At 53.6% G+C, this 69,228-nt stretch overlaps 2 protein-coding genes across 2 annotated transcripts in view; one reads left to right on the top strand and one right to left on the bottom strand.

The window, feature by feature from the left end:
* Window positions 1-2,310, top strand: part of DBH (dopamine beta-hydroxylase) — a 20,921-nt gene extending 18,611 nt beyond the window's left edge. The window contains exons 10-12 of the mRNA XM_007954303.1: window positions 322-449; window positions 916-1,075; window positions 2,179-2,310. Coding sequence (XP_007952494.1) covers window positions 322-449; window positions 916-1,075; window positions 2,179-2,310 — 420 coding nt within the window. The remainder of the gene's footprint in view (window positions 1-321; window positions 450-915; window positions 1,076-2,178) is intronic.
* A 6,353-nt stretch (window positions 2,311-8,663) lies between these two features.
* On the bottom strand, window positions 8,664-65,286 carry SARDH (sarcosine dehydrogenase). Its single transcript, XM_007954301.1, has 20 exons — window positions 64,956-65,286; window positions 63,629-63,807; window positions 61,435-61,614; window positions 59,760-59,883; window positions 59,481-59,581; window positions 55,077-55,181; window positions 53,706-53,835; window positions 50,751-50,837; window positions 50,443-50,533; window positions 46,622-46,763; window positions 44,911-44,994; window positions 42,539-42,652; window positions 37,801-37,939; window positions 36,680-36,793; window positions 31,475-31,622; window positions 25,528-25,621; window positions 15,104-15,266; window positions 14,231-14,399; window positions 11,467-11,602; window positions 8,664-8,789 (listed from the first exon to the last, which is right to left on the bottom strand). Exons 1-20 carry the CDS (start codon window positions 65,284-65,286, stop codon window positions 8,664-8,666), a joined length of 2,757 nt encoding a protein of 918 aa, XP_007952492.1.
* Between the last annotated feature and the right edge of the window lie 3,942 nt (window positions 65,287-69,228).

The following is a 69,228-nucleotide window of genomic DNA, read 5'->3' as shown; positions in this document are numbered from 1 at the left end:
GACCCCTCCTTGGGTTTCCGAGGCAGTATCACTACGGAAGTAGATTGCCCCATCTTCCTTCCGAGGAGTGGCAGGTGGGTTTGAACCGCCAGCCTTCTGGTTAGCAGTCAAATGCCTTAGGCACTATGCTACACAATAATACCCTGACATTGAGGAAGTGAGCTCCACTAGGGCAGGCTTGGCTTTGCTCGCTGCTGCATCCATACTGCTGAGAACCCGCTGGGCACTGGGAATAACGGAGCAAACGCAGTGACAATCATGCAACAGACACGTGGCAGGGCTGGTAGGCAGCAACCAGGTGACAGTGTCTCTGCCTTGCAGGGGGGCTTTGGGATCCTGGAGGAGATGTGCGTCAACTACGTGCACTACTATCCCCAGACGCAGCTGGAGCTCTGCAAGAGTGCGGTGGACCCCGGCTTCCTGCAGAAGTACTTCCACCTGGTGAATAGGTGAGTGCCATGGAGCACATGCCAGTATGCTCTCCATGCCCAGGGTGCCAGGGGACATCACACAGAATCCTCAGGCCCTGTTCAGGTGGGGCAAGGGAGGAATCAAGTCCCAGCCCTGCACAGACTCAGCAGGCATGTGGCAGCCATACTCTCACCGACGTGCCTGTGGCAGGCATCACTAATTGAGGCCCGCACAACACTCCTGCTGAACATGTACCTGGCCTGAGAGGCTGCAACAACCCTGCGCTCCAGGTAGCTGCTACCAATCCATCCACAGAGTGACTCCAGTAGCTATCAAAGGCATGGGGGCAGGGCAGCGATCCAACTTAGGTAGCCTTTGTGGGTGGGTAGGACTTGGACTGTGTAGGTCTGAGGCCACTCAGGTATCTGTGGGGAGGTGGGCCTGTGTCTGCTGGTCCCCTCCCTCCTGCCATACCCCAGATGGGGCTGTCCCTTTTCCCCACAGGTTCAACAGTGAGGATGTCTGCACCTGCCCGCAGACCTCTGTGCCACAGCAGTTTGCCTCTGTCCCTTGGAACTCCTTCAACCGAGATGTGCTCAAGGCCCTCTACGGCTTCGCCCCAGTCTCCATGCACTGCAACAAGTCCTCAGCTATCCGCTTCCAGGTATGACACCCCATGTACGGCACCCCAGGTATGCTCACCCCAGGTGTGCTGTCCCCATATATGCCCACCCCAAGTGTTCTCACACCAGGGATGCTAACCCCCGGTATTCTCATCCCAGGTATGCCCACCCCAGTTGTTCTCACCCCAGGTATGCCTACCCCAGGTGTGTCTTCCACCAGGTGTGCCCTTCCCTAGGTGTTCCCACTGCACAAATACCCACCTGGTGTTGTAGGGCTGCACAGCTGTGGCCGGTCTCTGAGTCCATCAGATAGAGGGCAGCTCTGTCCTCAGTGACACCCTTCTCCCTTTATGACGCCCATCAGCCAATCTTGCAGGGTGCCCACCTACAGTGCCCAGTGTGCAACAGGCCCCATGAAGACCCCAGAGTTGGTGCCCTACCTCCAAGGAGCTGGCAAGAAACACTCAGAGGAGCCAGTCAGGGAAAGAGTCAAGTGGGGACAGCCAGACAGGCAGCTGGCCTTGTGGTGGGGGGCCTGGCACACCTGAGACCCTCCTCCTGGATATGAGCAGGGTGCCTGGAAGCCACCCCCAGACTGAAAATATAGTGTGTAGAGGGAAACAAAACGTGAACCCCTAGAAGCAGGTAGGCCTCCTTGATGCCCACTGGGATTTAGAGGTAGTTCATTTATTCCCAGCCCAGCTGTGGAGAGACAGAATTTATACTTGAATTAGTCATGTTGGATCTGCAGCCTGGAGGTCTGGGAAGTGGGCCTTTGCTGCAGTTTGGGAGCCTGATTATTTCCTAAATCAAACATTTCCAACACGGAGTGCTAATGCTGGGTTGTCTGAGAGTAGTATGGGGTGGGCAGCTGGTGGCTGAGCCCGGGGTGTCCTGTGCAGCCTTCTCTGGGAAGGGTGGCTGAAGCCACAGTCTGAAGCTAGAGGGCTCCATTTGGGCAATGGATGGCACTGAGTTGGGGGCAGGCCCGGAGGACTCACTGAGGTGGAGACCCCAGTAGGAGGAGCAGGTTGTGCGGAGAAGGGAGAGCGTAAATTGGGAAGGGTGCTGGAAAGGTGGGTGGGGAGGTGGTGCCCGTCGCCCCAACCCCAGCCTCAGTTTACCCCAGGTGTCTTCCTTGCAGGGTGAGTGGGATCTGCAGCCGCTGCCCAAGATCACCTCCACTCTGGAAGAACCCACCCCACAGTGCCCCCCTAGCCGAGTCCAGAGCCCCAGCGGCCCCACCATGGTCAGCATTGGTGGGGGCAAAGGTTGAGTGGGCAGCCCACAACTCACCCATCCTCTCATGCCATCCCTGTGAGCTCACACCACTTCTGTGCCCCTGCACACCCTCTGTAAAGACCCCCATGGAACAGCTCTGTGTGTCCAGGATGGAGGAGCCCAGCCAAGATCCCCCAAGACATAGCCCATCCCAGCCCTCTCCCTAGGCTTAGGGACCCCTACATGGCTGTGGAGGTCCCATGAGGGCTCCCTGTTGACCTGACCATCAGTGAGCCAACCACACCCTCTGTGTAGATGCAGCATATGAATAACCACTGACCACTGGGCCAGCATCCCACATCCCTGGTCTCTCCATGCAATGACCACCCCTACCCCATCGCAGGGCCAGCTGCCCCATCCACCTCCCCTTCTCCTCTCCCCCCACCAATGAACCCAGTGATGGGCACAGACCCTAGGCTGGCATCCCTGCCCCCATGCATGGTGATCTGTGTTGGTATGCGCCAGGTACGAGTGCTATTGAACCACCTCCCTGCACAGCGGCTCCTTTCTCCCAGTGGGCGTCTTTGCTGCCAGCGGAGGCAGGACCAGGCATTTAGCTAGTTAAAGAGCTGCCAGGGGAAGTGGCTCCACTGCAGAGTAAACAGATATTTTCGCCCACCTAAAGGGGAACCCTAACAACAACCATCACCACCGGAAGGGGAGCTGGCGCTGGGGGGATGTAGTCCTCCACTCAGGCAGCTACCCCCATGGTATGCTGCATGGTTCATAGACCATGCTCGGGGTCCAAGTCGGCTCTGCCACTGAGTCAGGGGGAGACTTGGGCAGGCTATTTCTGTTTTCTCATGTGAAATGGGCCAAGGGTGTGAGGTTTGCTCGGGGATAAAGCTCATTCCCAGAGAATGCTGGCACATGGCAGCCACTGCTTCTGTGAGAAGCGACTTCCTCTAGCCACCTCTTGACCCAGAGGAGCTGACCATATCATCTCTGGGTGGGTCAGGTCATCTCAGGCTCTCTCCACTCCCCATGGGCTGCCCACATATAAAGACAAGTTCAGTGCTTGGCTGGTTTCTGGAGGGTGTCTCAGACTGCCCAGCCTCGGGGGGGAGAAAGAGGAGAGGGTGATGGATGGACCCTTTGCTTCCCCTCCCAGACGTCAGCTAGGCACTGCTCTGTCTGCAAGGCACTTCATTAGAAGGAACAAGCAGCTGAGAGACTCTGCATCGCCCTCTGTAAATCACAGTAAAATGCCAGGCCCTGATGGAGGCAGGGAGCATCTGGCCCTGGGTCATCTTTACAGCTTGGGGTGACATGTGGAGCAAAGTACAGCTTCTGTGGGCCTTGGGTGGTGAGCAAGGCAGGCTGCAGCTCCCCCAGCCACAAAGATCCCTCCCTCTGACCATGCCCCCATCCCTAGCCCAGCCCAGTGAAGGGCCTGGTTAGCCCAGGGGGAGTAGGTGTGAGAGAGACACAAGTCAAGGAGCAAGCTTGACCTCACCCACCCACCCAAGCCTGTCCAGCAGTGACAACTTTGCTTCTCAAACACCCTAAGAGGTCATTCCAGTCTCTCAGATGAGGAAAACCAGACAGAAGTCAGACAGAAGCTCAGGGCCCCCAGAAGATTAGGTGGTCCAGAATCATACCAGCTCCCAAAACTACCTCTACCCACAGTGGCCCTCCACACCCTGCTCCCCATTGTGTGCTTGTCTCTGACCCAGCAGAGGGCACTGGCTTGTCACTCTCTTCCTCCCAGTGAGCAGTCTGCTGGGTTCCACCCACCCCACCCCAGCCTTGGCTCCATCTCGCTAGGGACACTCATGCTGGGTCCCTACATTCATAGTATTGCCATGCAGAGCTGCTGTTGAGAGCCATTACAAGCTTGTGTTATGCGTGAGGCACTGTGCTAAGGTCACCTCACTGAATGCCCACCAAAAAACCTTGACATAAGCACCAATCCCTATTCCCACTGACAGCTGAGAAAACAGGCTCAGAGATCTTAGTTACTGACCCAGGTCACCTAGAAGTGAGTTGTGGAGCCCCCAGAGTTTTAGCTCTCACCCACCCCCATCTTCTTTCTTATGGACAGGCATAGAGTGCCCTCTAGGGCACTGTGGGGATCAAAATGAGATGTTGGGGAGATGCTTTATTAACTGAAATACGTCAGAATGAGGGTGGCTGCCTTGACCAGGCCCTCACTGGTCTAACTTCCCAATGACTGGAGGATGGCCAGAGCCCAGGTGAGTCCAGCCTTCCTGTTCTCATCCCACTTCTGCTGTGTGGCTCTGGGCAAGTTGCTTTCCCTCTCTGGGCCTTCATTCCTCCAACTGCCAATGAGGGTAGGGTTCCCAGCCCCCAGGGGGGCTTCCAGGATGGCATGCCAGTCAGCTGAGTTCCCTCTAAGGTGGTCTCACTTGAGATCAATGTCAAGGGGGCCTGAGGGGTTCCCCAAGCTTCAGGCTCCAGCTGGAGCTGGTGTGTCTGCCTGGCTTGGCCCCAGCATGCTCCAGGCAGGCTGTCCAGTGTGGTATCTGCTAGCCCCATGTGTCTACGTAAGTTTAAATGTGAGTTAATAAAATAAAGCCTTCAGTGTCTCAGTCACATCATCATGTTGCAAATACTCAACCAATGTGGCTACTGTGCCAGACGGCACAAGTACAGAATACTGTCCTCAGAGAAAGCTCCACTGGACAGCATTGCCTCAGGGCAAGTGGTTCCACATGGCACCAGGTCAGCCAAGCTCCATTGGGAGGTGGAGGGACCAGACCCCCAAAGACATCCTCACAGCTCAGAGTGACGAAGGGATCAGCCTCTTGGCAGGCCTGACTCTGCACAGCTCTGAACAGAAGCTGCCTGGAAGCTGCAGGGATACAGGGGGTTGTCACAGGCTCATTTTGAGTGGGACCAGTCTTCGTGGTTAGGGACTGTCCCTCATGCTACAGAAAGCTTCGCCTCCTTGGTCCCTGACCAACACATCATACCAAAAACCAAACTCACTGCCATCGAGTCAGATCCAACTCATAGCGACCCCTCCTTGGGTTTCTGAGGCAGTATCACTATGGAAGTAGATTGCCCAACCTTCTTTCTGAGGAGTGGCTGGTGAGTTTGAAATGCCAGCCTTCTGGTTAGCAGTCAAAAATGCCTTAGGCACTACCCTACCAGAGTTCACCAACATGTCAGTATGACCAAAAATGTTGTCATGTGTTTCCATGTGCCCTGTGAGAAAAGACTTGGAATATAGACTCTCAGAGACAAGTTGTTGCTCTCGCTCACCCATAATGTCGTGAAGATGGGTAAACTGAGGCTGGGATTCCTGGTACTTCACCTTCCCTCTGCTCCATGGCAGCTAGAAAACATTTGTTTTCAAAAAATGTCCTCCATTCAGTCTTCCTCTGCACCTAGATCAGGTCCCTTAAGAAAGGAAATCTGAGCTTTGTGGGGGGCTGTGGCCAATTTAAAGTTCACTGAAAATGATGAGAAGTCTCCCTGGAGAAATGTGTGTTTATACTCCCCAACTCCCGGCCCCATGGATGCACTCACTTCATGCACACACCCCACATCTGCCAGATGGTTCTTGGGTGGAAGGCCACCCCCAGTGTCAGTGAATCTCAGAAACTGCTGTGTCAGTGGGGACTTGGGAGCCTTCAGTGGAAGATTCTAGACTTGAGCCCCAGAGGCCCTTACTCAGGGCTCCTGCACATCAGAGGGGCTGCTCAGGGTGCTTTGAGTATCTGATTTAAGTGAGATCTGGGCATGTAGATTGAGGAGGTCTGCAGCCCCTTGAGGTCCATTGGTGGGCACAGACCAACTGTCCCCTGGGTCAGTCCCACTGTCCACTGTCCCAGAGACCCTGGATCTCGCCCCCTCATGCCACCTCTTCTCCATCCATTCTACAAACAGTTGCCAAGTGCCAGCTGTGAGCTGGGTTCTGCTGTGGGAGCCCCGCTACCCTTACACTCTGGGAAACAGATACACACAGACAAAGCGTGCACCAGCACACAGAGTAACATGGTAACAAATGTGAAGGGAAGAGATACCAGGACAGGGAGATGAGGTGTGCCAAGGCAGGGTGCAATTTAAAATAAGGCCACCAAGATGACCCTGCCCATAAGGACCTGTCAGTGAAGTCCTGAAGGAGATGAGGACATGAGTCCTTGTCAGAGTGGCCTTGGGCAGAGGGGACAGCCAGTCCAACAGCCCTGAGGTTGAAACAACCTTGACACTTTAAAGGAAGAGCAAGGAGGCCAGTGGGCAGAGCAGAGTGAGCAAGGGGGGAGTGGGAGGAGAGGTGAGGATCAGAGTAGCCATGATGGAGAGGCAGGTGGAGGGCCCTGAGCATGGAAGGGGCATGACCTACATTGTTGTTGTTATTTGCCATCGAGTTGGACCTGACTCATAGAGACCCCTCCTTGGGTTTCCAAGGTGGTATCACTACTGAAGTAGATTGCCCAATCTTCCTTCCGAGGAGTGGCTGGTGGGTTTGAATCGCCAGCCTTCTGGTTAGCAGTCAAGTGCCTTAGGCACTATGCTACCAGAGCTCCTACATTAGTTTGAGACAAACCCCTCTGGCCATGTGTGGGGAGGGCAAAGGCAGGGCCAGGTGGGAGCCAAGTGGGAGGCCAATTGGGAGGCCGTTAGGAGACAGGCGGAGGTAGGTGGGAGGCCAGTGGGAGGCCAGGTGGGGGCCAGATGGAAAGCCACGGCAATGTCCAAGTGTAAAGTGTTAGTGGTGCACAAGTAGGGGTGAGATGGGATCTGGCTCTGGATAAAAGAGAACCAACAAGATCTGCTGATTATTCTAGAATGTGAAGGCAGGAGAGGATGAGGGGTACCCTTTCGTTCTTCATGCGGGGCCAGTCAGGCCTGACTGTCCTACTCCTGGCCAGCTTTTCTGCCACCCCAACTCCTGTCCCAGTATTTGCCTCTGTGAGGACCTTCTTCTTTGGCCCCTCCCCAGCCAGAGACCAAAGCGTGGCCCTGGGCTCTCTCCCCTGACCCCTCCTCCTCTGACATCCTGGAAAGGCTATCTGGAGCCAATTGTCCTCATCTCCAACTTGATCAGCCGACTGTCCCAGTTCAGCCGGCAGCTGGGCAACAGGGCCTGTGAGTGTCTGAGAGTTGCCAGGGGCCCCCAGGACTGCCTGAGCCCAAGTCTGTGGGAGCCCAGTCCCCATGGTTCTGCTCCACACTGCCCAAAGAGCAGGCTGGGCGGGATGGTGTGAGGCAACACAGCCCTCTGGATCTGAACGGGAAAGGGACAAAGGTAGAGGTGGGACATCGAGGCCCTGCCTGGAAGGAAGAGCAGGGCTGCTCCTTGACATATGGCAGGTGCTGAAGAATGCTGAGGGCCAAGGGATGGAGCAGGATGTGCCCACATTTCATGACCCTGCACTGCAGGCCTTCCCAGCTGGCTAGCCTGGAGGAGGAGGAAGGAATGTGCAGATTGTTCCCTAACTAGACAGAGGAACTCGGGGCCTATCTCCTGGACAGGAGGCTGCTCCTGCTCCCCGGACCCTGGGAACCAAGGACTCATGGGGAAACCAAGGCTGGTGCATAGATCTGGGAGCCCCACACTTCTGCTGGCTTTTCTTCCTGAAGAACAGAGAGGTCAAGGCAGAAAGAACTTTCTAGCTCCTCCTTCCAGGGATCCGAAAAATGAACCACTTGCAGACTGACCGTGGTGGCTGTTGTTGTTGTTGTTACTGTTTGCTGTCGAGTCGCCCCCAACTCATAGCGACCCCCCTTGGGTTTCCGAGGCAGTATCACTACAGAAGTAGGATTGCCCAACCTTCCTTCCGAGGAGTGGCTGGTGGGTTTGAACCGCCAGCCTTCTGGTTAGCAGTCAAGTGCCTTAGGCACTATGCTAGTGGTGGCAGAGAGGCACTAATCAGCCTGCGTGCCCACACAGTCCTCACTGCACCCATGGCAGACAATGCTAATCGATTACTGGTTGTGTGCCCCCATTCCAGACACAGCCTCACAACTCTTCCATGGAGCAATCCAGATGCCCACTGCTGATCAGCCACGCTCTGCACAGAAAATGAAACTCATTTGCCAACATTGCTTTTACACAGGGTCTATTAGGGAATTACACCCCTAAGGCACTGATTGAGGGCCACGGATATGGCCCCCAAGTCCAAGATGCTTTCAGGCAGCTTTATGTGGGGATGGACTAGAGAGACTGACCACGTGACTAAGTATGGGGGAGCACCTTTGGTCTTCTTTGCACTCTCTGTGTCCATCTTCACATGTTATGGCTTTAGCAGGATCAGGCCTAGACTAAGGACAGGGAGAGGCCAAGGTTCTGGCTGGTGCAGGAGCACCATGGAAGTGATGGTGCGGGAGGGCTGGCCTCAGCTTCTGGACGGGCCATGGTCACTGCCTGCACACCAGTCAGTAGATCCCTTTCACCCTCTTGTTGTCAGGGTCGAAGGGTGACTTCACATGCACTTGTGCAGCATAGGTCACCCCCATCCTCTCCAGGGCGTAGTCCCCACTCTTCACAAAGTCCAGGGACACCTGTGAGGCAGAGGGACAGTTACTCGTCCCTCAGGGTAGGCTTATACTCACCTGCCCCTCCAGTGGGGCCTCAGCCCCTCCTGCAGGCAAACTCACCACTGAACCAATGCAGCTGCTGTGAATTAGAGAGGGTGGATGTGCCCCTGTGCCTCTGGGCTGAATGCAAGTCTCGGACCCAGCCAGTAAGACTCTGCATTCAGATAATACCTCTGTCTGCCAGTAATCCCAGGTCCCGGGAAAATATAGGAAGCGGAAACAAGGATGGCTTCCTTGAACCTGGGTACACACTTGGATTTTCAGAGACCAGAGGACAACAGAGGGGCCTGGAGCCACACTGAGCCAGGATTGGCTCAGAAGAAAGGCTTGACAATCAACCTCCGAAAAGTCAGCCACTGCAAATGCTACAGAACACAGTTCTACTCTATACGCATGGGATTGGTCAGGATCGACCTGACAGCTTGACGGCAACTCCTTTCCCCCAACCCTGGCTTCCTGAGGTGGTCTCAACAGCAGTACATGACACGGGACTAATGCCCGACATGACACAACTGAGGCTCACAGGGGTGATGGCATGGGCTCAGTGTTCTACCTTTGCCAGCTGTGCAGCTCAGGTAGTCGCTCTCTCCATGCAGGGCTCATCTGAACAGAAGGGTCACAATTTTGAGCCTGTGGGGCCTCTGGGGAGGTGAATGGGCTCTATATTTATAACACCAGGATGTGACCATGGAGCCAGCAGGAGCTGCTGGTTTCTTAGTCAAATCCATGGACTGGGTTCGTACACCCCCTTTCCCCCGAGGGGCTGTGGCCCACAAGCAGATTCAGTCCTAACCAGGCAGCAAGATGATGGGCGGAGGCCTGGGGGACCTTGGATGTGACATGTATCCTCACTGTGCCTCAGTTTCCCCATCACTTAATGAGATAATGGGTGGACACTGGGTGGACAGCAGGCAGGGAACTAATCCACTAGAAACTCTTTTGTTGACAGCTGTGATGTCCCTGGCCTAAGTATGGATGGCAGGACCCTGGGGGACCTCACAGGAAGCAGACAGATGTATAGCATGCAGGAGGACTGGCCTACCACTATCTCCTTGGTTCTCCGGGAAGGACCCTCTGGTGTCTGGGCTGCGCTCCTGCTGCAGCCCCTCCATCCTCCTCAACCTTCCCTCCCGGGGCTGCAATCAAGACAGTGGAGGTATCTGGCCCCAACTGAGGGCAAAAGCATTCACTGATGGCCGCCTAACACCTACAAACCAGCAGAACACCTGGGCAGGTGAGTGGCCTCGGAGGAGCCCAGGCCAGACATGCCATCACTGCTCTGCCCAGAGTTTCTTCCTCCTGATTTGGTCTGGGAGCCCCAGAACTGGGAGAGAAATCCTTCCCTTTTTCCTAAAATACTGCACCATAAGGGAGCCTCTGCCATCTTCTGCACCAGGGAGCCGAGTTTCAACTAACCAGCCCCCCATCTGTATCCCCTCATCCTTGGAGTCCCTCTAGGCCTTCGCCAGCCACCCCCCAGCCTCCAAGTCTTCCTGCATGGGGCCCCAGCCCTCATCCTGTGCCCTCACCAAGCTTTGTTTTTGCATCATCATCCTCACCACTGCTTGTCTAGCCCTCTGAGCAGCAAGCTATACAACAGTTCTGGGGCCGTGTGGTCTGTCCCCATTTTACAGAGGAGGAGACTGAGTCTTGGAGCAGGAATGCCACTGCCCAAGGCCACAGAAAATTGAAGGGCAGAGCCCCAAAGGCTGGTGAGGTGAGACCAGTACCCAGAACCCCCAAACTCCCGAAGGACTCAGCCGCCCCCGCCCTCCCTGCCCTGTCCCCTAGAAGGGACCTGCAGCCCCTTCCCTCTCAGCCTGCAGGCTCTTCCCCTGAGGCTCCCCCAAGCTAGGTGAAGCTTCCAGAGACAAACTGGAGTGAGTCATCCCCATCCCCACCTCCGTCAGCATGAAGCTTCTCCCAGCCCCCCTCCTTCTGCAGGGTGGATGGGAGTTGAAGGAGCCATGTGGAAGGTGTGTGTCCCAGTACTCTATGTGTCTGAGTACACAGGAAGAGAGTGGCCCTGCTTCTCTCCAGCCAGCTCCTTCTAAGGTGCCTGGCCTCCAAGTCTGGGGCCATGGGGAGGGGGACGGGCTGGGGCCAAGCTGAAAAACAGGCACAGAGAACTGCCTGGGGAGCTGCCCACACCCTGTTCCTTGCTCTCCAGGGCTGTCTGGGACATGGCCAGTGATTCTCCTCTCTCTGTCCATTACCCCTTCCCAGGGGTGATCCTGCATCCTGACAGCATGTCATCCCTCAACTTCTCACATGCTATGGCCCTGGATCCTTTGGGGATGTGGGGTTGGTAGTATGGGATTACTCAGCATTGGGGAGGCTTTGTGTTGGGTGAAGAATGGGAGGACATGAGAAGGGGAGGCTGGCAGGAGTCTGGGAAGAAGTGGCTATCCAAAACAAAGGGCTGGTTTAGGATCTGGGGGTAAGAGGGAGCCAGTCCAGCCCTGGGCCTCTTTCTGATCAAGGAAAGCCTGGAGCTTCCAAACCAGACTTTCAAAGAGAAAAGACATAGTGCCGACTCCACCAGGAGACACGGCCCATTAATCATCATTTTGCTGCCCCTCCTGGGTCTCCCTCCCCAGTGTCTGCCTGGTATCCCTTGGAAGGGCCAGCCCCAACTCACCGGCCCGCCACTGGGGTCCCGGATGTAGCCGTATGCGATGGTCTTGTCGATAGTGAACCCAAAGTCAGCCCTGCGGATGTGGCCCACCACGTGGCCATTTCTCCAGATGGCCTCCAAACCGAACATGGGCACTTTTCTGAAGGGAAATAGCAGCTGAGACCCCAGAGCCCCACATGGGGAAGCGCATGTGCATGTCTGGGAGAAAAAGGGTGAGCAGGCCTGGACCAGCAGACCTCACACTCTACGCAGGAAGGGTGGTGCTGTGCCCTGCTGACACTGGCTGGTAGCTCAGCCCCAACCCAGGAACACAGGGCACAGTCTCCCCGGAAACCAACGAGAATGCATCCCTGAACCAGGAAAAGGGAAAAAACTAAACTCAGTGTCATCGACTTTCCAAGTCTGTAAATCTTTACGGAAGCAGACGGCATCTTTCTTCCACAGAGCAACTGGTGGGTTCAAACCACCAACCTTTTAGTTAATAGCCAAATGCCTTAACCACTACATTGCCAGAGCTCCTTACATCCCTAAATATAAACATCCAAACCAGAACTTGACTTTGGTGTCTATACAAACAAAACAAAACAAAACAAAAAAACCCACTCAGCCCATGTATGTGGAAAAGCCCCAACTTTAAATCTTCTCCATGTAACTTCTGAGTGTTTTAAACCGTTTCCTGCTGTGGCCTGCCCATTCTACTCTTTGTTCGGCTCATCATTACTCAAAAAAACCAAACTCACTGCTTTCGAGTCAATTCGACTCATAGCATTCCTTGGGTTTCCGAGGCGGAATCTCTACAGAAGTAGACTGCCCAACCTTCCTTCTGAGGAATGGCTGGTGGGTTTGAACCACCAGCCTTCTGGTTAGCAGCCAAATGCCTTAGGCACTACGCTACAGAGCTCCCTCATTATTCAAAGGTGTTGCATAATTTATTAAAAGTACTTTTTTAGGCTCTTTCTGTAAAATTTTTGGAAATTCAAAAATAGCAAAGCAGAGAAAATGTTAAACTGAAATCTCATCAAGTAAACAAAATAAATCTAATTAAAAATAAATATATAAATGAAATGAAATCTAATAAAAGAAAATAAAACTCAGTTAAACCTAAGTCACAGAAATGCCAGAGGTAACTAGAGTTACTCTGGTAACTAGAGTACCAGTTTCCAGAGGTAACTGGTAACATTTGGGCTTGAACTCTTCTAGAACTTTCCCTCCAGGTGCATCATTTGTGGTATTACTGGGTGCCTGCTGGGTTCCAAGGACTGTGCCTGGCACAGGGGACATGGCATGGGCATGGCAGACGTGTCATCTAGCCTCATGGGGCTCCTGAGGTTGGGGACCCACCTCACAGCATAGCAAGGTCTGTGTCAGGAGGGGAGCTGGGTGAGCACCAGGCAGGGAGCAGGGCAAAGTACTGTGTATGCCTGGGCTGTGTGACCATTGTGGGACCCATGCAGAATAAACAGAGCCCTGGCCAGGGTTGGGGATGTTCCCTTACTCTGCCCCCTGGAGCAGACCCACCAGGCTCTGCCTCCCTGACCCGGGTGGGATCAGATGTGTTGTTAACATGTCCTGGTGTCCTCTGTCCCACTACAGCCCTCTCCATTAGAAGTGACTGAGTCCAGAGAGGCTGCCCAGTGTGTCCAGGCCCCCGAGGACGAGTGAGGGGCTGCTCTCTGGATGCCACAATGAACAGCTGCTCCATGTCCTCAGCACAGTAATAGCTCTGCATGCAGCAGGGCTGACCAATCTGTGCACAGTCACAAGAGCAGGTTGTCAGCCTCAGGTGCTTCAGGGGCTCTGGTGCCAGGGCCAGGCATGCAGAGGGGCATGGCAGACCTACCCCTGTACCCCAAACTGGAGGCATTCCCCAGGAAGTGGATAAGTGCTCCCGTGGGAGACAAAGAATCTGACAAGAACCCAGAGAGCCATGGGACAGTGATAATCACCCCCACTTGTCACTCCCAACACTCTGAAGGCTCCAGGAATCTGGTAGAAGTGATGGCATTTGTGGCTGGCTGTCAGCTCCCTACCAGCAAAGCCCCAAGATGCCTTGTCTTCCTGGGGCCTCTCTATTCAGATTCCACCGGGCACCCCACCTCCCACAACTTCGTCAGTGGCATCTGATCATCTCAGAAAGCCTCAGAAACCAGGGTGCAAGTCAGGCTCTCGGAACCCAGTTCTACCAGGAATCCAAGGGAACGAGAGCTGGCCCCTGGGGACAGAGTGAGTGTCCCCACTCCTTAGGAGGTGGGGGAGGGGTCAGGTCCCCCCAGGAGGGCTCTCATTCCACATCTGGGTATGCACAAGTCACCCTGTCCCTGGCACTCCGTGCTCCCCATTTGTAAGTGGTGGTGGCAGCACCAGCCACCCATAACAGGGCTGTGGATTTAGCCAGAACATCAAGCGAGGCCTCAGCACAGTGACCAGGAACCCTGTAAACCCTGCCAAGGCCCCCGGCCGGGCCCATCCACAGAGGCACTGGCTCACTCAGCAGCATTCTCCCCCTGCAAAATCAGCTTGGCTTAAATGTCCTCACAGGCCTCTGCCTGGCCCTGGAGGGTCTGAGTTTGTAGCCTCTGCCCCACAGGCACACCTGGCTGGAGCCCTGCATCTGCCTGGGACTCCTGGACTCAGGTTCCTTGTCTGTACCATGGCCACAGTGGGAGTCTGGGAGCGGGTGCCTGGCCTGCGGTCAGTCTCGAGGCAACAAGGGGAACCAGGGTCCCTGACGGATCAGCCGGGCAGCTGCTGGGCCCCAGACACTCACTCGTCCACGGTGAAGCACACCAGGCGCCGGCGTAGGCCCAAGGCCCGCTGCTGCTCCAGGGCCTCGCGCCCCAGGAAGGGGATGGCAGACTTGAGCTTGCAAGTGAAGGCCAGGCCTGCTTCCAGGGGGCTGTCATCAGCACGCAGGTCCACATGCCAGTGCCGGTAGCCTGTGGGAAAGGCGAGGCCCTGTTAGTGCAGCAGAGGTGGGCGAGGGGCACCCTTTAGAAGCCACCTCACCCACATCCAGCCCAAATCCCCACTGCCATTACTGTTCTGTGACATGGGCAGCCCACTCTAGAAGGTTCCCCTGGGTGAGTTTCCCTGGTCTAGATTAGCCCTGTACTGTCAGAAGGGGAAGGGGCTGGTGAAGGGGCTGGGTGGGGCCTGCTGTCTAAGCCAGATGCTGACACAGGAGCTGAGTGAGCTCACCCAACCCTGCTCCAACTGAGGCTCCACTGGCCATCTGTGGAGTGACCTTCCACAGACCGACCCTCCTTGGAGTGAAGGCATGGGGTCCATCTAACTCTTCTTAATCTCCCAGAGACACTGAGATGCTGGATTTGAGCCCAGCTCTGGCACTTACCACATGGGCCCCAGGCAAATGCTTGTCCCTCAGAGTCCTTATGTATGAGGGTGCAGGGAACCCCAGCCCCCATCTCAGGACATTAGGGCCCATCACAGGGGCCTAGTGCACCAGCAGTAGGAGGGTTTGGGGAAACAGACTGTGTAGGGGAAAGAGGAGGCATAGCATGAAAGGAAGTGCATGTGGAGTGGGTGAGGGCTGCCCTATGCTGACCCCAACAAGGTGTGGCTCCGCAGCAACCGCCCCCATACACACCCGCCACACACATTGTCCAGACCCCATACCAACCTTTCTCAATGCTCAGGGAGTCGATGGCCCGGTAGCCTGCATTGATGAGGCCAAGCTTGGTGCCTGCGGCCATGATGGCCTTGTATACAGGCACACAGGCTGCCCTGGGCACATGCAGCTCCCAGCCCAGCTCGCCCACAAAGGATAGTCTCATGGCCCGGACCTGGGGGAGGAGGTCATAGCTCAGACATAGGTGTGGGCAGGTGACTAGATGGAACCCTGGTGCCACCTACCAGAGGACAATCACGATTGTCACCATGATGGTAGCCAAACTTGAGCCCAGGCCCACTCACCACCAGGAAATGGGAGAGTGCCTAGAAGCCTCTTGGGAATCTCTAAGGTGAAGGAAGGGCTATTAACATTGGGAGGCAGGGTACATGGCTCTTGGGGCTCAGGTCTTCTAAGCACTGTGAACTGGGGGGCTGAAGACTACAGAGGTTTATCATCTCATGGTTCTTGTGTAGTCAGTGGCATAGAGACTATTACTGTTGCGGTGGGGCCCAGAAGGGTGGGACCCATCTGCACAGGCTGGGTTCATACTACCTGCAAACCTAGCAGCAGTGCCCACATCCCAACCCTTGGGCAAGGCCTTGAGCCCACAGTGTCCTCATGGAAGGCTGAGTGCTTGGTGGAATCTGTCCTGATCAGGAGACACTGAGAGTGGGGTGCACCAAAGCATTCAGACAGTGCTGTAGGCTGCTGCCCACTCAGAGCTGAGGGTCAAAGCTGAGGGTCCACCTGGCCCAGCTCCCCTGAAGAGTAATGCAGAACAGGTGGGGGTCATGGACCCTCGAACCTGTGGCCACCCCCGAGCTGGTCCAGAAGCTCTGAGATGGGCACATTGACTCTGTGTTGCCACTTGCCACACCTCTCAAAAAACTCAAAACTGATACAGTAAACATGCTGTTGACATTGCCCCCGGTTTCCCGGGTATGAGCCATAGATAAAGACGGCTTGTCCATGGGCCTCTAATTTTAGAGTGCCCATGGAGGAGCTGGGGCTCAGAGCCAATCTTATCTAAACAGGAAAAATGATTTAAAACCCCACCCATTAACAGCCCTGCAATTGCGAATTTGTGCTCAGATGCAGGCTGTGCCTCAAAGTGAGTGGATGGGAGAAGACCAGGCACTTGGGCAGAACTGGCACTTCACATGGACAGGGCCACCCTAGTCCCTTGCCCAGATTCCCGTCAGCTTAGGGAGGGCCAAGGCTGCCTGGCCTGCTCCCCTTGACACCACCGGGCACAGGGCCTGCTGCTATAGGTGCTGAACAACTATTTCCAGAACTGTGGAAGTAGCAGGGCCAGGGCAGATGGACTCAGCTACCCAGCAAGGGGAGGGGAGGGCTGGGGAATATTTTGGGGCTTTTCCAAGTCTCAGGTTCAAGGAATCTCCAGGCATCTTGCATTTTCTCCCCTGATGGGGTGGAGTTGGAGTTGTTCCTTCCAAAGGGGATAAACATGTAAGGAAGGGATTCAGGATGCAGGCTCTGGGTCAGCTGGACTAGGGGATGGTGGCACCGTAGCACCCTCATCTGCTAAATGTGGTGAGGACGTGCCTGTGAGCACCAGGTGGATAGGATATATGGCACCTGGCACACAGCCATTTCTCAGTGAATGGTATATAAAAGTCCAGACCCCTGCAAGATGGAGCCCCACGTCTTCACAAAAGCCATAGGCAGTGGCCAACAGCAGAGTCACAGAACCACATGAGATCACCTGGAAGGACCTCACATCAGGCCTCATTTCAAACTCTTTCCCCAGGGGTGTGAGGGGAATGATGTGTACTTTCTCCATGTCTTGAGGCCCTGGGATAGAGGAGCCAAGGAGGGAGGCAGTGGACTCAAACACAGGACTGCAACACAGAGATGGAAGGGATGAGAAAGCAGATTCCCAGCAAGGAGGCTAAGTGGGCACACCAACTTGTGTCTAGCAGAAGCTCGGAGAGGAGACACCAGACAGGATGGGGGAGGGTCACTATGTTAAAACATGGCAGAGAAATTTCCAGAATTGAAGATGGTCAGTCATGAGCCTTCAGACTGCAGAAGTACAGTGAGTGCCAAGCAGATAATTACAAGTGAATTCCTGTCTAGGAAATCTGTAACTGCAGGATGTCAGAGGGAGGGGGAGCGAGAGACAGACAGGGAGAGAGAAAGACCTTAAAAACATTTTGAGAGGAAGCAGACACCTGCAAATAACCACTCGGGCAGACTCTAGATGCCTACTGGTAATAGTAAATGCTGCCATTCACTGTAGGATTATGTCTTCCAAGTATAGAGTGAAGGTAACCATCAAATGAAGGGCCACACCCTTGAAGAGTAAAGGTGAAATGAAGACTCCTCAGACAAAGACAGAGTTTACCATGCATGGATTCTTGTTGCCAGAACTTGTTGAGGATGTAGTTCAGAAAAGAGGGGGCAGGGCACCCAGTACCTCTTAGAGTATGGGATCTGGGCTTCTGCTGGAGGTGCAGCTGGCCTGGGTACACCTAAAAGGAAGGATCAGACAAAGGCAGGAATGGCAATGGGGGCAGCAGAGGGCCACAGCCAAGGTTGCCTGACACACCCTGCATCCAGGTTAGAAAGGGAAGGTTTGAAGTCAAGCCCACAGCACAGGCGCCAAGAGGATGCTGGAGACCCTGTGACTAGACCACATGGACCAGTTGCCTTCTAGAGTTCTGTGTCATGTTATCAGCAGGCAAATTTAGCTCTGTAAATACAGGGCTGGAACAGGCCTTGTAGTTCCATCTGCAGGGCCTTGGCTGGCTGGGTGCTGAAGTCCTATGCCTACTGGGCCCCAGCCCATGGGCAGCTTCAAAGATCAGGAAGACTTGGAGGACAGATGATCTCAAATGGCCCACACAGAGAATACGATCATTGCTAAAGCACAGGAGCTGTGTGCCAGCTTTGGGCATCTCCGAGGCTCAGATGCCTGGGCTGTGGCTTACAGGCAATAGAAGACCCCTGGAGGAGGTGTGAATATGAAGATGCCACCTGGAGGGCTAAGAGCTTACCCCGTCCCACACACGTGTGAGTGTCAGTACTAGGAACTCGGTTTCTTCCCCACACATGACTAGCCCAACGACCCCTCCTTTTGCAAGGTGTGTGGTCTTGAATCCCTTCGCCAAGAAATGTTTAGCCCTGGAGGGAGTTCTTTGGGGCACTCTAGTCCCTACAGGGAGGGGAATTCTCCCCCATCCAGGCCCAGGGTTTCTCCCCTCTCCAGGCCCCTCTCATTCAGGCCACAAGAGTGGCACAGAGCAGTGTCCCCGTGGCTTCCACTCCAGCAGGCAGCAAGCTTGGTACTCAAGACATACCTGCCCATGAGGGCAAGACTGAAACTAAGTCAAGGAAACCCCCAGCCCAGGGCCCTGTGCACACAGTGGGTGGTCAGTAAGTTTCAATCAGTTCTACATGCAATCATTTGTCCCCAACCCTGCCAGACTGATGTGGTGGCCCAGGCTGGAATGGGGTTTGTAGCCATTTGCTCTATAGCACCTATGTCCAACCACCCACTGACCCCAGACATTAACATGCTTCCCAGCCCCCTGGCCCTCACAGCTGTTCACTTGAGGCAGCAGCTAGCCACCCAAAAGTAGCAGGTGCCATAGTGTCTGAGAGCACAAGCTTTGGGTGACACAAACCTATTAGGTTTAAATCTGAGCCCAGGTGTGACCTCTCTCTCCTCTGCCACCTCAGGACAATACTGGCACTTCCCTCATTGGGTCCACGTGAGCACTCCACAAACCAATTGCTAGAAAGAGCTAAGCACAGTGCTTCCTACTCAATGCTACTTGCATCCTCAATTTACAGGTAAGGTAACTGGGGCTCAAGAAGGTTAAGTCACTTGCCCAAGGTCCAATAACATGCTCAAAAATGTTTAGCTGGCTCCTGGGGGTGGCCATTTTTTGTTGCATTTGCCAATTCCTGTGGTGTAAATACTCCACCATGGTTGGTTTCAAGCTACCAATGATTGAACCACTATCAGCTCTTGCCAGCTATATGAGCCAGTTTCAGCACATACTGATCAGTCCTCACAGCTAATAGCAGAGCAAGGGCTCAATCCAGGATTCTCCCACTCTGGAGCTAGAATTCTTAACAAATACTCAACCTTGGCTGAGCTATTGATTGTTTCTCAATAAAGTGTTCATCTGGGGATTTGGTTCCATGCTTACCCCACCAATGAACTGTGCATTAGCTTTATGTGTGTGGCTGACTTATTGCCAGCCCTTAGGAAGGATGGGTGCTCCCCAAGGCTGAGAATTCAGAATTCAGGAGGTGCTGGCTTACCCACCCCCGCTTTGGCTCAGAGGCCAGCTGGAACTCAAAGCAGCAAAGGCCAAGGGCTCCTGTGGGGTGCTCTTGGCTGTATGTCATCCAGAACAAGCCCAGAGTAAATACCGCAAGAGGGCTGGAGCAGATGTGCCCCCAGACACAGGCCAATGTGTCCAACCTTTTCATATCACATTAGCTCATGGCCGTTTTAAAAGTTTCCAGGGCATTTGGTTGTATAACAGCAGCCTCAACACACCAGGCACATCCTTCAAACTCAGTCATCTCTTAAATAAGTGAGAATCTCTGGGGGAGCCAGATGTGGGGATGGGCAGGGATCAGAGCATGTGCAATCTTCTGCAGAAGCCTACAACCTTGAACTCATAGTAGAAGGTTCTTCTTGATGGTGGGTTCAGTAGATCTTCATTTTTCAAATCCCCTAGAGAGCCCTAAGGAGCTGTTCTGGTGCTGTGGTTATACCATTGGGCTGCTAATTAAAAGGTCATCAGTTTGCACCCACCAGATGTTCCATGGGAGAAAGATGAAGCAGTCTGCTTCCTTAAAGATTTACAGCCTTAAAAACCTGTGAGGCAGTTCTACTCTGTCCTATAGGGTCGCTATGAATCAGAATTGATTTGATGGCAGTGGGTTGGATGAGAGACCCCAAGACATCTTTGAATCTAAAAACATTACACCAGGGGCACACTCAATATTTCCTATTTGCCATGGGAATCACAGAGGGTTGGTATGGTATGGTGGTAGTGATGATGGTGGCACTAGTGATGGTAGTGGTAGTGGTGGCAATGGTAGTGATGGGTGTAGTAATGGTGGCAATGGTGGTGGTGGTGATGGTAGTGATGGTGGTAATGGTGGTTGTGGTGGTGGTGGTGATGGTGGTGGCAGTGATGGCGGTGGTGGCAGTGGCAGTGGTGGTAGTGGTAATGGTAGCAGTGATGGTGATGGTGGCGATGGTGGCAGGTGGTGGTGGTATGATGGTAATGGTGGTGGTGGTGGTGGCGGTGGCGGTGGTGATGGTGGTGGTGATGGTGGTGGTAATGCTGGGGATAATGATTGAAAACCAATTTTCTAAGAATAAGAATAAATAAAATATGTGCTTCTGAAACATGAGCCTCTACAAGAATCTGACAGGCTCTGTGGGAATTGTCCAGTCCTCAGGATTCATCTTCCAAATCCAGGAATCCTAGATCTGTCTAAGACCACCCCGACACTCCTCACAGGAAAGCTCACCCTTGGAGTACATGTCTGTACCCACACCATCTTCTGCAGACAATAGCAGGAGTCTACAGAGTCAGGACAGACACTATTCCCTGGACCAGGTCCCCAGCAGATGCTGAGGAGAGAAAGGATGAGGTGATAAGTTTCTGGACTCACTGGGCCTTAAGCACACAGCCTGAGCTCATTCAGAGCCCCACCACCTGTGTCCCAGCCAAGACTGGCTCTTATACTTCAGTGCCTAAAGATCTCCCTCTCCCCTCCACTGGGATAGTGGTAGGGAACATGTGCCGCTGGCTCTGTGGCCACATGCTTTATCGACTGTGCCCACACACTGCAGTGGCCTCCTATGGCTCTCTAATCCACAAAGACTGTACAAAGCAATTTTCTAGGCAGCAGCTGACACACAACTGGCAAATGCTCACTCCATGATACATAGTGGCCTCCCCACATCCTCGATTAGCCTGTTGCTGTTTATGTAACGTGTGCGAATGAGACAGTAAAGGCTCCGTCCTGAACTAATCAGATTCTAACTGCCATGGCTGTGACATCACAGTGCCAAGAAATGAAATCCAATTTCCTTTTAACCTGAAATTAACTTTCAGAAGAAAATCACTTTATCGCCCACCTCATAATGAGCTTCCAGCCAGCACCTGTGATCTAGCGGGGCACAGGGGGCCCGTCCTCCGAGGCCCGGGAACATCCAGTCTCCCAGTACCTGCCAAGCTGAGCACTAGGAGACACTGGGAGCGTTTCCACAGGGAAGCTCGCTGGCCTGGAGGCGAGTATTTGGGAAGCAAGAACAGCTGGTCAGTTGGCTGCAAATGGACAATAAACTTCTCCCCACTGCTCTCTTCTTCCTTGAGGAATCCAAGGATCATGGGATTCTAGGATGGATCCAATGTCTCAGACAAGAATTATTGCAAAACAAAGACAGCGCTCAGCTGGAATCTCCCAATAGTCTTTGCTGTATGAGTGTGGGTCATGTCTGGCAGGCTACTCTCACCCGTCCCATCATCCCACCCCTGGGCCTGCGGCTCCTGGTCCCCTCGTCATCCTGGGCCTCTGACTGCGCAGACACATGCATTCCTGCGGCATCTGGTTGGTCCAACTCCAGTTGATCCCTGGGAATGCTTGGCCCAGCTCCAGCCCCCAGCCCAGAGCCTTGCACTAACGGCAGTGTCATTGACACTGCAGCCAGCACCAGATAGCATTTAAGGGGACCAAAGAATTCAGGGTATCTGAACAGACTCAGGGCACAGCCCAGAAGCCAGAGAGAGGCCTGGCACAGATTCTCCTTCAGAGCCTTGCAAGGAATCCACATGGCCGAGACCCCAGTTTGGCCTCTGGTCTCCAGAGCCGGGGACCACACAACTCAGTCCTTAGAAGCCGCCCACTCTCTGGTGCTTTGTTCTGGCAGCTGCAGGACAGGAAGACACCTGGCCACTAAAAGTGGTTCTCAAAGAATATTTGAAGGAGCAGAAGAGGATGTCATTATAAGAGAATAAAGATGGGCTCAGAATGGAGAGGATGACTCCACCAAAATAGACTTGGGTGACTATAGACACAGAAGGAAGACAGGAGGCGAGACACCACTGTGAGCCTGGGGGGTGCAGGAGGGACTTCCCCCCATCCACCCATGTGTTATCAATTTCTCATATTCTACGACGAGACAGTGAGGACTGTCAGCCTTCCACCAGACACTGCACCTGGTACGTGCTCTGCCAGCATCCTGCGTAATCTACTCCATAGCCCCAGCACCCCCACGCCACAGACGAGAAAACTAAGGCTTGAAGAGGTCAAGGGTGGCACCCCAAATAGTCAAGCTGGAAAGGGAGGTCTGGACTCAAGCCTCAGGCCTGCATGCCTGTAGACCCTCCACAGTTACCAATGGAAACAGATTAATAAACATTATTTTAAAAATAAAATACCTTTTTTTTTTTTTTTTACAAAATTTACAAAACAATAAAGGTCAGCTTGTGACCAAGGGCAGTCATCCTGGCCTCTGAATTCTCTGTGCCAAGACCTGGCCCAGCTCCTGCAGCCCTGGAGGTGAGGGTGCAGCCCCCATCAAGCCTGGGGAGGCGGCCAGGCCTGGAACGGGCTCTGGGGGAGGGAGCCGACTGTCCAAGAACAAAGCCTGTCTGCTGGGAGAGGGCACTTGGCCTGGATGGGAGCGGGGGGTCTTCATACCTCGTCCTCTCTCCCCACACACAATGAGCCACATGCAGGCCAAGCCTAGCTCAGTGGAAGAAATGCCAATTAGCCTATAACTTCGGCAAGTCACAGCCCAGGTGACACAGTATGGACCCTGTGGGGGCTGAAGGGTCGGAGCTGCAGCCAGGGTGGCCTGGGGTCAGGCTGTGCTGCTCCCGGTGTGCCCACCCTCTCTGGTCCAAGCAGGCAGCTTTGCACCAAAGAGGCAGGAAGCAAACTAGACAGAGACGCCCCCAGCTTCCTGCCCCTGCAGCCTCTGGAGAAGGAAGGGGGACGGAGCAGCGGGGGCCAGGCCCAGTGGCTTTGCAGCCTCCTTTATCACAGCTCCACTCTGGCAGCCTCGCTCTGGCGTCCTCCTGGCGTTGTTTATTTGCGAACAAGACCCAGAGTCATCCCCCCTGGACCTCAGCCTCTCTGTAGCCAAGATTGCTCTCCTATCCATGTACCTCAGCACGTTCCCAACAGCAGCCCCAGAGCAGCACGCAGGAGGTCGACCCCGGGGAGGCGGGCTCCAAATCCAGCTGTCTGCCTGGCCATCCCTTCGCCAGAACATTCCACTTCATCTGCACGTTTTGGTGTGCTTTTGTATCTCACTTGCAGGAGGCCTTGGGCAGGCTGTCCAGCCCCTTTGAGGTTCAGTTTTCTCATCCACCCCACGGATAATGGTTCCTGTCCTGGCTGCTGCTGGGGAGGAGTGCTGGACAACACACCTGGCCATTAGCTGCCACTGTGACTTACATAGCTGCTGACAAACAGGGGCACTAATAGAACAAAAGTTCTCCCCCCAAAAAACAAATCTACTGCCACGGAATTGATTCTGACTCATAGTGACCCTATAGGACAAAGTAGAACAGTGTTAACGAGCTATAAATCTTTACAGAAGGAGACTGCGTCATCTTTCTCCTGCGGAGCTAATGGGTTTGAACTTTTGGTTAGTGGCCCAGTGTTTTAACCACTTCACCAGGGGAGCTCCTTAACAGGGGTTTTCACAGGGCAATTCTGCCCCCCATGGGGACATTTCACATTATCTGGAGACATTTGACATTGTCTGGGGACAGTTTTGGCTGTTGTGACTGTGGGTGATATAGCATCTAGTTGGCAAAGGCCAGGGATGCTCCCAAACACCCTGAAGTGCATGAGATAACTCCCACAACAGCAACAACAAAAATCCAGTCCCACACGTCTATAGTGCCAAGGTTGAGAAACGATACAGAAACTTCCACCTTGTTCATGGAGCCTGGCCCGCAGGAAGGCACAGTGAGCAGTGGCTGTTTTCTGTCACTGTTGGCTCCTCGCACACTGGAGAAGTCAAAGCAGAGAGCACGACACTGATATTCCAACAAACACACTCAGGCCAGGATGGGGACGCAGCCCTGAGCTGGAACCAGGCCCATCCAGGACAGGAAAAGGATGGGGACACAGTGGCCCAGAGCTGGAACCCATGGCTCTGGGAAGCTCCAGCTCAGAGCTGGGTGCTAGGGAGCCCTGGCACCAGACTTCATCTGTGACCTCAGGGGAGGTAGGCTTTGACTTCTGGACTTCATGGAGCTGCAGCAGGGTTGGGAGTTGTTATGATTTGAATTGGGTACCCTCAAAATATGTGTTGTCAATCCTAACCTGTATATATGTGGCTATAATCCGGAGCTCTGGTAGCATAATGCCGAAGGCACTTGACTGCTAACCAGAAAGCTGGCTGTTCAAACCCACCAGCCACCCCTTGGAAGGAAGGTTGGGCAATCTACTTCCATAGTGATACTGCCTCGGAAACCCAAGAAGGACTCCACAGTACATAACAACAACAACAATAACAACATAATCCCATTTTGGGAATGGGTTTTCTGTGTTATGTTGATGAGGCAGGATCAGTGCAAAGTGTGTCTTAAATCAATCTCTTTTGAGATATCAAAGAGATTAAACAAGCAAACAAAAGTAACAGAGAGAGGGGAAGAAAGATGCCAAGCCACATGAAGATTGCCCAGGAGCCGAAGCCCAGAAAAAACAAAGACCTTCCTCAAGGGCTGATATAGAGAGGAAGCCTTCCTAGAGCTGGAGCCCTGAATCCAGGCTTCCAGCCTCCTAAACCACGAGCCAGTCCATTTCTTTTTGTTAAAGGCCCCATCTGTGGTATTTCTTTTATAGCAATACTAGGGAACTAAGACAGGGGTGCTCTGTGGGGGTCTGGCCCAGGCTCTGCTTCAGCCCCTTCCCCACCAGGCCTGCATGCCAGGTGGCCAGGGTGTGAGGATGCTAGAGAGGATGAGGAGACAGTGGGCCCATTAATTAGGCAGCTGTCCACAACTGTTATTTCCAGAAGAGCGGAGAAAATGACACATCTCTGTCTTGGGAGGATGTGTCCACCAGCATCTTTGAAGGGGAGGACACCTGAAGCAGCTGTGCACTGGCAAAGCCAAGGCCACATTCCCTGATAGGAACTTAACCAGGACCTGCCACCTGGGAGGGATGGAGACCCCACTGTATGCCACACTCAGGGGGAAGCAGGGGTGCCCCACTGCAGCTTTGCCCCTGCTTCTCCTCCAGGTTCCCACTGCCCAACCCCATCCCCCGCCACAGCTGAAGACAGAGGCCTGGAGAGGTAAAAAGCCTTGCCAAGGGCACCTGGGTTCCCCAGTCCCAGCCTGGACTGTGTCCCTTGCACCACACCACTGCTACGCACAGACCAGGGCAAATGACCCACTTATACCTACCAGGTGCTTGGTGGCCCGCACCAACTTGTGGGTGGAGAAAGGGAAGGCCTCGTTGCTCAGGTCTGCATCGAGCACCTTCTGGAGAATGGCCCGGCTGTGAGCAAGAACAAAGCCAGTCAGTCAATCAACAAACAGTCCTGTGTGCTGGACCCTGGGCCAGGAAGGCACTGGAGACATGGCTGTGAGCAGAATGAGCCCTTGTCCTCATGGGTAGCTGGACAATGAACACATTATTAATAAAACATACCAAGACAAATACATGTCTAAAACACAGTCTGTGAGAACGCTGCTTTTCAGTGGGATAATGATGGGGATGCTAGCCCTCTGGAGACCCAGACTCACAGACAAACTGTCCATGTGCCCCCAGATGAACAAGGTGAGGCCTGGGGCAGTTATCCATCTGGTCAGCCCCTGGCTCATGGTGACCCCATACCTATGCACAATGGAATGAACATCATTTGGTCTTGTGCCATCCCCATGGTCAGTCAGTTGGGGATCGGACCATTGTGATCCAAGGGGTTTTATCGGCTGATTTTTAGAATTTGATTGCCAGGCCTTTCTTTCTAGTCTGTCTTAGTCTGGAAGCTCCACTTAAACCTACTCAGCATCACAGCAGCTGACAAGTGGTGCACACGAGGTGCATGGGCTGGGAACTGAGCGTGTGTCTGTAACATCTAATGCCACTATATCACACAGTTGGGAGGAGCTTAGGGCCAAGGCTCAGGACCCTGCCCACCAGGCCCCCCAAGTCTATATAGTTCACCTGCAGGTTCTCCTGGCCTTCCATACTCCTCCCCTCCTCTGTTTAACTGCCATCTTTCAGGTCTTGGTTCAGCTGCCACCTCCTCTAAGAGGCCTTTTCTAAATCCCAATCTGGCTAGGGTGCCCCTTGTCTGGGGTGCCACAGCCCTGATATGTCACTCATCAGGCATCTCTTGTACTGGGGACATTTACCCCCCACTAAACCAGGAGTGCCCTATTTGAATGTGCCTGGCATAAGAGAGCACTCTGAATCTAAGTGACTGAGAATGGCCTGGCTTTGTGTGGCTGGTCTGTCAGCACAGATACCACCACTTCTACCTTGCAGGGCATCCTAGCAAGGACTGCAGGAGAGGGGCCTGCTGCTGCCCAGAAGTGCTGCCAATCCTAGCCCCTACCTCCCCAAAGCTGGAGCCACCTGCTACACTGACTGAGGTGCCAGCTGTGGGCAGCCTGCCAGCATCCTTACATAACACCCATCCAGCACCCACATGGCTGCCACCCTGGAGACTGAAACTCACTAGGGTCCAGTACTTCAGGGCACAGAGGGATGGTTGCATGCAAGGTCTGGTGCTTGCTCTGGTGCCCCCTCCCTCCTCAGGCCCTGGAGTTGCCCTGGGGCCAAGGGTTTGAAGAGGCGGGCTGCTCTGACCCGGCCCTGGTGTCAGAAGGGCCATAGGCTGGAACAGTGCCTGTGGGGGCAGCTGGATTCTTGAGGAGCAGTGGCATTCAGCCAGGCCGTGTACGGGTCGGCAAAGATGGGGTAAGAACCCAGATCCTACAGAGCACTGGCTGGGGACCGGACGGCAGATTGTCCCTCCCCCAGGAAACAGCAGGGGGCGCTGGAGGCACGAACTTCCCAGTCAGGAGACCCAGGTTCAAGTCCAGCTCCTCCAGTTACCACCTTGGGGCCTCTGTTCCCTCGTCTGCTAAATGAGGACAGTGAGGCCACCCCACAGGGCCATTGTGAGGAAATAAACACAAAACACCTGTGTCAGTAACTTTCAAAGGGCTCCCTGAAGTCACTGGTCACCAATGACTCTTTAAATGTAAGCTATGCCATAATTCAAAATGCACAAACAGCAGAAGAGAAACCAGATGATTGGGACCTTCTAAAAATTAAATTTTTATGTGCTTCCAAAGACTTCTCCAAAAGAGTCAAAAGAGAACCTACAGATTGGGGAAAAATATTTGGTAATAACATATCTGACAAGGGACTTATCTCTAGAATTTATAGAAAACTCCAACACCTCAATAACAAAAAGACAAACAAGCCAATTAAAAAATGGGCAGAAGACATGAATAGACACTTCACCAAGGAGGATATTCAAGTGGCCAACAAACATATGAAGAAATGCTCACGATCATTAGCTATTAGAGAGATGCAAATCAAAACAACAATGAGATACCATCTTGCTCCAGCACTAGTAGCAAAGTTCAACAAGACAGAAAATAACAAATGCTGGTGAGGTTGTGGAGAGATTGGGACTCTCACACACTGCTGGTGGGACTGTAAAATGGTACAACCATTGTGGAAAGTAGTATGGCGATTCCTTCAAAAGTTGGAATTAGAAATACCATTTGACCCAACCATTCCATTACTAGGTATATACCCTAAAGAAGTGAGAACCATGACAAGAACAGTTACATGCACACCCATGTTCATCGCAGCACTATTTACAATAGCCAAAAGATGGAAACAACCTAGATGTCCATCAACTGAGGAATGGATAACCAAACTCTGGTACATACACACAATGGAATACTATGCAACGCTAAAGAATAATGTAGAATCTGCAAAACACTGCACAACATGGATGCACTTGGAGGACATTATACTGAGTGAAATAAGTCAATCACAAAAGGACAAATAGTGTATTAGTCCGTTATTGTAAAAGTTAAGGAAAGGTTTATCTATAGAAGGAAATTTTCTTTGTTGGTTACCAGGGGTGGGAGAGGAGGGGAGGGAAGGCTATTAGATAGAGATAAGTATTGATTTGGGTGAAGAGAAGGGCAATGTACCAAATATGAGTGACCAATATGGCAGCATTGAAGATGAGAAAGACATAGAGAGGTACATGGGAGGTACAGACAACAAATACGAACCCTTTTGCACATACAGTACTGCATTGTCAGTGAAGGCAAGCATGGGTATATGGATGGATAGATGGGTGGACAGGCTAAACGATTAGGTATGTCTATGAAATGGGGAGTGTATCCAAGAACATAGATAGGGTTGGCAGACAATGGTCCTATAAGTTTACGTGAATGATCAGAATTCTCAGGTGTATAGTAGAGCTGACAAGGGGCAAGGTTGTGGTCACTGTTTGGTCACAGCCAGCTACCCAGAGGGACTGAGTAGTTGAACCTGTGGGCTTGGGACCATAGTTGCAGGGGACATCAAGCTCAATTGGCATAACATACTATACAAAACATTGTTCCACCTCCTACTTTGGTGAGTAGTGACTGGGATCTTAAAAGCTAGCAAGATGCCATCTAGATGCAACGCTGGGTCTCTCCTTGTCCAGAGCAAAGAAGAATGAAGACAATCAAAATTCATGGAAACAATTAGTCCTAGCGACTGGTACACCATCCGATCTGCAGCCTATACAACTATGAGACCAGAAGAACTAGATGGTGCCTGGCTACCACTGTCAACCACTTGGAAGGGGAACTATGTAGGAGATCCTGGATAGAGAGGGAGAACAATGTGGAACAAAACTCAAAGTCATTTGGAGAAAAAAAAGGGGGCTACCAGGTTTGCTTGTCCAATAAAGCCTGGTGGAACCACTGAGACTAGGCCCTTAGCTGCCCTTCAGGTCTGGAACTGAACCCACACCTGTGGTTTCTAGCCAAACAAAAAACAGGCATATGAGTTAAACATTTGCCTCAAGTAGATACACTCCTTGGAGAGAACAATCTTGGGAGAAAGAAGGGCTGCTTATGCACAGGGAGACAGCTCAGGGGGCAGGAGAGTATGGAAGGATGGACACTGGGAAGAGGTAACTATGGGGAGGAAGTGGGAGGGGAGCTGTTACATTGTGGTAAACCTTGGTCAATGATATGAGACAAAGTATATGTGAAATGCTGTATGGAAAGTGAATTTGCTCTGTAAATCTTCACCCAAATCACAATATAAATAAATAAATAAATAAAATGTAAGCTATGCAATCAGATTAAACATTCAGTTCCTCAGTTGCAAGCGCCCCTTTTTCATTTTTTTATAGGCACATGTGGCTAGTGGTTACTGTGTTGGCCAGTGCAGTTTATGGAATGCTTCCAGAAAGTTCTCTCAAGTAGCAGCTCATATTGGACCTCCTAAGGTGCAGGCACTGGGCTAAGAGTACTTCCCACAAAGCAGTTCAGGGAAGTTATCAGTGGCAGTAACGTTATTATTCATACAAGAAACTTGGGTTATTTCAGAGAGAGAGAAAGAGAGAGGGCACTTTGGAGGAGAAAGTGAGGAAATGCCGGGAAGAGGAGGAGAGCTCGGCTTTCTGTCTCCCCTGCCCACCCGCTTGCAGCAGCTTATAATGAGGCTGGAGGAGGCTGGCCCAGCCCGCAGCCCCTGAGGCTGCCCTTTCATCTGTCTTTCTGGCCCCCACTCTGCTCCTCAGAGCAGCCTCCTCCACACTAAAAATAGCCCATCCCTTCCCTTGCTTCCAAGGCTCCCCCAGAGGTGTGGAGGCCAGCTCACCCAAGGAGAAGTGAGAGCTACCCCCACCACACCGGGGCACTTTTCACAACTGGCATTACTGCATTGACCCACACACTGCAGCCAGCAGTCTGTGCCATGTCATAAGGTGCCCGCCTCTGCTCACCAGGCCCAGTCCTTTCCTCTCCTCCTCTCTCAACACACCTCATCCAGCCATTGCTCTGAACGACTCCACCAGACCCCATGTGGTCATACTCAACAGTCAGTCCCCAGCCGTCATCCCACTTGCCCTACTACCGTGGGGCGCTTCTCATACCCTCTCCTTGAAGCCCCTACCTCACCTGGCCTCAGGGGCCCCTTGCCCACTGGTCTCCTCCTGCCCCTGCCTAGGCCCTTTGATTGTTCTCAGTCATCTCTTGGACCCGAGAACTGGGTGGCCCACACTCGGTGTTGGGCCATTTTGCTTCCTGAGACTCTTTGCCTTGGTGATCCTGTCCAGACCCTGGCTGGGGAGTCCCATGTCTGAAACTCCAGCCAAGCCCTGCCCCCACTGCTCCTTCTACCCTAGAACAAGTGGGACATCATTAAAGCCCAGGTCCACCTGGAAGGGCTACTCTCAGGATTAGGGGAAACTGTGGTTCAGGGCATGGCAATTCACAGGCACTCCACAAATCTCAGACATGCCAAGCTTCCACTTTTGTCCCCTCCCCATCTCTTCTCCACACCACAGCCGGAGGGAGCTCTCCTAGTGCACACTGCCAGGGAGCCCTAGTCTAAGATCTTGCTGTGGCTCATGTGTAAGCTGGCATCCAGGGGCCTGATTCCTCTCAGTTGGGCTCAGTAAACACTTATGGAGGGAACAATTGGGCAGGAGTGAGTGACTGAGTGGGAGTAGGCTCAAATGAGGAGTGAACAACTGATGGGGAGCAGGCTCACTAAACACAAGGAAGGACTGTGCAGGAGCAGGCTCAATAGATGCTTATAGAGTGAATGACTGAATGAGTGACAGGTCCATATGCAGATGTACCTTGTCATTGAAGGTATTTAGGGAGGATGTTGCAAGGAGGGCAGTGTCCCTGACATATACTCGTGGCCCTTTTGGGAGACATACACTGCACACACAGGTAGCTGAATAGATCACCCTAAGATGGGACTCATAGAATGTTAATTTTTACCATGCAGCATCCCCAACTTGGGGTTTTTATTGGAACTAGGAGAATGATCCAGGTGGCAGGTAGTTATGCTTCGAGGTGGTACACTGTCATACCTAGACTATGGCAATGGCCCAGAGTCCCCAGGAGCCCTGGATGCTGTATCAGTCCTCAGACATGACTATCAAATTCCATCTAGTTTGCAGATGAAGGACTTTCCTGAAAATGCCTTCTCTGGCATGTCTCTGGTGGTTCACAGGGTGTATAGTTAGCCAGACTATCCTATTCTAGTAAGCAAGTGGCTCTACCAGGGGCCCCAGGTGAGTGACCAGGTTCCAGGTCCCAGGTATGTTCAGATACATGGCCCCCATCCTTTCCTCACCTGGCTGGCCCCTGGATGCTGATCATGCCCAGGTCCTCAGAGCTGTCAATGAGCTGGCACCGGAATTGCTGGTCCTGTAGCATACTGGTTATATACGACCAATTGTGTTGGGCCACAGCCCCGCCCACCGCCAGGTAGTAGCCATCACCTGGAAGACAAGAACTGGTTGTAGAGAAAAAGTACAGGGGTGAAGAAGCAAGGCAGCAAGAGGGGGCAAGGGCCGCCTGGTCAAGAATAGAAATGCTCTTTCTTTCAACATGAATGACAATGATCAGAACTTTGTGACTCTCCAGGGACCCAATGCCCCATCTCCCCCTACCAAGCCCCATGGTGACCCTAAAAGGGCCCCGATGCCCAGCCTCCCCCTACCAAACCCCACAGTGACCCCTCATGCCAGCAGCTCCAAATGCAGACCCTTCACTGTGGTGAGAGGGATGGGCTCAGGACTAGGGATCCCTGAAGGTCATATCAGGGGAGGACTTTCTTGGGGTTTGCCCAAGCCTCCCATCCACTTTTCAGAGGGTCTTAATCCAGAAAACTTTAAGAATTCCTGACTAGAACACATGTCCTAGCAGGATTCTAGAGCTCAGGACTTAAGGTCTACATTGACCTTCCACCAGTGCTGGGTGACCTTGGCATATCCTTTCCCTCTCCAAGCCTCAATGTCCTCACAGCTCCTCTTCACTCCAATCTCCATGGTCATGGGGTCTCCGGGGCCCCTGCCTTGGCCAGAGCAGTGACTGACTCTTACCATGTGGCCATGTCTCCCTCCCACAGCTCCTACTGGGGCAGGCTCTGTGTGGGACTTTACATGTACTACTCCTACTCCTCACTGCCCCTGGGCTGAGGGAAGACTGGCACCCGTCAGGTTTAGACTCCAACCTGTGGAGTACCATCCGGATACTAAGGAGCTGAGGGAAGTCCCCCAGCCCTGCATCCTGAGGGGCAGTGCCCCCGGAAGCTGTGACCTCAGACCAGCTCCTCAGCCTCCAGGTCCTCATCCATGGACAGGGGTTAATATGGCTCATCAAGCAGGGCTGTTGCCAACATCTAGTGACAACCTGAGCCAGGTGAAATGGAGTGTTCATGGTGAGGGGTGGGGCCTGGGGAAGCCCCAGACCAGAGGCACAGTGTTGGTTTCCTTTACCTCTATTCTATGCACCCCCAGCCTTCCAATCTTCATGCTTATTTTGACAGCCCCCTCCCACTTAGTTCCACTGAATCACTCCCCAGGCCCCAGTTTTCTGTCCTGCAATGGGGATGCAACTGGATGAAGGAACTCAGGAGCCCAGCACACAGACAGCACCAGGAAGTAGAATGGTGCTGGTGAAGTTGCCCATGCCCAGGGTCCAGTCCTTTGAGGGCTATGCTCTACCCCATGGGCACCATCTATTCTTGCCTCTCCCTGGGCTGCTAGGCAGGAAGGAGGAGGAAGGGGCCAGAACAGGAAGCAGCCAAAGCCTGCTCCAAGCCCTCCCTGCAGGGCTGTGGGCAAGGAGTCAGGGCCAGAGGACACAGTGGCTGTGGGAGGCAGCTAGGAGGAAGGCCTGGGAGGCGGGGACATCTTCTCCTTGGCTACCCCCCCCCCCGGCCCCACTCGCCCCCAGGTCTCCAACTGCAAGTGGAACAACATGTCAGGGTGATAATCACACAGCCACCTACTGTAATTGAAAAATAGCTATGCTTGGCTTCTTCTCTGACAGGAAGGAGAATTGGGCTGTGGGCTGCCCAGGAGCTGCTCTGCAGGGAAGGTCCCAGTTGGGCTGGGACCCTTCACCTAGAAGTGTACAGCTGAGACAACCCCATCCCAGGGACCCTGGCTGGGGAGGACAAGGAGCAGAAAGTACATGCTCAACTTCTCAGCCGAGACCTTCGGCAGCAGCTGGTCCTGACCACCCTCCTCCCACCCCATCAAGGCAAGCCCTTGGGCTTCTTTATCTCATCACCCCACAAGTTATGTGTGCCTCACTCCCTCAATCCTGCCAGTCCCTCTAGACCCAGCTCAAAGCTCTCCACCTCCAGGAAGCCTTCCTCGAGCACCTTTATGGTGTGCCCACCTCTGGGGTCATATCCCAAAGGGATCCCAACTAGGATTCTTCTCCCAGGCCTTTCTGCAGCCCCCAGGATTCTCATTTGCTGGCCCAGCCCACCGTCCCAGTCCCAAGCCATCATCTCAAAGCCCAAATATCACCACATCATACCCTTGCTCTCTGTAGCCCTCAGGACTGGCTAGCCTTCCCCATCAGCCCATGGACCCCCATGGCCTAACCACCCCCCGTCCCGCCCCATGCCACACCCTGGCTCTGGTCCGCTTCACTCTGTTCCTAGGACCTCCTGCATGTTCTTGTCTGGGAGCCACTGCTGCCCTGTGAGGGCCTGACCTATCCCCCCTCCCCTCCGAGTCCATCTCAAGCATCACCTCCTCCAGGAAGCCTGTCTGCCTTGCCACACCAGTGGAACACTTATTGCAGATGGGGCCCAGCCTGTTGGAAGGACCTCACTCCAGTCTCCACACCAGGCCTATGCATGCATATCTTTTGTCCATGAGCCATGGCTGGGCAGAAAGACCTGTGCCCCAAATTCCTACCATATGCCCCTTTGGAGACCCCTCCACATCGCTACACCTCCTACCCAGGAGGACATTGTCTTGGGAAAAGCACAGACTTTGGCATCGAAGTAGCCTGGTCCAAAGGCCAGTTCTGTTACTTTCTGGCCTCACTCACTTCTTTGAGACTCACTTTCCTCGTCTGTAAAATGGGCAGAAGTATACCACCCACACCAAGGGCTATTGAGAGCCATCTGCTAGAGGAAAGACCCTCACGACACCAGCCAGGCTCTGCCAAGTATTGCCTCTCCCTTCCTCTTCTTGAAACTAATGAGCACAATAGGGGGTAGGAGCCAAAGAGACCTCTTGTTCCCAGAGGCTCCCCACCTCCAGGCTGGGATACCACAGGATGTTGGGGTTCCTGAGGACTTGAGTCTCCCCAAGTGTCCTCAGCCCTGTGCCAGATAAAGGCGTTCCGTCATCCCCCATACTCACTGTGATGCTTGGGCCCCTGGACCCCATGGGTCCGAGCCCACCTGTGGCCATCCAAGACTGCTCCCAGGAGGGTGTGAGAATGACTGAGGCCACCCAGGGTCTGCAGGGATGGCAGCTGGACCTGGCCTCCATTAGGCCACCATCCTCGGTCACCTCCACTGAATACCAACGTTTGCACCCTGAACCCCAGGCCAGTGAGCAGCACAGGGTCCAGGCTCAGGGCCAGCACAACTGGGGCAGGAGCAAGGTCAGTGGGGAGAGGTCGGCCTCCCCACTGCCTGCCACTGTATCACCTAGGCCGGGGCTGGTGGGGGCTGTGAACGTCTTTCATTCTAACCTCTTCTGTATTGTCAAAATAGTCCCTTTGAACATGTATTCTTTTTGTAATAGTCTTAAAACTCAATAAAGATATTTTAAATTTATATTTAAGATGGACACCTGCTTTGCATACAACCTGATCAAGTGGACGTGACCACAGGCTCTTGACTTAATTGTGATCTGATGTACTGGAATAATGAATACATCCATCAAATATACATGCATATTTAACTGACATGTATATTCACATTGTTATTGTTATGTGCCGTGGAGTCGGACCCGACTCATAGTGAGCCCTCCTTGGGTTTCTGAGGCAGTATCACTACGGAAGTAGATTGCCCAACCTTCCTTCTGAGGAGTGGCTAGTGGGTTTGAACTGCCAGCCTTCTGGTTAGTAGTCAAGTGCCTTAGGCACTACGCTACCAGAGCTCCCTGTATATTCATAGCAGGAATGGAAAGTTTTAAACCTAAAAATAAGTCAGATTCTACACCTGGTTTTCTCACCTTGCCTGTCCCAGGGCCACTGCCTCAGGCCCTCCTACTGTCACACACACTGGAGGTCCTATGCCCAAGTATGCAAACTGTCTGCCAGGCGGTCACTTCCTCGCACCCAGAAGTGCCACCTGCACAAACCAGTTAGCACTTTTCCCTCCCTTCTCTCCAGAGTCTGCTCTCTCCCTTCAGGTTCCTACAACACATGCTCAGTACCCCTCAACTCAGAGAACCCACTGGAACCCACCAGAATCCACTGGAACTCTCTGGAAGGGCACATCACTATGCACTCTTGGGGGCGTGGGTAACTCAGTCTGTAATGCACTTTCATGACAGAGGGGAAACTGAGGTTTGGGGAGGCTGCTCCCAGCCCTCCAGGTACCACCAGGGCTGCTGCCTCACAGCAGCCCTGGAGTAAAGGGGTCCTCTTATCGCCATTTCACAGATGGGAAAACCGAGACTCAGAGAACCAGGTCATAGGGCTGTCAGTTAAATGGCTATCAGCACAGACACTCATCTAGGGCCAGGTGGCAGCCAAGCTCTCTAACCGGGCTGAGCCCTCTCAACCAGTAGTGAACCTTTCCTCAGGGGGCACATTTTGGTGGCAAGCCCCCCAGCTAATATCTCTCCCCTCTGTAAATCCAGTCTCTCAGAAGTGGTCATGGGGTCCCTTCCTGGAAACCAGTATGTATCCTGCTCTCTGCAAATCTCAGCTAGCTTTCTTATTCCCTGATGGAGATAGGTTACAGGCCTAGACATGAAGCTGCTTCTGTGTGAACCAGGGTGCAGGGCCAGGGAGTTAAATAATGGGAGGCAGACCTTGGCTCAGTGTAGTAGTCAGGGCTATACAAGCAAGGAATGATAGGTACTGAGTTCCCCATCACAGAGGGCATACAAGTAGAAGTGGAGGGACTACAGAGGGCAATCCAGGTATTAGCCTAGCTATCCTTTAAGAACCTTCCAAGTCTGAGACCAGGAGTTATGTGGGCACTGAGAAAGCTGGCAGAGCACAGCTGGTGACAGAAAGGAGCTAACCCCTCTGAGTGGGAAGCAGGGTCTTAGGCTCAGCACACTATTCCGGGCAGCCATGCTGAGCACGCCCACACTGCTCTCAAATGCCATGGTGCAGAAAGGTTCAAAGACATAATTTCTGAGTGTGCCACACTCCGGCATTGCTGCCTGCAGGAGGCCTGCAGACAGTGGAGGTGAGACCTCTAATGTCCCAGGCCCTGACCATGGCAGGCATGAGTAATTACAGACCAGACCAGCCCCCTGCGTCCTGCCATCAACGGCCACTCTGTTATTGGAGCAGGGGTGCAGCCACAGTCCCCTGTACCCCCAGAGGTCTCTCTTACCTTCAAAGGTGGGGGCCAGTGGGGAGGCCTGGGACCCAGGGTCCAGGCGGCTAACAGTGAGGTCACTCTCTGTGCCCCCTCGATGGTTCAGCATGCAGGTGTACACAGTTGAGCCTGGGGACAGGGATATACCAGGTCTGTGCTGGCCCCACAGCACATGAGCAGCCACAGGAGTGCTGAGCTCTTTATCACAGGGGAGAGTCACAGAGGCTGGGTCACCACTTGGCAGGATGTGCCAGTAGGGAATGACCTCAAAAGACCTCTCAGTTTTAGGATTCCACTGTGACTGAGTGTCCCTGAGAGGGCCAACAAAAGGCAAGTCCTGACATTGTCATCACAGGGCAAGAAAAGATTCAGAAGGAAGCTTCTTTCTTTCCACTGGCTCCTCCCATTGCATTCCCCGACCCTGAGAAGGGTTTGAGGACAAGATTCATGTCTTACTCATATTGGTGCTTCAGTACCCAACACTGTGCCAGCTACACCAGGTGCTCACTGAATGGCTGTTGAATAATAAGTGTGTGGATGGAGGATGGAGAGATGGATGGATGGGAAGTTGGATGTGTGGACAGATAGTAGATGGATGGGTAGATGGATAGGTAAGGGGATGAATGGAAAGTTAGATGGGTGGATGGATATGTATTTGGACAAGATGGACAGGTAGATGGATGGGTAGGTTGATGGGTAGATGGAAGGGTGGGTGGGTACTTATATAATGTTCATATTTACTATTTATTCTCCATTTTTTATTGACTACATCTAGCAACCCTATCTGGGGAAGTCACTCATTCCTGGGGAATCCACCACCCCCCATCCCAGGAAACATGAGAATCAGCTGTCTCGAATCTTTCTGGAATCAAGTCAACAAAAAGGGGGCGGGAGATGAGGTGAAGGAGGGATGGAGGGAGAATGGAAGAAGGTGGTGAGGTCCTTGAGCCTGAGGCTTAGTGATGAGAAAAGCCAGGCCTGGGCAGAGGGGACTGGACAGAAGGGCCCAGGGCCAGGCTGAGGGGGAGGAGCAACAGGCTCCAGGAGCTCAGAGGGGTTCACTTGTCACCTCATTTCAGTGCCCAGGGTTGTGTCCACAGTGCCCTGTCTGGCACTGAAATGTGAGGGCTCCATACCTGGGGGCCGGCTGACATCGGCAGAGAAGAGCCAGTCTGCAGCCTTCCTCGCTTCTGGTCCCACCAGGTAGAACTTCCCAAAGTAGGACATGTTGAACACAGCAGCGGCCCCTCTGCAAGCCAGACACTCCTTCTTGATCTGCAAGTCCAGGCAGTGGGGATGCGGTGGGGGGTTTTGAGTGTGCATTCTCCACAAGAGCACGGGGGCTGGTGCTTTTTTCCAGCACAAATACTCCAAGCTTCCCTCTCCCCCTAGTAAAGTTCCCTGTTGTCCATTCCCTTCCCAGATCCACAGCCCATCCTGAAACATTCTTCTCAACATTAGGAACATTCTTCAGAACAGATCATATGTTAGGTCATAAAGTAAGCCTCCACAAATTCGAAAAGATTAAAATCAAACAAAGACTATTATCTGACCACAATGAAATTAAATTAGAAATGAATAACAGAAGGAAAATTTATAAATAAACGGAAATTAAACAACACTTTCCTAAAATAAGGAGCTCTGGTAGCATAGTGCCTAAGGCACTTGACTGCTAACCAGAAAGCTGGCGGTTCAAACCCACCAGCCACTCCTCGGAAGGTAGGTTGGGCAATCTACTTCCGTAGTGATACTGCCTCGGCAACCCAAGGAGGGGTTGCTATGAGTCGGGTCAGACTCGACGGCACATAACAACAACAACAACAACTCCTAAAATAAACAATGGATCAAAGAAGAAATCACAAGGGAAATTAGAAAGTACTTTGAGACAAATGTAAACAAGACTAATAAACCAAAATTTATGGGAGGCAGCTAAAGCAATGCTCATGGGAAATTTATGCCTGTACATACTTACATTAAAATAAGAGATCTCAAATCAGTAACCTGACCTTCTACCTTTAAGAAACCAGAAAAGACTCAAAGTGAGCAGAAGGAAAGAAATAATAAATATTAGAACAAAAATAGAGAATAGAGAAAATAAACAAAACAAAACTTAGTTTTTTTTTTTTTAAATGAACAAAATTGACAAGCCTTTAGCTAGAGTGACCAAGAATTAAGAGAGAAGACACAAATTACTAAAATCAGGAATAAGAGAGGGGACATCATTACTCACAGAAATAAAAAGGAATAACTGTATAATAATGGCCAAACCTATAAGATAACAAATTAGATAACATGAAATGGACAAATTCCTAGAAAGACATAAATTATTGAAACTGACTCAAGAAGAAATAGAAAATTGAGTAGACCTATACACAGACTGAGGAGCTCTGGTAGCATAGTGGCTCAGGCACTTGACTGCTAACCAGAAGGCTGGCAGTTCAAACCCACCAGCCACTCCTTGGAAGGAAGATGGGGCAATCTACTTCCGTAGTGATACTGCCTAGGAAACCCAAGGAGGGGTCGCTATGAGTCGGGCCGACTCGACGGCACACAACAACAACAACAACAACATACACAGACTGAATTAGTAATTTTCAAATCCCCTACAAAGAAAATCCCAGGTATAGATGGCTTCACTGGTGAATTTTACCAAACATTCAAAGAAGATTAAAACCAATCCTTCACAAACTTCCCAAAAGCAGAAGAATAGGAGGCACTCCTCAGTTCATTGTCAAAGCCAATGTTACCCTGATACCAAAACCAGGTAAGAAATCATAAGAAAACTTGAAACCAATATCCCTTATGAACATAGACACATAAAACACTGTAAAATATAAAGACAAACAAAACACTAGCAAACCAAATATAGCAACATATAAAAACCATTACCACCATGATCAAATGAGCTTTATCCTAGGAATATAAATTTGGTTTGACATCTAGAAAGCCATTAATGTGATTAAAAAAAAATTTTTTTAAATCATTGCCATCAAGTCAATTCCAACTCATAACAACCCTATAGGATGGAGCAGAACTGCCCCACAGGGTTTCCAAGGCCGTAATCTTTAGGGAAGCAGACTGCCACTTCTTTCTCCCACTGGAGGGTTCAAACTGCTGCCCTTTTAGTTAGCAGCTGAGGGTTTAACCACTGTGCGACCAAACCTCCTTAATTAACATGATTAATTAACAATATGATCACCTCAATAGAAGCAGAAAAACTATTTGACAAATTTCAACACCCATTCATGATTTAAAAAACAAAACAAAACAGAAATCTAAGACGAGGCAGGAACTTCCTTGGCCTGAAAAAGGGAATCTACAAAAAACCTAGTTTATATCATATTTAATGGTGAAAGACAGAATGCTTTTCTCCTGAAATCAGGAACAAGACAAGGATGTCCACACTCAAGACTCTTACTCAACATAGCCTTGGAGATTCTAGCCAAGACAACAAAATAAGTGTTGTATGTCAGGAGCCTGCATCGTCTCCTCCAAGCCTCACAGCCCTGTCCCAGGGGGTAACGACTTCACATCCTCAAGAGCCCTCTAAGGCCCAGGGAAACCCAGTTAGGCTCATCTTCTCATCTTCTCATTCCATGATGTCAAGTTGGACGACTGGGCTCCGACATGGTGGGCGTATTTACACTTTGGAAATTGGCACCGTGACACCTATTTGATTCCTGTGCTCCTGGATGCTGCTATTCCTCCTCCCTCCAGACATCACTGCCCCTTACTGAGCGCCTGCTCTGTCTGCTGAGAGTAGTCTTTGCTGAAGCTGCTGGGGTTGCAGACCAAACCCAAAGCCAGCTTCCTGGCTGCAGCACGTCTGCTGGGCTGGGGATGCTGCCAGTGCTGGAAACAAGTACAGGTTTCATGCTTCAGGACTGTTCAGGCGCGTTGGCGGAGGCTGTGTGAAGCCTCAAAGCCAACTTGGCATGTCCTCAGAACTCCCACATCCTAGAGTGCCAGAACGTCCAACAGGCTTTAGGCTTTAGACGCTACAGACCAGAGGTGCCAGACAAGCAGCACTTACCTCCACCCTGGAGGCTGCCCTGAGGGGCTCGAGCCCTGAGATGGGCCTTACGACATAGTCTTCCAATGCCTTTACCTGATATGTTATCACTAGAGCAAGCTTTGAAGGAAATGGTGGGAATAAGTGGTTCCCACTCATCAATGGAAGGAGTTCCTGTGTGTTACACAGTTAAGGAGCTCAGCTACTAAAAGTTGGAGGTCTCGGGGGTGGGGGGTGCTCAGAAGAAAGTCCTGGAGATCTACTTCCGAAAAATCAGACATTAGAAACCCTATGCAGCAGTTCTACTCTGATACTTGTACAGTCGCCAAGAATCAGAATTGACTCCACAGCAGCTCTCACTGCCATGGAGTTGATTCCGACTCATAGCGACCCCCATTGGGTTTCCAAGGTGATAAATCTTTACAGAAGTAGATTGCTCCATCTTCCTTCTATGGAGAAGCTGGTGGGTTGGAACTGTCAACCTTCTGGTTAGCAGACAAGTGTCTCAGGCACTACGCCACCAGAGCTCCTTCTATGACAACTAGTACCCTCCAATGGAAACCCTACGGATCACAATGTCCAATCACCAACTGATCATGAGGCTGGCACAGGATCAACCAGCGTTTCATTCTGTTGTGCATGGGGTCTCCATGAGATGTGGGCTGACTCGATTGCAGCTAACAACTCCAGGACAAGCTCCATTATCTATGGGGTCCAGAGTAAAATGAAAGTGGGGACTTTATTCAGAATTTATGAAGACTCTCAAGATGGTGGCAACAGAACCCAGAAGTGAGCCTGGCCAGGAGTGGCTAAAGGTAACAGGAAGGTCTAACAGGCTCCAGGGATCCCCAGGAGTGAGAACTGGCTCGGCCCCCCAATCAGGTACAGTGGAGTTCATGCCCTCTCCAGTGTGGCAACGTACATTGGAACAACATATTTGTTATATTTGGGGATCAATTTGAAAATTGCTGGGGCAAGCTCCGGTGGACACTGGGGTGTTGCTTCTGCAAAAACTGCCTGAAAGAGCATTCCTGTGAGGTAGGAAAGCCTGGCCCCCAGACCTTGTCCCCACTCCATCCCAGCCCTCCCACCCTGGAAGTAGGACAAGCCCCTGGTGGGGGCGATGAGGCTCCAAAGCTCCACCTGGGCAGCCTGGCTGTTCAGCCCTCCCCACACACCCTCTGGAGTGGGCCTGGACTGGTTTCTGCCTCTCTACCCTGGGGGCTGGCCTCCCAGGGCCAAGCTATCTGGAGGCCAAGCCCAGGACCAGTGGCCCATCTAGTCAGGCTTTTCCTCCTTTTGCAGAGGGGACCATGATGTGTCCAAGGGGATGATGAGGAAGTGGGTTGGAGGCATTGTTCTTCACCAAACGACCCTGCCTGGATCTATTGTCCAAGAACTGGGGCTGAGGCCATGGGGCCCACTGCATCCAGCTCAGGAAAGGTGCACCCCACCCAACAGCTCATGGCCTCAGGCAGCTCTCGGGCCCAAAGCAAACAGGGCACAAAGTGGAGATGCTCCTGGCCGGGGATCACACAGCCACACCCAGCTCTGCTGCTTCTCAGGCCTTTCTAAACGCACCCTCAGTCCTGGCACAGATGGAAGGAGAAAAGAACATACCTCACAATCCTACCTCAAAACGAAGTCAACAAAAACAGGTTCAGAATCCCACGGAGCCCGTGGGTCTGCTCCCCGACGGGTCCCGCGCCCCGGGAAATCCCACGGAGCCCGTGGGGCCCTTCCAGGACCAGGGAGAGCCTGCCCCTACAGGAACGCAACCCCTGTCCCCCTCTGGAGATGGACCCCAGCCCCACCTGAACACAACCCCTGTCCCTGTGTAGATAGGGCTCCCGCCTACTTACAACATCATGGTGGGGAGGGAAGCCAAAGGTGTACTCATCCCCCAGCAGCCTGTTGTAGGCATAGTCCTTGTGCAGCTTGTGCCCGTAGGCCCCGTAATAGTCGTAATCAAGGACCTGGAGACAGAGGTTGCCGCCACCACTGGTCATCCCTCTTCTTCCCCTCCCTCCATCCTTTCTTCCTTCTCTCTTTCTTTCCTTTCTTCCCTTTTCTTTTCTTTCTCTCCCTTCTTCCCTCCCTCCCTCACATCCTCTCTTCTGTCCACACACATGGCCAGGTGTGCAGTGGGTAGCAGACACTGAGCTGGGGACAGACATGAACAGGACAGCCCAGCCCTGGTCCTGTCTTCACAAAGTGAGTGTGCGGTGCTGTAGGGGTGGGGGGCCAGGCAGTCAGTAAGCAGTTACCCCAATATCCCCTAAGCACCATGGTGGTGGGCACTGAGAGGGTAGGGTAGGCACCAGAAGGAGAAGAGCTGGGTGACTCCCTGGTGGGCTGAGGTGGGGAAGGATGGAGCTGAGGGGAGGCAAGGATGCATGGCCACTGTTAGGCTTCCAGTCTCATCTCAAGGCAGTGAGGGAAGCCCCAGGGACCAGGCTGGAGTGGGGGGTGGAAAGAAGGGGGGGGAGGGTGGGGTGGGACATCAGGGGATGGTGCCAGTACTATTAGCATGGTGATCCTGAACCAAGTGATTGAAGGCTGAGCCCAGCTTCAAGTGCTGCAGGTGGGTGAGCCCATGAGAGCCTACAGGGGAGTGCCTGTCTACACTGGGGAAATCGAGGCACAGAGAGGTACCTTGTCAAGGTCACACCAGAACCCATTACGCTGGGATAGAACTCCAGTTGAGGCAGGCTCAGGGCTGTTTCTCACCCCATTCAACCTGGACTCTCTCAGAGCTCCCCTTCCAGTGCCCCTCTCCCTTCCCAACTGTGCACACCATGAGGAGGGGTGAGCAAGCCCCTCAGCTCTCACCTCCTTGCAAGTTGCCCCCCACACTCTGAGTCTCACCTCTTTCATCAGCCCCTTCTCACAGGTAAAAGACTGGTAGAAGGTGACTCTTGAGCCCAGATCAAACCTTGGAGTTCATGGAGGGGTTTTTACAGGGGTCTCTCCAGGGAGTAGTTTCCCTGGGTCCCCTGTGGCCTGGGCCAGGGTCAGAGGCTTCGGGTTCTGCTCACCCAGGCTCCTAGGCTGACTTCAAGAACCGATTCTGGGTGGGGGTGCAAAGCCTGCCTGTCTGAGGACCGTGGGCGTGCTCCAGTCCTCACTCCAGTCCCTCTCCATGCCTGCCTGCCAATGCCAGGGGAGGGGCATCTAGGGCCAGAGCCCACTGGAGCAGGAAGACCTTGCCAGGGGCCACTGACAGGCTAGGGTCTCACTACTCCTCCACTTAGTCACTGGGCCCTCAGCCTGCAGGGCAATGGCCACCCACGGCACCCTATTCTCCCAGTAGATTTGCCTACGTGTTGGACCCTCATTACGTGGGGTCTCTGTGCTCCTGGGTGGGTGGGGGGGTGTCTCTACCAGTCAAGGGAACAAGGGGCAGTGGCTAACAGGAGCCACAGCCCGGGAACAGTTTTGGCTCAGGTCTCACCCACCGAGGCCCTGAACTCAGGGGACCTGGGTTGCTATGGTGATGGAAGCCAGGCTGAACCGGAAGGGGATTGGTAAAATAGCCCCAGGAAGGGCTGGGATTTGTACAGATTGGGATCAAATCCTACCCTCATATGGGTCTCAAAGCACGCATCGACAACTCTGGAGGCCGCCCACGTCTTGCAGGCGGGCTCATTTGCTGGTTCCCAGAGGCTCCACTCATGGGGAGCCCAGAGCTCCTGGAAGGCATCCAGGGGCCGGACACTGTGACATCTCAATTTATAAACAGCACACTCTGAGGTATAATTTTGTACTCAATCCATCACTCCCTCAGATGAACATAAACTCGCTATTGCAGTTGCCAAAAAGACAGGAACACAATTATGAAATTATGTTAATTTCTTATACACACTGAGGCTTCTACACTTCTCCCCATGTGATTCCAGGTTTCTGGGGCCCTGGCCTGATCCGAGGCATGGAGGCCTTGCTGCAGGGGAAGGGAGGTGACAGCATGTGTGAAGGCACATTCCCAAGGAAGGTCCTGAGCACTCATGGGTGATGTGGGGTGGGGAGTGCCGCACACTGTCAAGAAACCACTAGCCCAAACCCAGCATCCAAAGGGAACAGGATGGTCTCGCTGTGGGGGAGGAGGTAGGGCAGCCATCTCAGGCAGGAGGGTGGGAAGGTGGTGGGAGAGGGGTGAAGGGCTGGGGCAAGCCAGGTCCTTGAGCCAGTGGGCAGGCCCTTCTTGGAGTCCAGGCCCTTCTTGAAGTCCACTCACCGGAGCTGCCCCACGGGGACTGAACCATCCAGGTCGCTCCCAGCCGTGCCGCTCCTGGAACACGCAGCCTTGCCGCAGGAGTTCCTGGGTGGAGGAGAGGGGGAGGAATAGGCACTTTGGCTCTGGCCAACAGCTAGCACCAGGCCCAGAACACCCCGTGCAGGGCAGAGAGCAGCCTCAGGGGCACTGTGTCCACCTCCACCACCTCAAACCTGAGGGAATGAGGGCCGGGAGGTCCCTGCACTCAGAAAAAGGGCCCAGAACACCCCATACTGCCTCTTTCTAAGAGTCCTACCTGAGGGTGGAAGGCCTCTGGGGCTTCAGTGATGGGCGCTGTCAGCCAGCACAGCCTTTGGGCCACCAGACTCCCCGGGGAGTGGGTGTTGTGGTCACACTGCCACTCAGCGGCCCCCGATATGTTCCCTCTGGATTCTGAGGGAGTGTCATCAAGGATCACCACCTCCTATCCCAGTGAATGATGGAAAGGTGTGACCAGCAGATGGTGCCCTCCAAGGAGGGGCTCTTCCTCTCAAGATCTCACACATTGGGGCAGACTTTTATTTTAAAAAAAGAAAAAACTTGAAGTGGTGGCTACGTGTCCCAGAAGGGTGCTTGGAGGAGGAAGAGTGGCAGTGGAGTTGGGACCCCTACCCAGGGAGGTGCCACAGCCCTGCCCCATCAGGTAAACCTATGACATTAATGCCAACTCCCTTGAGCATACCAACACACCCAGAGCTCTCAGGGGTGGCGAGGGTGACTGAGAGCACCGGGATGGCACTGGGACGGGGGGTGGGGAGATGCTGGCCCTCGTATGGCCTGAGATCACAGCTGGTGTACCAGGTCGGGCCAGTGGCCAGAGCCTGAAGGTGCAGGCAGTCTGGACACTGACCAGTGATGGCTTTGGGCCTTCTCACAGGAAATCCAGTGGGAGTTCCTCTCAGGGCCAGGCACTGAAGCCCCAGATGAGGGAAGCCCTTTCCCCACCTTAAATGCCTGCCTGCCACCTCCCCTCCATCCCTCTCTGAGCACCTGCTAGGTGTCAGGCTCTGTGCTAAATCTTAAGAAACCAGAATGACTAGGACACAGGCCCTGCTCCCATGATGTGAAGCAAAACAGGCATGGGCCACAGATGGGAGCCCAGGGAAAGAGCACTTAGGTCATCAGGGTCTGGATGGCTGTGCAAGGGCAGGCCCCAGAGAAGGGCACCTGACAGTGAGTTTCACTGTATGAGTAGAAGCTCACCAGGTAGGAAGGGTGTCTCAGGCAGGCTCTCGAGCCCATCTTCCCAACATGTTGCTGACCGGCTGCTCACTTTTCTGATCTGTAACAGTACACACCTGACTCTGCACTGCCCCTGAACCCACCTTACAGCACTTCTCTCAATTTACATGTGTGCCCTTGTGTATTGTCTGTCTCCTCCACTGGAACTTAGGCCCCTTGGTGGGAGCCATTTCTACTTCATTCCACAATGTGTCCCCAGCCATGAGCACAGTGCCTGGTCCATTGGGGTGCTTGGCAATTATCTGGGAACAGATGAGGCCCCCATCACTTCACCTGCCCTGCAGCTGAGGAATGATGTGCACTGCTATCTCCCTAGAACTCTGAGGAGTTCTCAAGACAGCTTGGGACACTTTTCCCACCTGGCAAGCTTCTACTCATGCAATGAAGCCCACCACAGCCTAGTGCATAGTGGAGCTGCTCAGGGATGTACCTCGTGCAGGGGGTCTTTTCGCATGTTGCGCCCAGCCAGGGGCTCATCATGGGGGAAGACAACAGAGTAGTTCTTGGCGTAGGACTCATGGCTGCGCTCACGGACCCAGCGGTGATGGTCAGTAAGTGAATGATGGAACCGCCTGTGCAGACAGAGTTTAGGTCACTGCCTTGGGATAGCATCAGGAAAGCCAGCCAGACCCCACCAAACCAGACACTGGCCCCTCTGGCAGAATCCCATGCTCTGGGTGCTCAGCCTCACCCCTGCAACCCCCACATGGGGGAACACTGAGGGACACTCCAGGCAGTGGGACAGGCTCTCTCCACACCACCAAGGTTTGAGCACTGCATCTATCTGGGCACCTCCTGCCCACCTAGCTCCGAGCAGACCCTGCCAGGGGCTCAGAGTCCAAACAACCTGGTCTAAGTCAAGGTCTTGAAAGCTTGGGGTCAGCAGACATGCCAGACGCCATGCCCTTTCTTGTCACTGAAGAGCCCTTTCTACCTGAGGGATAGAGGCCATGGCTTGCCAGTTAGGTCCCACCCGAAATCTGTGGCTCTGAAGCCAGGCTCTTCAGATTCCAGCCCCACTCTCAGATGTGCGTCTGCCCCTCTACTAAGCAGGGGCAGGGTGCAGACGCCTCAGGCGCATGCATGGTCTGACTCAGCTGGTGACTCAGTCTCTAATTTGTCTCCACATGCTCACTCTGTCTTCTCTTTGGGTCTGGGTCTCCCTGGTTGCCTTAGCTCAGGCCCAGGTGGAAGAACATTGGGTCAGTGTGGGTGGTAGCAGGTTGCCCCCTCAGGCAGATGTGTTGGGTGGGTCCAGGAGCCCATGCCAGTGACTACTCCTGCCAGGATGACATTCACTGCTCTCTGGGGCTCAGCTAGCTCAGCTGAAGGATGTGGCTCAGTGGACTCCTGGGCCAGAAGAGTGGGTGGACACAGTTCCACGGCCCCACCGGGCCCAGGGCTCTCGAGGCTCCCTTCCTGCCCAGGTCTCCAGAAGAAGCAGCTAGCAGCCTCAGCCAGACATCATGCCCCAAATCATTCTCACCAAGGTCTCTGTGTCTAAGGAAGGGACTAATGCAGGAAGGACAGACTCATTCCCAGGTGGCAGGCCCTCTCAAGGCAGTCTTCGTGCCCCCCACCTCCACAGCCCATGAGTTAACATCATGCCTGCCAAATGTGAGCCACGCTGCCCCCAGAGCCTCCCTCCTGCAGAGGCCTCCCCTGTGGCCTCCCTCCATGGCCTCCCACAGCCCATGCAGACAGCTGTCAACCCATTCTGCAGTCAAGTACATTGAGGCAAGAGCAGAGGTATATCTAAGGTATGGGAGACATAGCACATGCCCTGGGCACCACTGGAAGGGGACCCATTAGCAGTTTCTATTAACAGTTTCCATCACCAGCTGTGAGAGATCATTCAGTAAGTTAAAACTAATACTTTCATACTTAAAAGCCTCCATGGGTTAAGGAAGGAGCTCTGGTGGCATCCGGCAGCTAACCAAAAGGTCAGCAGTTTGAATCCACCAGCTGCTCCATGGGGAAAGATGAGGCAGTCTGCTTCCAAAAAGATTGACAGCCTTGGAAACCCTATGGGACAGTTCTATTCTGTCCTATAGGGTCACTATGAGTCAGATTTGACTCGATGGCAGTGGATTTGGTTTTGGATGGGTCAGGGCAGACTGTGGGATCTTGCTCTGCTGAGGGTAGAAAGAGAAGAAACTGGAAACAATGACTTGGAACCCATCATAGACCAATTGTCATCAATGAAAGCAAGGAAGATGCAGTTGTCATTTTCATGTGGTTCCATAATGTGTTAATATAATATGAGTGAACTTGCCTTGTATTTTGAGCTGATATGATGGCAAAGTTGTCTAAGAGATGGGTGTCAGCTGTTTGTACAGGGGTGCCATTTCAGCACATGCCACGAGCGCTGTTTTCCATAGACACACCTCCAAGCAAGGGAAGCTGCAGAGTGGCCCCTGCTGGCCTGATTACAGAGCGGACGCTCCAATCCCAGAGAGGCAAGCACAGAGGACAGGTTCCGGGTGGGCTCTCTCCAGGACTGGGTGACCTCCCCTTTGGGCCTTCTGTTATGCTTTTTGCAGTCAGAGGGGGCTGGACTCCCATCCCCAAGGCCCCCTGCAGCTTTTTCATTTCTGGAACATTGCTCCCCTGGGAGAACTCATGGGCACAGTCCAGATAGGCTGCAGGGTACACCAGGTACCAGGGAGGGGTGGAGTGGGGTCTCAGTGTCTGTCCATCATCTCTGTGGGGGCCCCTCCTCCCCAGACCTCAGCAGGCCAAGGAGGGTGAGGTTAGAGGTGAGCAACAGAGGGTGGGGGTCACAAGGGTCCTGCTGAGCTGTACTGGCACCCCTTTCACTCCCACCTCTGGCCCTGCTGAGCACTGGGGTCTGCAGCAGCTCCAGGGTGCTATCTGCCAGAGCAGTGATAGGGGCAGGAGCTAACAGGCTGCAGTGTGGGGCCTTCTCCGAGCTGATCCACCTGGACCACGTCCAGCAGGGAACATAGGTGAGGCCCAGGGCACAGGAGGCCAGGACCACAGGCCCCCAAGTCCTGTCCTCACTGTGCTAGCTGGTCACACGAACACCTGGACCTCCCCTCCATGTTTCAGGGGAGACAGGTGGGGACCTGCAGGTTGTAAAGATATTTCCTCAGGCAATCACAGCTTTCAATCACCTCTAACATGAGCCCCAGGGTGGGGGTCCCAGGAGCGGTGAGGGGTTCAGTCTCCACCTGCCCCCACCTGGCTGCACAGCCCCCTGGGGCCTTGGTTTCTCTCTTCGGCTGTACGGTATATGGCCGCTGCTTGCCTCTCTGTGCCTGCTTCCACAGGGGCTGGTGACAGATCTAAAAGGCTTTGCTGTGGTCACTGGGCTTCTCCAAGATTCTGCGATGTCATTTCACAGATGGGGAAACTGAGCCAGGAGAATGTGGCCAGTTTGAAACAGACCTTTGTATTTACCACCCCTAGCCCACCCATGCACACACACCCTGTAGGAAGTCTGGAGGTTGGAAGGTGGGGCAAAAGCCATACTTGTCCCAGGAAAAGGCTTTGCAAACACTCAACATTCCAAGAGAGACCTGACTTAGTCTGGGCAAGTGTGGGCTGTGGGCAAGAGTTAGCCCAGCAGAGAGGTGTGGGAATAGCATCGCACAAACATCAGCATGTGAGAAACCCTGAGACAGGAGGGCACTCACTCCTTCAAGGAAACTGTGAAGCCTCAGGAGAAGCTCTGCCATGGACTTGAGGCCCAGCAGTCACCAGCCCCCAGGAAGGAGGAGGGGTGAAGGGCCTCCCTCCTGCGTGGGGTCCCCCTGTGTCACTGTTTCACTTGTAGAAGTCAGCCGGGGACCTGGGCCTCCATCTCGGACATCAGCTTGTGAAATAGCATGTCGTGTGCGGACCCTACACAAGCTGCTCCAACAGCCCTTTGCAGCCTGGGTTGTGATAGGTGAGGCCTTGCTCTGCATTGGGTCCAGTTTATTCTGGCCACCCTGTTAACAAGCGAGGGAAGGACATTGCCACCCTGGCTGCAAACCCAAGCTCTTTGCATGCTAACATTCCCAGCGCAGGTTGTTCCCTACTGCTGCCAGGCCTCAGTTTCCCTATCTGTAAGTGGGAAGACAAGAAATCCTGGAAATTGTAAAGTGCTGTGATCTGTGGAGTCCAGGTGCCCTCTGCCACCTGGGTCCCACTTCCAGCCCTTGCTGCCACCTCTGCCACTACAGGGGATATTCTTCCTAAACAGCCCCCACCAGTATCTCCCCTGCCTGCCCAGAGGGCACTTACCTGATGTCGTAGCCGTACATGTCCTTCTCTGGGCGCCCGTGGACAATCCAGTGGGCCAGCTCTTGCCCACAGCCACCACCCAGCATCATTCCTGGTGGGTGAGCAGCCACAGTATCCAGTATGCCCAGAGCCTCCCTGCCCAATTCCGAGCCCCCTCCCCCTGTCCCCAGGAAGCAGCCCCCCAAGTCCTGGACCTAGCACCCCTGGAGCTGAATGCCTCCAACTGGCCCCCCAGCTCTCCTCTCTCGACTGTCAGGGTCTGAGGGCTTGAGTTCCTGGGGGCTGCATGGACCGCTGCCTACACGTACCTGCACTGTTGAAGCCACAGCCAAGGAAGAATCCTCGGAGCTCAGGTGCCTCCCCCATTAGGGGCTTGTGGTCAGGCGTGAAGGATTCTGGAAGGCAGAGGTGCCTGGTGTTTTCTACAGTCTGCACCCACCTGGGGTGGGGGTCTCTCCTGAGGGGGCAGTAATTGGGGCTTGGATCTGCAGATGCCTCCTTCACCAGACCCTACCTGTCCTTCAAAGCCACCCCAAGTGCCACCTCCTCCAGGGAGCCACCCTGATTTCTCCTGCCCCTATCCAACTGTCAGAGCCACCCTCCTATGGCTGGTCAGGTTCTGCTCCATAGGAGCAAATTTGTCTCATGGTTATCTCTATCTTTCAACCATCAAGAGGCCTTTTCCCACCCTCTGCCCAGTGCCAAAGCCTCCCTGTCATGGCACCATGATCCTGCCTTGTCATAGCTAGTGACTCATTACTTTTGTCCACCGGAGTGAGAGCACCATGGAGACATTGCCATGTCCTGAGGCCTAGCCCTCACCCAGTACACAGTGGGTCCTTGATAAATGTTTATTGAATGAATAAATGATCATAAGCTCTTTGAGAGAGAACACCAAGTATCCCACTCTCTGCTGCCTGTGTGCCTTAGGCTGAGGCCAGAACATGTGGCAGGGGAGACCTCAGGCACAATGGTAAAGAGCAAGGTCCTGGGTTTGAATTCTGACTTTATCCCTTACTAGCTGTGTGACCTTGGACAAGTCACTCGGCCTCTCTGAGCCTTAGTTTCCTCATCCGTGAAATTGAGGACTAGGAGTTAGTCCATTACAAGTATTTGTGGCATCCATTGTGTGCCAGGCTCAGGGCTTTGCCCTGGGAGGCTATGTGATCAAGCAAATCTGATCCCTTGGGGAGCTCATGGAAACAAGAGAGATAAACAGCAAACATGAAAATAAATAACATGGAACAAGGGAGCTGGGAGTGACCAAGGGCCCAGCTGCCTTAGGACCTTCTGAGGGATGGTATCTAAGCTCAGCCATGGGGTACTGGGGCAGGTGGGACAGCACTGCCAGCAGCAAAATGACTCAGTATTTGGGGGGGGGGGCGGCAGCCAGGTGGCAGGGAGGGTGGGGAGAGGATGGTGGGCTGGTCTGGGAGGAGGGCTCAGAGCCAAGATAGTTGTCGTTGTTATGTGCCACTGAGTCAGACCCGACTCATAGCGACCCCTTCTTGGGTTTCCAAGGTGGTATCACAACGGATACCACCTTCCTTCCAAGGAGTGGCACTGGGTATTTCTCCAAGTGGGTGGGGGGATTCAAGGAGGGGAGATACGTGCGATTAAGTCAGGAGACCCCTGAGCCGCTGGGCTGATGGGGCAGGGTGGAAGCCTCAGCTGGCCTCAGAGAGGGTGAGAGACCAGAGCAGCTCAGAGAAGGAAGGGTTTTGAGGATGGCAACAAGGAGTGGTTGGGGTCATGTGTGGGAGCTGGGACCCTCTCCAAACCAGGGAAAGAAGGGTGTTCTGAACATCTTCGAAAGGAATCTGAGGAGAGCTAGTAGGAGGGGACATGCAGGGGGCAAGGGTCTCTTGGTTGTTTAAAACAATGATTCAAGAGTGAACCACACGCAGGCACCTAAGGGCTCCAACAGTGCTAGGGGTTGCAGGGCCCAGATCGGTCCCTGCCTTGGGCCTAGCAAGAGAGCTCCTTGCCTGTGCACATGACACATGCCAATCTTAAGTCGGGAGCTGGACCCTTTCTGGAGGCCCAGGGACAGGACCACACTTGGCAGGAGAAACACCGATGTCTGCCCGTGACCTCCATCACAGCTGAGATACCAGAAACAGAAACAGTCCCCACACGTATCTCCCCCAAAGGGGCTCTGAGCCCAGCAGACCTCCCATCTAATTAACACAAGAGGCTCCTTGGGCTGTTCGTGCCTCAGGAGTTATTTTAGGCCTGGAGAGTCTCACTGCCGGGCCCACACAACTGTTGTTCTGGGGAGCTGAACACTTCATTACTATCCATGGTGGCCATGCAGGGACACCAGTGGGCTGGGGCAGCTCTTGACCCTCTCAGCCTCCTGGGCATCAGGACTCTCCCCTCTCTGGTCCAGCCCCGAAGAAGTGGCATTGCCTCCTCAGCCACTCTCTGCCCACTGACACTCATGATTGTTGCTTTGTCTTGCTAGGGTCAGGCCCAGCCAGGCACCCTGCATATGACCTCTCATTCCCCTGAGTCTCTGCAAGCAGGGACTCTGTCACCCACCTGACAGATGAGGGCACTGAGGTGCAGAGGGTCACAACTTGGGCACCTCAGCTGTAGGGCCACCAAGCTGCAACCCAGAGCCCCAGACACAAAGTTCCCTTTCTGAGGAGTGCACATCTTCCCACCCATACTTACTCTTGAGGGGTAAAGAAGGTGGTGGGCCAAGAGGGAGGAAAGGATCCTGGGGACACTGCTGGGATCTCACGGGGGCAGCGAGTCTCGGCCTGCACACGTATACGCATGATGCTACCGGTGCCTACTACATGTGTCCCCACAGCCCAGCACACTCATCTCCACAGCTCCACACACATGTCCCCACAGTCCTGCATTTATGTCCCCACAGCCCCACACACTTGTCCTCAAAGCCCTGCGTACTCATCCCCACAGTCCTCCACACTCATCCTCATAGTCTCATCCGCTCATCCCCATAGCCCTGTACTCTTATCCCCACTGTCCTACATCCTTGTCGCCGCAGCCCCACACACATGTCCACAGCCCTCACCCTTCAGGGCTGGGCTGGTGCTTCTGGTCTGGGAGCCTGCTTACACCCCAGGCTGTGCTTCCTGTCAAAGCCCCCACTGGCTGTGCTGTGTGCACTAGAGGCCCTGGGTCTCCCCCATCAGACAAGAGGCTGGTCCATGAGTGCGATCAGGTACTATCAACAGCAGGGAGCCACTGACTCAAGGAGGCCTTACCCAGCTCCAGGCCCCAGCACTCACCCGGGCCACAGACCGTGGACTTGATCCCCGTCTTCTCTAGCACGGGGACTCGGTTGATGGCACCTTCAATGTGCTGGGTGAACACGTCCCAGTCCAAGTCAAAGAGGCCGAAGGCAAACTTATCTGACACCTGTGTGAAAGGGTCAAGGACCGTGTCCTGTGGTCACTGGGAAAGGATGGTGTCCCCAGGAGATAGCCACCTCAAACCCTTCCTTCCAGCCTCACCTCTGGCCTCCTCGGGACAGGGGCAAGCTAAGCAGAGTCAGGCAAGGGGCTGGTGTGGTCACCCACAGGTCCCCTTGGTCTGTCTCCCCCACCATCAGGCCCTCAGCAGGGCCTATCTGCTCCTCTCCTGGGTAGGCCAGCCTGTGACTGCCACCCACTTGGCCTGCTTGTTGTAGTACCTCGACCCTGGCCACCTGCCTCCTTGCCTGCACCCATGCATCCTCCTAAATCAGTTTTGCTCTCAGGTCTCCCATGGGTACCACAACAGCTGACATAGAATCCCTTCCAAAAGGCCTCAGTGAGCCCACCGGCAGCCCACCTCCCCCACTGACCTGCCACATTGACCTCCATCAGTTCTGTAGGCACACTGGCATTGACCTCAGGCCTCTCCCCTCTGCCCCTCTTCCTCCTCACCCAGACCATCTATGGTCAGCTTATTCCTTCTCTGCTCAAACACCACCTCCTCCAGGGAGCCCGCCCTGACTGCCAGTCCAAAGTTAGTCCTTTTACCCCAATTTCTCTAGGCTTTTCCTCTACCTGCCAACTTTGCTCAATGCACAGATTGTGACCCAAAAATCACATTATATATTGCTTGTTTGTTTACTGTAAGTCTCCCCCCAAAATATAGGCACCGTGGATTTTTCTTGTCACTCCCTCTATTTCCCCAGAAAGTAAAGTACTCCCTGGCCCAAGTAGCCAACTAGCCAGTGCATTCAGGGACTAAATGCATGAGCATGGGGCAGGGATGGCCACATGCACTCAAATCCAACAGCCTCCAGGAGGGCACTTGGCCTGGGGAAGAGCTGTTGCAGCTGTGGGGGTAGAGTCAGTGCTGTCTGCTACTGGGCAATGGACCTAAAGTTTTCCCCATCTTATAAGGCCAGTAGCTTACAGTTTTGTGGCCTCTCACTGTTGATGTTTGAGGCACACCCTTCACCAGCCCCTGTTCTGGCCCCGGGGGGATGTTCTTTTCAGGGGTTTGGCCCTCATGGGGACTTGCCCCTGTCATTCCTCAAGTGTGCAGATAAAGAAGGTTAAGTAGGCAGGGGTGTCAGGAAGAGACTTTTCCAGGCTAAGAGCATCCCCCAACGTGTCACCCACAATGCTCCCTGGGAGGAAGTCCCCTAGGGACTCTCAGCTGCTCACCTCTTCCCAGAAGATGGGGTTAGCCTCGTAGCCACCCACAGATAAGGCGTCTCCCTGCAGACGGAGGTAGACGGAGGCATCATGGTCACGGACGTTGGGCATGTTCTAAATGGCAGAGCAGAGGGGCCTTAGTTAGCTGGGCTGGGCAGAGACCTGGCTCCTGCACCACTCAGCACCATCACCTCCACCAGGACACACAAGGTGGCACTGGGCCCTGAGGACAGCATGGGCCAGGGCCTTCTGCTTACATGCAGTGGGGAAATCATCCACATTCAGGTCTTCCCTTTCCCGTAAGATGACAACAAAGGACTAAAAAGGAAGGAGGGGATGGGTAGAGAGGAAGGGCAGGGACAAGTGTGCCCCATTCATCCCCAGCCCAACAGAGCCCACAAAGCTGAGTGCACATGGGCCCAGGGCCCTCTGAACACAAGACGGTTGGTGAAAGAATTCAACTGTTGGATCCAGGTGCCCACCATCCCCACACAGGCATTGTGCTCTGGAGAAGTGGGTCCCAGGAGATTGAGAACCTAGGGCACAGGAGTGAGGACTGAAGCCGACATCCACATGCCAACACCCCTACTTGGCAGGAGGTGGAGCTTCTTCTCTGGAGTCACAGCAGGGCCCAGAGAAGGTGCTGGACACTGATGTCAGGGTCGCACGAAAGCGGCTGTTCAACGCCCAGCAAGAAGCCCTGCAAGTGACTCTCTCCAGCTTCCACTCAGCTATAAAATCACTCTCAAAAGCAAAACTGCAATCAGAACTTCAGAGATATGAGTTGATGTTGGTCCACAAGACAAGGTGCTCTGAGAAACGAGCAAGCTAAGATCAAGAAAGAGTTGTTTAAGGGAGACAGGAGAACCAAAATCAGAAGTTCAGCAGGGGGGCTGGAGAAGATCATCTTTCAGATGTTAGGCTATAAACCATCAGGAATTAGAAATCAGGAGAGGAAAAAGGTGAGAAAAATCACAAGGTCAATCCTGAAGGTTTAACTTGAGAAAAACGAGGAGAGGAAAATTTCAAAACAATAATCCAAGAAGAGACTCAGGCTTAATACACACAGCTTTCTAGACTGAAAGGGCCTGTGAGTGCCCACCGACACCTGTGAAAGGAGGGGAACCTGTGCAAAGGCCATCAGTGCCGTAAAGTGTCAGAGCACCAGGCGAACAGACTGGAATAGGAAGGACGACACTCAAGGCTTTGCTGTGCTGTGGTGTCTCCAAAAAGATCTGCTGAAGTCCACATTCTACACCGGTGAAACTGACTTTGTTTGGGGAAATATGTTTTTCTTTGCAGATGTTTTGGAGTAACCAAAGAAGAGAAGAACAAAGGCATTCCTGGCCGTTTAAGAGATCTTAACCCCCTTCCCATCTCCCTATATAATCATGTTCACCCTCCTGCACAAGGAGACAGACATTTTAGAGACATGATTCTCACTGTCTCCTTGGGGATTGATACTCAATAAACCTTTTACTTTCCCTCTTCAACCTGTTGTGATCATTGGCTCTTCATGACAGGGGGTAAGGACCTTGTTTTCCTACAACATTATCAGTCAAATTAATGTCATGGCACCAGAGTAAACTGGTTCCTGGCCTTGGTCCCTTCTGATTAGTGCCTGAGTAGTGCCACTCCTCGGAAGGAAGTTTGGGCAATCTATTTCCATAGTGATATTGCTTCAGAAATCCAACTATGAGTCGGGTCTAACTCAATGGCAATAACAACAACAACAGTGTCTTGTGAAAAGGGAGTCACAGACAGGGAGGAGACAGCCTGGGAGGGCCCATCTATAAACCAAGGAATGCCCAAAGACAAGACAAGGGCCTCCCCTCAAGCCAATAAAGAGAGCATGGCCCTGCTCACACCTGGAATTCGGACTCCAGCCTTCAGAACATTGAGGCTGCGGGGCCCAGGTCTAGGACAGTCCAGATACAGAGGTGGGCATGAAGCCTGTCAGCACACAGCTGCCCAGACCCAGGGGCCTCTTGACCAGATGTGTAGGGGGCAGGGGGCAGGTGGGCAGCAGCAGCCTCCCAGGCACATGCCCCAGGCTCCCTGCTCTGGACCCACCTCAGCATGAAGAAAGCTGCTCTCTGACCCTTTCGGGGTTGGGGAGGGAGCTCCTGGCCCAGACTTAGACCACTGCCCCACTAGGGCCTCAGGAAGCCCCTGGTTATGGGTCAAATTATCTCCCCCAAATGTATGTTGCAGTCTTAAGATCTGTACTTGTGAACATAACCTTATTTGGAAATACTATAGGATCTTTGATGATGTTATCAATTAACAGGAGGTCACACTGGAGTAGGGTGGGTCCTAATCCCATCTGAGTGGTGTCTTTTAAAAGAGAAGAGACACAGACAGAAGGAAGATGACCATGTGACAATGCTGCAGCTATAAGCCAGGAACACCTGGGGCCACCAGAAGCCAGGATAGACAAGAAAGGATTCTCCCTCGATGGACAGAACATGGCCCTGCTCACGTCCTGAATTTCAACAGCCAGGCTCCAGAGAAGTGGGGGGATACACTTCTACTCTCACAAGTGTGGCTCTTTGTTATGGCAGCCCTAGGGAACACATACGGCCAAGGTCTCAGAAACCCCTGTGTGGCCACGGGATAGGGGGGAGCAGGTGAACCTTGTCCCCTAGCCCAAATGACCTTTTTCCTCCAATGAAGTTTCAGAGCCATAAGCTGGAGGTCATCCCCCATGCTCTAGGATAGGCTTCACTGTCAGGCGCAAATGGAGGACCCTTCCCTATAAGTCATGCCACCCTCAGCTCAGCTTGGACCTCAGAATTCACAGCTCAAACTCTGCCCTGTTTCTCCCTGAAAGGGTGCCTCAAAGTCAGGCATTTCAGTGGAACTGGAGGATGGAGAGGCCTCTGTCCTGGGTCTGTGGACACTCTCGACTGAAGTGGGTCCCCAAGACCCACCCCCAGCACATAGCCCCCCTCTCCTATCACCCCTGAGGCACCACAGGCCTTCTGGGAACCCACTGCAGCCTGAGGGCGACCTCTGGCGGCCACATCCAGGAGCAGCTCTCCCACAGAGCAGGCGAAGAATGGCCTGTCTGGCCTCCCCAGACGCCAATTGTGGTGGCACACAGTAGCCCAAAAGGAGCCCACAGGAAAGGGCTGCCCAGCACATCCAGCCAGCAGCTCCTGCCCCAGCTCCACACTCATCCCCACTCTGTCCACATATTGTCTTCCAGTGACAGGAGGGAAGCCAGGCACATGCAGGTGGGGACAAGGTTCCCAGCACAGTGGGTCCAGGCATCTGGACTCTCTGTTGGAGCCTACTGACTCCTGACTTCAAACAATGGAAGCTCGTCTCCTTTTCTATCAACTCCACCCTCTTGTTCCATCTCTCTGAACTGCCAGGTCCCGTGCAGCCCTCCTTAACCACCTATTCATCCTCACGGCTTCACCCAGCCAGCTTCCCTGCTGCACCCACCCCATCAGTGTCCCCCTCAGCCTATTCTAGAATTGTTTATGTAATTCTTCACATGTCCTCAGCCCCAAGAGGGCAAGAACTAAGTCTTTTCCTCTGTTACAGCCCCTGAGGGACAGATGGATGGGAGATGGATGTTTGGATGGATGGATAGATGGTCAGACAGATGGAGGGCTGGATGGAGGGAGGGATCAACAGAAAGATGAATGGATGGAGGGCTGGTGAGATGGGAAGAGGAAAGAAAATAGATGGGGGGATGGAGAGATGGTAAAGTGAAGGATAAGTGGAGGGGGTGGAGGAAAGGATGGAGGGAGGGATGGAAGGAAGGGTGGAGGGAGGAATAGGTGGAGGGCTCGGTGACAGGAGGAATCAAGAAAGGGAAGGAGAAAGAGGAAAGATAAATGGTGGGATGAAGGGATCAATGGGAGAAGGAATGAACAGATGGGGGAGTCTATGGATGGACAGCGGGAGGAAGGAAGGGAAGTGGGATGGGTAATGACTAGGTGGCAGGAAGCCACCACCACAGAAGAGAGGAGGTGAGTGAGGAGGAAAGGGGGCAGGGGACCTCAGAACCATGGCTTTCCCTGGCAGAGGTGTCTCCAGGGTCCTCTGGAGGCTCTGAGGGTACAAATCAGTGCTCCCCAGTATGAAAACCTCAGGATTCCCAGGGATGCCAGGGTGCAGAACACAGCAGTGAGCCTGGCTGCCCAAGCAGGGCAGGCAGGACTATGGTTTGGGGTTAGCATGGTTAGCTATGCCCTAAGGCCAAGGGGGTTAGGCATTAGGGCTCCACCTGCATTGCTTCATTTACGTCTCAAAGTACCTGAGATACCCATGGTGAAGCTAAGGGAACTGAGGCTGGGTGGTGAGGGGCCCCATGCAGGTCACACAGGCTGCACCTAGTTGAGCCAGGCCCCTGTGCCTCTCCATGGCCCGACAGGAAGCACCTGGGCTCTCTCTCACCTGGATGCCCTCAATGCGCTCAGTGACGACGTAGGCATGGTGCATGGCCACCAGCGGGACCTTGACTCCGGCCATCTGCCCTACAGCACTGGCCCACACTCCTGCAGGCAGAATACGTGGTCAGCTCTGCTACGCTTGGTTGGGGCTGCCAGCCAGCCAAGGGGCATAGCCAGAGTTGCTGCCAGGGCACACCTGGCCCTCCCCTCCCCCAGATGGCGAGGCCAGGCCAAGTGTGGGAGCAGCAGTGGCCACTGTTGCCAAGAGAAGCCCTGCCCTCACCTGCACAGTTGACCACGATGGGTGTCTGGATGGAGCCATATTTGGTCTCTACGGCTGCAACCCGCCGCACTCCAAAGTCATCTGTCCGCACTCGGATGCCGGTCACTGGGCAGTTCTCAATGACCTGGGGTTAAGAGAGCTGCTTCCAGGGCCATCTGGGGCTCTTGTGGTCACTGATCACCCATTCTCACCAGATACCCATCCTCAATGGGAGCTGGGGCCACATGGCTCCCCTTGAGTGACACTATTGGGGCAGCAAGGTGGCCGCAGTGCCGGGAACTCAATCAAATCCACATATCCCTGGATGTGGAGAACTTGACCCAGAAAGGTTGGCTCCTCTTCAGGAAGTGAAAAAGCAGCTGAGTGTTTTCTTAAAAAGCAAGACTGTGACTAATATCTCCTGTCTGTGAGAAAGGTCACAGAACCAGGTTCTAATATGGCTGCTCATCGAAAGGTAGGAAGTTTGAGTCCACCCAGATCTGCCTCAGACAAAAGGCCTGGTGATCTATTTTCAAAAACTCAGCTACTGAAGACCCTCTGGAGGGTAGTTCTACTCTGACACACATCAGGGTGCCATGAGTCAGAGTCAACTTGACAGTACATGGTATGTATACATGTACTTATACATAACTATGTATTTCCAGTTATAATACACATATACTTATATATGATACACATAGGTATATATATATATATAATACATACTTATATATGATACACATGTTGTTGTTTGTTGTTGTTATGTGCCGTCAAGTCAGCCCTGACTCATAGCGACCCTTCCTTGGGTTTCTGAGGCAGTATCACTATGGAAGTAGGATTGCCCAACCTTCCTTCCGAGGAGTGGCTGGTGGGTTTGAACCGCCAGCCTTCTGGTTAGCAGTCAAGTGCATTAGCCACTATGCTACCAGAGCTCCCATGATACACATAGGTATACATACATATATATCTATTTATATATATATATATATATATATATATAATACATATTAATATATAAATCTTCATAGAAAAAAGTGTTTATAACAATGATCAGACTTACTGGTCTGATAGAGACTGGTGGAACTCCAGAGACTATGGCACTTAGACACCCTTCAAGCCTGGAATTGAACCCACCCCCAGGGATCACCTTTCAGCCAAACAACAGACAGGCCCATAAAGTGAATAATCACACCTGTGAGGAACGTGCTCCTCAGTACTGTCAACCACCCAAGACCAAAAGGGCAGCTTTTGCCCCAAAACAAAGCTCAGAAGGCAGGAAAGAAGGACAAATGGAAACAGGAACCCAGGGAGGAAGTGGGAAGAGAGCTGTTACATTGAGGGGATTGCAGCCAATGTCACGAAACAAAATGTGCATGAATCATTGAATGGAAAATGAATGTGCCTTGTAAAGTTTCTCCCTAACTACAATTTTTTTTAAAAAGTTTGGTGTGAAGCAGATTAAAATGTCAAGACTTGTTACCTCTGGGTGACTTTAATCTCTTCTTTTTGTTTCTTTGTCTTTTCTCATTTTTTTCTACAATTACTTGTGTAATTGAGACCAAGGAAGAAGGAGAGATTTTGAGAGGCCCCACTTGTCCACAGGCCAGGCCACAGAAGGAGAAAGAGGAAGGAAGTATCAGTGTCTGGATGCAATGAGGTTTGGTGCTCCCTTTGCAGAGAGCTGGGCCCTTAGTACCTGGGCTCCTCGGGCAGTAGCAGCCCTAGCCAGGGTGGTACAGGTGCCGGCAGGGTCCATGGTCCCGTCGTGTGGCACATACAGGGTCCCGTAGAGGTCATCCACGTTCATCAGTGGGTACAGTGCCTTGGTCTCCGCTGGGCTCAGCACATGCGACTCCACACCATAGACCTTGCCCAGCTAGGAGACCCGGAGGAAATGACCAGCCCAAGAGGACCTCGCCTCAGGCCCTCTCTCCTCTCCCGTCTAGGCCTCCCAGGCCTTTCTCCAGGTCTGCTGACTCCTGGAAGCCTTGACCATCACCATGACCCCACCTGTCCCTGTCCCTTGAACCAGCTACTGCATAAGAATGTGACCTGGGCTAGCTGCTCAATGCCCCCTCCGAAAATGGGGTGGTAATAATTTCTGTAAGGAGTCCAGGTGGCACAGTAATTAAATGCTCCATTGCTAAGAGAGAGGTTGGCAGTTTGTGGAAGGCTGAGGTGGAAGGCCAAAGCGCTGAGGTGGAAGGCCAAAGGGGCCCCTCACTGAAAATGACAGAACTTTAACAGACTAGCAGGCATGATTAAAGTAGATATTCATCATAGTGACTAACTTGCTATTTTTCCCTTCCTTTTGCTTTCTTTTAAGTAAATAGAATAGTCAACTTTTTATGGACACCGAGTTATTTAGGTTTGATCATTTCAATTATACATTCTTCCAAGCATAACCCTATCCCATGACTTGTTTCGGCTGAGAACCATAGCCTATGAACAAAGACGACCCTGGAAAGAGGGACACTGAGTCTGGAGTAACCAGGGAAGAGAAGAACAAAGACATTCCTGGCCATGCATGGGATTTTCCACCCCCCTTCCCATTTCCCTATATAATCCTGTTCACTCCTCTGTGTGGGAGACATTTTGGAGACATGATTCTCTCTGTCTCCTTGGGATTCGATACTCGATAAACCTTTTGCTTTCCCTCTTCAACCTGTCATGATCATTGGATCTTCGCAGCAAGGGGTAAGGACCTTCTTTTCCTACAACAAGTTCAAACCCACCAGCTATTCTGAGGGAAAAAAGAAAAAAGAAAAGACCTGGCAATCTGTTCCTGGCAATATACTTATGACTTGGAAACCCTATGGGGCAGTTTTACTTTGTCACAGGGGGTCAATAGGGGTTGGAAACCACTCAATGGCACCCAACAAAAACAACAGTTTCTGTAGTTGCTGTGCTAAAGAATTTAGATCAGTACCTGGCACTGAAGGGCTTATTCTACAAAATAAATAAAAATGATCCCCAAGGGTCTAATATTTGGGGCCTGAAGCTGAGGCTTCACGGGCCAGACCAAACCCCCTATAAAAAACTCACTGCCATCAAGTCGGATCTGACTCATAGAGACTATGGTAGAGACCAAGTCAGCCTCTGTCTCAGAAGCCCTCAGTGCCTATTAGGCCATGCCCCCCATCACATTTGATTAGTCTGAGGGCAGCCAATCCCATGTCCTCAGAGGTGGTCCCTTGGGACAGGCTCCTGCCAACTAGAGAGAAGCAGAGCCAATCAGAGTCTCTGTGTGGGAATTCTGGATGAAAAGTGGCAGGAATGCTGCCCTCCAGCATGGGAACTTGAGCTGGGGGCTGGAGGCTTTCTTGGAACCCTTGAACTGTTGAGCTAGTGGAGGAGGAGAAGTCAGAGTGGGCAATGTGTGTCTCCTGAGACCATGGGATGGGGTCCCAGGCGTTCTAATGCAGCCCGCTGCCTCTGCCTCCTACCCTGGGCACCCACAGGCACTCAGCACCTGGCGTATGAACTCTGCTAGCCAGGTGGTTGAGCAGGTATTCAGTCAGTGCTGAATAAGGGATGGAGTTTCTGGAGGAGTATCCCTCCCCCATGCCTTGGAATTTGGTGCATAGCCTGGTTGCTCTGGATGGGGAACAAACCCCACCCCAATACATGGCCTTCCCTAAGTTCCTGAGTGTTTCTTGCTACTGCCCTGCCAGCAGGCGAACCTCCCTGTAGGCACCTCATAGGATGAGAATAATCCTAACTTCCATTACTGGCCCCGTCCTGACTTCCAGGCACCATGCATGAGCACTGTAACATCATCCCCATTGTACAGGTGAGAGAACTGAAGCTGGGGGCAGGGTGGCCAGCAAGGGCAGGCTAGGAATGGGTCTTTGGTCTTTGACGTCCTGTCCCAAGAGGCTCACACTCACCGACATGAGCCGCTTGTACTCATCCAGCCGCTGGCGGTTGGAGGCGATGAAGAGACCCCCATTCTGGATCCAGCCCGTGTGCAGACCTGTCTCCTGCTCCAGGTCATGGCTCACCACACGACGCGTGTGGGCCAGCAGCTCCACCTCCACGTCACTGGGCCGAAGCTGCCACAGCAGGCCTGCAAGAGGGCCAGGTGGCTGTCAGCTCTCAGGGAGTTGGCAGGGGCACCCCTTTCTCTAAGAGGCCCAGCATGGCAGGGACTCCATACTAGACAGAGAGCTCAGTCTTTCTCTGCAGGCTATGGGGAGCCCCACAAAGTTGCTAAGCAGGAGATATCGGGGTCAAAGCTGTGTCTTAAAGTCACCCCCAACCCTAAGACAACTCACAGAGTGACCGTATCAAAGGCCCCAACTGAGCTGTATGGGAATGACCTCATCCGATCCTCTGAGCATCTCCAGGAGGCAGGCATAGATCTTTCAGAGATGGAATGAAGGTGGCACAAAGCAGTGCTGTCCCTTGCCCAAGAGCACTGCAGTCAACAGGGGTGCCGGGACCCCAACTCAGGATGGACTGAAGCCCCAGTCCATGCTATCACTAACAGTGGGAAAGTAGGGGGCCAGGGAAGTGGTGGGTGTGACACTGAAGGGAAAGCTGGGAGCCCAGCTGAGGCAGGTCATGGGGGAAGGGCAGAGAAGCAGTGGGGTACATGCCAGCCCTCGAGAGCGGCTGTGAGCACCTCTGCCCAGCTCCTAGATCAGTGACCTGACACTGGTAGCTGAAATTGGCCAAGGTACAAGTTTACAGCACAGAAATCAGCAGATGCTGCAAGTCAGGAGAGCCAGATTACCAGCACTATTTAAAGGGTTAGGGCAGAAGGTTGACTGCCCTGGCGACATGCACATAGTAAGTGCTTAATACACACTGCCAAGCTACTCCCGATGAGAACTGAAGAAGCACCTGGTGCATGGACAACCCTGCTCTTCATCCCCCTCAACAGCCCCTTCGCAAGCCCCTCAACCTTGATGGCTCTCCTGGGGAAGGGGCTTCCACTCTCTGAGCAGACAGCAGCCTGGGTGCCCAGCTCCGGTCACAGCTCCAGTCCCAGCTCCAGCCGTGGAGGTGCATCTCCCCTCTCCTCCCCTCCCAGCTCTTCAAAACCATGGGGAGCAAGAGGTTCCCTGAACTGCCCTCCTTCAGCCTGACCTGTCACCCTCCCTCAGTGCTCCTCCCCCTCCAGCTCAGTTGCCACTAATAGCCAGGGCCTGCAGGCCACGGCCCTTTGCCCTGCCCAGCCCCTCCCACCCTGCCTATACCCCAGTTCCATACCTGCCGTGTGCCAGGTGGTCCCTGAAGTCAGCCACTCCCGCTCTAGCAGCACGGGGCTGCTCACACCCAGTTTGGCCAGGTGGTACAGGGTCTGGCAGCCTAGGCTGCCCCCACCAATGACCACCACATTAGCTTCACGGGGTAGGGGCCGGCTTGGGCCTTGGGCCACTGCTGAGGGGCCCTGCTCCTCCTTCAGAGTGCGCTGGTATGGCACGCTCTTCTCAGCAGTGGGGCCCACAGTGTTGGACAGGGCCCGAAGCCCCAGGCCCTGGGACAGGTTCTGTCGAGGGTGTGCAGTGGCCACTCGCAGGGCCCGGCTCAGTGAAGCCATGGGGATTCCAGTCTGAACACCTCGGGGCACTGGGGAGAGGGGGACACAGTGGGACTATTAGTGAGATCCCAGGGGGCCTGGGCTACCATGCTACTCCCTCCTGCCACTTCCCATGGCATCCATTAATTCATTTCCACATTAATTCATTTATTCCTTCATTTGTACACTCATTCATTTGACTGTTCATTCGTTTACTTATTCATTCTGTGAGTTTCTATCCAGTGTCTGGTATCCATCAGGCTCTGTGCTGAGCCCAGGGGAGACCGTGGGACAGGCAGGCCCCTCCAGCCCTAGAGAAGGAGGATGAAGAAGAAGAGGGCCATTATACTGAACTGAGACCCAGAGCAGTGGGTGACCAGTGAGGGAGGGGCAGGAAAACAGGAGAGGCCTTGAGGACAGACAGACAGAAACCAGAGGGAGTCAGGGTCCTTTGGGACACTCAGGACGCAGAAGCAGTGCTGAGAGAATCATGGAGGACTAGGGCCACAAGGGGGCCACCTGCCTGCCTTGAGAGTCCTAACAGAGCTCAAGACACTTCCCAGGTGAAATTTTGAAGGGGTCCACACAGCCATGACCCTGTGAGTTCTATATTTGAGGAAGAGGCCCTTGTGATGTGGTGTGATGTGGGACAGGGACATGGAGGGCACAGAGAAGGGGATGGGGATGAGGGTGGTAACATGGCGGAAGCACAGGGAGGGGGATGAGGGTTGAGGGGACAAGGGTGGGGAGTTGGGGGTAGAGGACACAGGGGGTAGAACACAAGGAGGGGTGGGAGGAGACAAGGGCAAGGGGATGAGAGTGAGGATGTGGGGGATGAGGGCAGGGTGGGGACCAGGGCAGGGGGCAAGAGAACAGGGACATAGGAGGGTGGGAAGAAGAGGGTAGGGTCAGAGGGGATGGGAACAGAGGGGGCAAGGGGAGGGGAGGGGGTCCCTGACGGGTGTGGTGTCACTTGCACAGGCAGATGGCAGGGCCAGAATGGAGGTAGCTGGAGAAGGGGAGGGGGCATGAACCCTGTGGGATGGCATAGACAATCCTGAGACAGGCACATTCACCCCCCCAGCCTCATCTCAGTCTCTCATGCCTCATAGCCCTTTGGGACCCAAGGCAGGTCATAAACGTCTTGGCATCTAGGGCTCCCATCCTCTCAGGACCACCTGGTCCCAGGTCCAGGATAAGGGCTCAGGAACAGGACTAACTTCCTTCCCCAACTCCTCCTTTAATGTCCTCCCATTGGCCTTTGAGGCTCACCTGACATGCTCCCTCCTTCAGGGAGTCCTCCCAGATCTCCTTGACCCAGAAAATTATAATAATAGTAATAAGTAGAATGTCCTGGGAGCCACATCATCGAGAGAGAAGGTGCTGACACATCTCCCTGCCGTGGGTCCTGCACCCATGCAGAGGGAAGGGTGCCTCATAGGGCAGGCCCAGGGCTTCCTGTGCACCTTACAAAACTGACCAGGAAATTCACTGCAGCAAGACTGGTGAGGTGTGGGAGTGGGCCCTGCCTGTGTTAACATTCATAACTGGTATTAGCAAAGGAAGGAACCAGCTTCCAGTACATACCACCTGCGAGTAGGTTACCTGCACGCTCAGGTGACAGTTGCAAAGATTCTATATAGACAATTGCTGAGGTTCACAGGACTAGGCCTCCATTTTATAGAGCAAGAGACTAAGGCTCGGAGAGGCTCACTAAGGTGACGGGTCACCTGGCTGGTGACTGCTTGCACTGGGTGCCAGGCCATGCCTGTGACCCGGAATCTGTCCTCTCCTGCCCTTTCTCCTAACACTCTGCCCACAGATAACCAGGGCCTGACTACTGCCCTTGCCCTGTCCCACCATCTCTGGTGGGTGCTCCAAGCTTGTGCTAGGCAAGACCCCTGTCCTGGGCATAGTGGGGATTCGGAAGGGGCTCTCAGGCTGGCCAGCGCTGCCCCCATCTGGTAACCCTTCTGCCTGCCTCCTGCCCAGGGATGGCCGAGGACAGGACGGAGGGGCTCATCTCTGCACATACCTTTGCTCTGTAGAGTGGTGTCAGTCTCCCAGGAGCCCCAGAGAGTCGTGTCCTAAGGATGGAAATTCAGAACAAGATGGTTGCACGTGGAAGATTTTTGTCCCCACGCTGTGGAGCCAGAATACCTGGGATTGCTCACCTGGGCCTGCCCTGGCCCAGAGCCTCCTTCCTCCCTCTGACTCCCCAAGTGGATGCTGCTGGCCAGGAAGCTGCCACAGGCCCGTGCACTGCCAACCAAGCCAGTCTAGGCACTTGCATGGGCAGGCTGGGGGTAGCGGCTGGCAACAGGCAACAGGGTAGCCCGATGCCTCCCACACACACACCAGAGAGGCAGCTGCTCCAGCCTGTTCCTGCTCTCCTCTCCAGCTCTCGCCCTGTGGGGCCCTCCAATCCCCAGGGGTAAAGGTACAGCACAGATGGAGGAGCCTTGAGCAGGGGCTGACCCTCGGAGCTCCAGTAAATGGGAGCACAGAGGTACCTGCAGCAGTTCGTAGGAGGGTGACAGGAAGCAGGATGAGGAAGCACCTGGCAAGGTGCCTGGCAGGGCCTTCCCCAGGAAGGAGGGTTGGAGATCCTGGAGACCTGGGGCTCCCTGGAGAGGTGTGCCGAGGTCCCCAGCCACCCACAGGGTGCCCCGTGCTGAAACATACAGTACATGGATCCTATAGGCCCAGACAGAGGGAGGTCCGGCAGACAGGTCAGCTCCACCCCATCCAGCCCCTCCTGCCTGGGGGAGGGCTCGGCCTGCCTCCCCTTGGAGAGGATGGGCTAGTTCCCTGGCCCCAGCCAAAGCTGTGCCTGACACACTCCTTCCTGCCAAGAAGGGGCAAAGCCTAAAGCCCAGCCTCTCCTCTCCCCCTAACCCTCCCCAAAGCCAGCGGCCAACCCTATGTTACCTCCCACAATGGGGCAGGGACACACCACCCACCACCCAAGCAGAGCAAGGCAGTGAATCTGGCCATTAACTCCTGGGTGACCAAGAAAGGTTACCTCCCATCCCAGCCTCCCCTCCTAACCTCATCTCTTAAACAGGGTAGCAGGGCTACTGTGCTACTTGCACCTACTTGTACCAACCCCTGCCCCTGCACAGACGTGGCTTAGCATGGGCCAGGACAGGAAGTGCTGGCACTCAGTGGCATCCAGACAGGACCCCCCCCCAGCCATGCTCAGAGACTTGCTGCCAGATCCCGCCTGTGCATGTGCATGTCGAGGGATAGGCTCACTGCCCTCAAGGTGGGTCAGAGGGTCTCAGCTGGGCTCCATCGTGCCCTTTAGACCCCTGGTTCATTCCTCACCTGCTGAGACCCCCAGCTCCGGCCTCCACCTGACTGTTGGGGACACCAGGGCCCAGAGAGGGAGCTTCAGGTCACACAGCAAGCATATCCCAGTCTGTGTCAAGGGCACTCGTCACCCTCAGGCCTTGAGAAGGCACAGCCCAGGGTTGGGAGCTGGGACACTGAAAGGGGCTGTTCAGACCCCCTGACACCATAACAGTATGGCGTGTTGGTCTGTCCAGCAGTCTGCCTGTCTTGCTGCCAGCTTGTTTGTCCTCTACAGTTACCAAGTGCCTACTGTATACAAAGCAGGGACCCAAGGGCCAGGGTCCACCATGAACAAAAACCAAGTGAGGGGCAAGCTGCCCTTCTTTCCAGCAGGGACCCAAGAGAGCATTTTGGAGGAAGCTACCACCATTTCCAGCCTCCACCATGTGGGCCGAGAGCCTGTTGACAGTCCCCCACAGCCTCCCACCAGCATAAGGCTCCCTTGGGGATGTGCAGGGTTCACGGGCTGTGGGGAGACCAGGAGAGGGAACTCTGTAGACAGTGGGGCCTGGCCAGCAGCCAGAGACAGGGCTATGGGGTGGGGCTGTCAAGGATGAGGAGGACAGAAGGCCCAAGGCTCCTTAGAGCCCTGGACAGGGGAGCATG

The sequence above is a fragment of the Orycteropus afer genome, unplaced genomic scaffold, assembly GCF_000298275.1.
Source record: "Orycteropus afer afer isolate SDZICR_OR568_19922 unplaced genomic scaffold, OryAfe1.0 scaffold00456, whole genome shotgun sequence".
Classification (NCBI taxonomy): Eukaryota; Metazoa; Chordata; class Mammalia; order Tubulidentata; family Orycteropodidae; genus Orycteropus; species Orycteropus afer.
This window is presented reverse-complemented; position numbering and strand designations above follow the sequence as displayed.

Bases quoted from the DNA above. Each gene is read 5' to 3' on its own strand.
- SARDH (XM_007954301.1), bottom strand. From the start codon at position 65,286: ATGGCTTCACTGAGCCGGGCCCTGCGAGTGGCCACTGCACACCCTCGA. The intron at 55,182-59,480 runs GTGAGAGAGAGC...TCTGCCATTTAG, and splicing joins AGCGCATTGAGGGCATCCAG to AACATGCCCAACGTCCGTGA. The intron at 8,790-11,466 runs GTGAGTTGGGGC...TCTGCCTCACAG, and splicing joins GGGACCCCAGTGGCGGGCCG to GTGTCCCTGGACTTTGTGAA.